This window comes from Acanthopagrus latus, unplaced genomic scaffold (assembly GCF_904848185.1).
Source record: "Acanthopagrus latus isolate v.2019 unplaced genomic scaffold, fAcaLat1.1, whole genome shotgun sequence".
Lineage (NCBI taxonomy): Eukaryota > Metazoa > Chordata > Actinopteri > Spariformes > Sparidae > Acanthopagrus > Acanthopagrus latus.
In genome coordinates, this window is record NW_023504054.1 from 3,790 (window position 1) to 75,648 (window position 71,859).

At 42.2% G+C, this 71,859-nt stretch overlaps 1 protein-coding gene, 3 long non-coding RNA genes and 1 pseudogene across 6 annotated transcripts; 4 read left to right on the forward strand and 1 right to left on the reverse strand.

The window, feature by feature from the left end:
- Positions 1-760: 760 nt before the first annotated feature.
- On the forward strand, positions 761-24,800 carry LOC119015881 (transient receptor potential cation channel subfamily M member 7-like). Its single transcript, XM_037091934.1, has 31 exons — positions 761-785; positions 1,595-1,770; positions 2,772-2,844; positions 5,258-5,358; positions 5,600-5,734; positions 5,821-5,874; positions 5,970-6,110; positions 6,306-6,583; positions 6,667-6,895; positions 8,176-8,331; positions 9,637-9,780; positions 11,967-12,095; positions 12,225-12,476; positions 13,528-13,702; positions 14,802-14,934; positions 15,060-15,238; positions 15,371-15,503; positions 15,720-16,219; positions 18,091-18,179; positions 18,771-18,867; positions 18,964-19,040; positions 19,138-19,175; positions 19,259-19,287; positions 20,169-20,213; positions 20,339-20,404; positions 21,784-22,067; positions 22,964-23,046; positions 23,563-23,768; positions 23,955-24,006; positions 24,273-24,379; positions 24,483-24,800. Exons 1-31 carry the CDS (start codon positions 761-763, stop codon positions 24,506-24,508), a joined length of 4,212 nt encoding a protein of 1,403 aa, XP_036947829.1. The 3' UTR covers positions 24,509-24,800.
- A 26,278-nt stretch (positions 24,801-51,078) lies between these two features.
- On the reverse strand, positions 51,079-62,606 carry LOC119015877 (annotated as a pseudogene).
- Positions 62,607-64,107: 1,501 nt separating this feature from the next.
- Positions 64,108-66,073, forward strand: LOC119015879. Of its 2 annotated transcripts, XR_005073591.1 has the most exons (6): positions 64,111-64,244; positions 64,424-64,706; positions 64,843-64,951; positions 65,237-65,317; positions 65,684-65,781; positions 65,863-66,073. It is a non-coding gene; the product is annotated as an uncharacterized LOC119015879 (long non-coding RNA). The 2 variants fall into 2 exon arrangements; XR_005073590.1 differs by having other exon boundaries at positions 64,108-64,706.
- A 4-nt stretch (positions 66,074-66,077) lies between these two features.
- On the forward strand, positions 66,078-67,511 carry LOC119015880. 2 transcript variants are annotated; one of them, XR_005073593.1, is made up of 5 exons: positions 66,078-66,099; positions 66,191-66,434; positions 66,521-66,614; positions 66,823-66,912; positions 67,450-67,511. It is a non-coding gene; the product is annotated as an uncharacterized LOC119015880 (long non-coding RNA). The 2 variants fall into 2 exon arrangements; XR_005073592.1 differs by having other exon boundaries at positions 66,191-66,368.
- Positions 67,512-67,608: 97 nt separating this feature from the next.
- LOC119015878 lies at positions 67,609-70,846 on the forward strand. Its single transcript, XR_005073588.1, has 7 exons — positions 67,609-67,810; positions 67,955-68,035; positions 68,201-68,292; positions 68,390-68,507; positions 69,002-69,160; positions 69,433-69,668; positions 69,789-70,846. It is a non-coding gene; the product is annotated as an uncharacterized LOC119015878 (long non-coding RNA).
- Positions 70,847-71,859: the final 1,013 nt, after the last annotated feature.

The following is a 71,859-nucleotide window of genomic DNA, read 5'->3' on the forward strand; positions in this document are numbered from 1 at the left end:
CCATTATTCATTGTATTATTACATTTGTGGGAAGTTATTACAAAAAAGATTTTCACGTCCCCGCAAACGAAATAGTTATTACATTTGTGGGAAATGGAGTATAAAGTTTGTTAGTAGGCAGCGGCTATTACGTTTGTGGAAAATGTATTACATGTGTAGGTTTATTACATTAAATGCTGCAGATTTTATTACGTTTGTGGTTTTATTACGTTTGCGGGCATTATTACATTGGCGGGCGTTACAGGGCAAAGGCAAAACCAGTGTCTGTGATGTACTATAAAACCACCAATACTGCAAGGACGTCCCAGACCAGATGGCGAGGGCGTACTCCGTCAAAGGCAGTACGGAAGATGTCAGTGGCGTCTTCTATGCGCCTCAACCTGGCTGGGATCAATGTCCGCATCTTATTCAAGGAGCAGCAGCAGCAGGAGAGCCTGGAGGAAAGTCCTGCAGCAGCTGGCAGAGCTGAGGGCAGAAAACGTGGAGGGGAAAGGAGCCGCAGCAGGCGGCATGATTATTATTATTATTATTATTATTATTATTATTATTATTTTAAGTGTTAAAATGTTTTATAATCAAATTAGTTATTTTTAATTGTTACATTTCTTGCTCTGAGTTTTCTCTATTAAAATCGTGTGTAAATATATGCAATAATTACGGTTTACTATTTGCATGATATGAATATTGATAAATGTATAATTAAGCGTGTTAAAATACACACATTGGTGTTATTTTGTTTTTTAAAAATGTTCATGACACAATGAATGCATTCGTCACTCAGCTGGGTATTTACATGAGATTATAGAGTTGAATATCCAGCGGTCACAATGATCGCGTTGGAGTTCAGGCCCTTCTAGTGTTAAAAAGAAGCATTTTGCCCATTAAAAAAAAAAAAAAATCTGTTTAAACTAGATACATATCGGGGTGTGTGTCGTTTTGTTTCTGCATCGTTTCTTTGTTTGCAGCATTTTGTTGTTGCATGTGTTTTGCGTGTCGTTGGCTCTGCATCGTTTATGTATGTAGGCCTATTTGCAACGTTTGGCCGTTGCTGCACGTTTGCCCTTACCGGCCACCGTACTACACGACCTCTGTATGAAACTGATTTTCCCGATACTGTTCAGTGTGACGACTTTTGTACTGATACCGTTCAGTCTGACAATTTATTCCTGATGTTGTTCAGTGTAACAACTTAGTTACTGATGTGTTCAGTGTGACAGTTTTTATCCTGAGGCAGTTCAGTGTGACAAGTTTTTTTTCTCAGGCCTTTTGGTCCGATGACTATTTTCCATGTGGCTGTTTGGTGCGAGTGTGACAGAACTTTTCCTGAGACCTTATACCTTTTCATCTGAGGTCTGACGCTGAAGCCAGATCCTGAGGATGTCCTAAAATGTACACCGTACAGGAGTAGACTGTAAGGTACAATCACTGTGAAGTCATTGTGTCTTTGCTTGGTAGAAACTAGGTGATAACAGTAGACTGGCAGTTATCATCAACTGTCATTTGTGTGGAGCTGTTTTATATGATTGTTAGAGCTGAAGTGAATGATGGAACCATGACATGACACACGCTCTTTTTGTTCTTTTGTTACTCGTAGGAATCGGTCAGGGTGTTCCCGTCGTGGCCGTCATCTTTGAGGGGGGTCCCAGTGTGATCCTGACCGTGCTGGAGTACCTTCAGGAGAGCCCTCCCGTCCCAGTGGTGGTGTGTGAGGGGACCGGCCTCGCTGCTGATATACTAGCTCTACGTCCCAAGCAGACAGAGGAGGGAGTGGTACAACACGCACATGTGCACGGTGCACTTGCACGTGCACACACAAACACACACAACACACACACACACACACACATCACACACACACACACACACACACACACACACCAATGTAGAGGAAAAGTAGGTGGGGGAAAGAAAATGAGCAAACAAAAAAGAATTTGACACTACTGAAGTATTTATTCGTTTAAGGTATAATGAAGGAACAGTAATATTAATATTAATCATGACACACCTGACATTGAATTGAATAACATGTGAAATTAAGATTTCAGTCGCATGTTCTCTTCAAGAACATTCATAGAAGATTCATAAACAAAATGGCAGTACAATGCTGTTTGTAATGACTTATTACTGTGTTTTCAGACAGAGATGTTACTTGTTTTTCCCCATTGCCTTTAACGTCAGTGTCGTTGGTGGTGCTCATCTATTTTTATCCTAGAAGGATTTCTAACAGCCTAACCACAGCCCAGTGTGTTACAAAACAGCCTAAAATAGCCGTGTGGGTTTTGAGAAGCGTGACTGTAATCATGTTATACTGTAATTCTTCTGCAGAAGACTTCCTGACGGAGTGGAGACCGACATATATCGCAACCATTAAGAAAACCTTCAACTTTAGTCAGCGCGATGGCCAACGACCTCTTTCAGACTTTGATGGAGTGCATGAAGAGCAAAGAACTGGTACATTCATGCACATTCATCACATGTGTCAACCTCTTATCATTCAGGGTTCCCTTTTTATATCTCCATTTCAATGAACAGTGGAATAAATCCTGGTCAGAGTTGCTTAATAAACTTCCTGAAACACAAAAGCTTCAGAAGTAAAAGGAAATGAAGCTGCTGTTAACTCAATGAAGCAGTCCTTGGCATTGCCACAGAGACGACTGTGAATTACTCCGGTTTTGTGTTTGTAAATTAATGTATCACATATCACAAACCCGTGAAACATCTGGAGTACGTCTTGTGGAAAACTAAGTGCTATCTTGTTTCCTGGAAAACAGTTAACTGTGTTCCGCGTCAGATCCGAGGAACACCAGGACCTCGACCGTAGCAATTCTGAGGCTTCACTCCAAGGTTAGTGCCTGACTTCTCTCTAAAAACTTCTTTGAGAGAGTAAAAGTCACAAAGTTGATTTTGATCTATTCATATGCTGGGGTCTGCTGGCATTGGGAGATTGAGATTTCAAGACTCTGTAATGTTTTTGTTCTGGTATAGCTATGCTTTGAGAACAGCTTTCCCCCCTGTGTGCCCTTCTCTTTGTGTCCTCAAGAGATCATATTGCTTGCATTCACAGGGCCTCCGTATTCCAGCACAGTCAGTCGCTGAGCTGCATATTTCAGTCTGTTGAAGAAAGAGAATAACTGGACATTCACCTGTGCTCTTCCTTTTTTCTGTATGCTTTAGAAGAGGAGGAAAAATACACACCAGCCTGTACTTTATTTCAACTACAAAGCAAATGTTTCAAAAGAGGGCAGGGGTTGTCGTGCTGAATGTGGCAGGGTGTGGCAAATTGGTGCCAGCTTCAGACAAAAGCCAGTAATTTGTGATTGACTGCAGCTGATCGATAGTCTGGAGAAACAGGCTCAGACGCTCAAAAGACAAACCGCCCTGTGACTGAAAAAGCCCACCCAGGCAAATATTTGTTGGCCTGAGGCGCAGTCATCTTGGTGAAACAGTAACTCATCCTCTCGAAGACCATTGAGTGCTGCCATTTCTCTCGTCCAGTCTGATTGAATTCAATTAACAGGGCAGGATATTAAATGGGAAGTTAAGAGGAAAAGCTGTTGCTGAATATACTGTAGAATACTTGCTGTGAAAGCTGAGGTTATGAAGAAGTCAGGTTTTACAGATTTTCAGTCCAAACTCCTTTTGAGTTTCTTATTTGACCTACATAGTGATTATGATTGTTTGATACACTCCTTGATAATAAAGGGTAATTAATCAAGGGCGATTAATAACACACTCATAAATGGGGCACCACCTCCAGTCTTTATCTATGTGACTAATCCGGAGGTAATTAATCAAGATCCAACTGTACAAGTTTGACTCAAACAGTTAAGATTAATCTCAAATCAGTTTCTTAGATCTCAAAATCTATATTTAATCTCCTATCCTGAAGCCGTGAATACATGATTTACATGATCCCATCGATTTCCCACATCAATTAAACTTGCACAGACAACGACATGTGTTATGTTTATTAACTAGATGCAGAGTAAATGATGTGAGGTAATAATTCAAACGGGTGACAACAAGTAACAGAAAATGTGAAGATTGTGGGAGTAAGTTATTGATCAGATGAATTATAAACGATGGTGGATTTTAGTGTAATGAGCCGTTAACCATGAAACTATGGGAGTAATTTCTATGGGACGATGTGTGAAATTTATTTGAATTTATGATCTATATACTCGAAGCTTCACAAACACCAACTCTGATTTCATTCTCTTGTGACTCCTGTTGTGTATGGAAAGTCAGCCTACTTTGTTGAAGATGGAGAGTTCCAAGGATCCAGATTTTCTGGATCAGGTCTCAGTTTGGCTGCGGATCTGCAGCGGCAGCTTAGCAGCTGGAAGGTGACGTCGTCCCGGTTCAGACGAGGAGACCAGATGACACTCTCCCAATCGTCTTCTGGATCATCCAAATGCTCTCTAGCGAACTTCAGACAGGCCTGCACATACTGGCTTCAGCAGGGGGACACGTTTGGCACTGCAGGATTTGAGTCCCTGGCGACGTAGTGTGTTACTGATGGTAGCCTTTGTTACTTTGGTCCCAGCTCTCTGCAGGTCATTCATTAGGTCCCCCCGTGTGGTTCTGGAATTTTTGCTCACCGTTCTTGTGATCATTTTGACCCCACGGGGTGAGATTTTGCGTGGAGCCCCAGATCGAATGAGGTTATCAGTGGTCTTGTATGTCTTCCATTCTCTAATAACTGCTCCCACAGTTGATTTCTTCCCACCAAGCTGCTTACCTATTGCAGATTCAGTCTTCCCAGCCTGGTCTACAATTTGGTTTCTGGTGTCCTTTGACAGCTCTTTGGTCTTGGCCATAGTGGAGTTTGGAGTGTGACTGTTTGAGGTTGTGGACAGGTGTCTTTTATACTGATAACAAATTCAAACAGGTGCCATTACTACAGGTAACGAGTGGAGGACAGAGAAGCCTCTGAAAGAAGAAGTTACAGGTCTGTGAGAGCCAGAAATCTTGCTTGTTTGTAGGCAACCAAATACTTATTTTACCAAGGAATTTACCAATTAATTCATTAAAATGAAAGATTCTTTCCCCCCATTCTGTCTCTCATAGTTGAAGTGTACCTATGATGAAAATTACAGGCCTCTCTCACCTTTTTAAGTGGGAGAACTTGCACAATTGGTGGCTGACTAAATACTTTTTTGCTCCACTGTACACAGTTAATGAGGCTTTACTTGCCTGGGAATTCATAAGTGTTTATGTGTGCATGTTTACTCACGGCTGTACCTGTGTATTTCAGGCACAAATGCGACTGCCTTCGGTCAGCTGGTCCTGACTCTGGCCTGGGATCGGGTAGACATTGCCAAGAATCATGTGTTTGTGTACAGACAGCAGCTCCTGGTACGTGTTTTGTGTGTGTGTGTGTGTGTGTGTGTGTGTGTGTGTGTGTGTGTGTGTGTGTGTGTGTGTGTGTGTGTCATTGCTAATGAGAGGATGGATCATATTTATTTGTTTTTCTTGCATGGTTTGTTATTTTTGTCATTCGGCTGTATTCTCCCTCATCGTGTTTGTTTTATAAATAATAATTTGCTATAAAAGTATGCTTCAAAACAGCATGTTTATCTTTTGTTTGAGTGTTTAGGTGAGCTCTTTGGAGCAAGCAATGCTGGAAGCGCTCGTGATGGACAGGGTGGATTTTGTCAAGCTGCTCATGGAAAACGGTGTGAGCATGCACAGCTTCTTGACAATCAGTCGGCTGGAGGAGCTCTACAACACGGTAACGTGATGACACATGCGCCAGAATAAAAGAGATCGACTATCTGTCAAGAAGGGTTGTTAATGTTTTTGTATCTTCTGTTCTAGAAACAACCAAGCAGCAACCCAACTCTCCTGCAACTGGTTAGAGACATCAAACAGGTACAATTTGTCTCCTTCATATCATTTTTATAGGTTAACTTTTATCCGTCTCTTCAGTCTCATGCATCATTTTGTTTCTGTGTCTTTCCCTGTAGAGTCATCTGCCTCCAAACTATAATATCACTTTGATTGATGTGGGTTTGGTTATTGAGTACCTGATGGGCGGGACTTACAGGTGCAACTACACCAGGAAACACTTCAGAATTATTTACAACAATCTCCACGGCAGCAACAGGGTGCGTTTGAACTTCTGCATTTCCTGCAAATTCTTTGTAGAAATGTCAAAAAAATATTTTATGTTAAACCCAATATAATCCCCTCCCATACAATTAAAGGAATGAGGCTGATGAAAACCTGTCTCATCTAAGGAGGCACTGTAAAGTGGGGAAAAAATAAAAGTTTGCTTCTTCTGTTCTTCCACCTCCTCCTAGCTTGAGTCTACTGTCGAGCAGAACAGAAAGAGAAGCAAAGAAGTGATTGTGGACATAGACGACCCAGAAGCGCAGCGGTTTCCCTACCCTTTCAATGAGCTGCTGGTGTGGGCTGTGCTGATGAAGAGGCAGAAAATGTCGCTCTTCTTCTGGCAGCACGGCGAGGAGAACATGGCGAAGGCACTGGTGGCCCGTAAGCTCTGCCGGTCTCTGGGCTACGAGGCCAAGAAGAGTGACATGGTGGACGACACCTCGGAGGAGCTCAAGAAGTACTCGAAGTATGTCTGTGTGGCTTTGATTACATGTTCTCCCATCAGTGAGTAAAGGTATGAACTGAATCCTCTGTCCTGATGTATTTCAGTGATTTTGGCACATTGGCGGTGGACCTGCTGGAGCAGTCGTTCAGGCAGGATGAGGCCATGGCTATGAAGCTGCTCACCTATGAGCTGAAGAACTGGAGCAACTCCACCTGCTTGAAGCTGGCCGTCTCCTCCCACCTGCGGCCATTTGTGGCTCACACCTGCACCCAGATGCTGCTGTCAGATATGTGGATGGGAAGGCTGAACATGCGCAAGAACTCCTGGTACAAGGTTCATGTTTCATTTAGATTTTATTTTTGGTAACAAACAAGAATCTCGGGGAGTGTGTGTGTGTGCATGAATCAGTGTGTTGTCTGTGGGCAGCCTAATACAAATATTAAGCCATTCTGTCTTGGTTTAAAATGAAACTCTCACCAAAAAGCAACCAAGGCTTTATTTGTGATTGAAAATGAGTCAAACCTTTGTGTAAACGCATAATTACGACGAAAGAGGCACTTTTAAGATTTACTGTAGTTTAGTTTTTGGGCAAGCTAATTTTCAATGGGATGCACTCATCAAAATCGCTATTTTTTAAACAGTAAGAAGGCTCGACACAACCTGAAACTTTGCTCGTAGTATCACCAGGGTCTCTACACATGAACACCAGCATTGCAAACACTGTTTGCGTGCACAGAGTTTACTAAAAAGAAGGTTTTTGCTAACTCCCGTCAGCAGTAGCAACTCTGGTGTGGCTCCGTCATAGCAGACAAAGTGTCGATGCCCAAGCGTGACCTAACAGGCAGGCTTGAGGAGTGGTCCACCGTCACTCTCTTGCCTGTTAGGTTGCACTCGGGGGTCGACACTTTTTGTCTGCTATGACGGAGACCCTGGTGATACTACGAGCAAAGCAGTTGTGTCCAGCCTTCTTAGTGTTTTTGATGAATGCCCCTGCACCCCATTGAAAATTACCTTGCCCAAAAATGAAACAACGGTAAATCTTAAAAGTACCTCTTTCATCGTAATTATGTGTTTACACGAAGGTTTGACTCGTGTTCAATCACAAATAAAGCCTTGGTTGCTTTTTGGTGAGAGTTTCACTTAAAGACAGGGGACCCAAAGCAAACACTTGTATGGAAGCCGCTTGTATTGGTTAGATGTCAAATGGTACCGGATCCAAAGTCCCCTTAATTGACTGCCCATCGTGCTCAGAATATTAGATTGGTCTCTCTCAGACCTCTCGTCCAATCTTCTCCCAGCTGTTCTGTTGTAGCTGTCGTCTCTGTAGCGGGACAAAACAACATTGTAAAGATGTTTTTAAACTTCTAACCAGCTGTCATGTCCTCTCCTCAAAAAGTTCTACAATTTTTTTAACTTTTTCCTCCTTCACTGCAGCTGTGCCTTAACTAGGAAAAAAATGAATGGATAAAAACAAAATATTTAAATTATCGAGAAGCCACAAAACATGGACAATGAAGCACTTGGACTGTATTAGTGTGTGTGTTTATAATTCAAAGGACTTTGTAAACATAAACAGCAGCATCCACCCGCATGCATGCGTTTTTTGTCTCTAGGTGATTCTGAGTGTGTTGGTGCCTCCTGCCATCCTACTGTTGGAGTACAAGTCCAAGGCTGAGATGGCTCACATCCCTCAGAGCCAGGACGACCACCAGATGACCATGGAGGACAGCAAACACAACTTCCAGAACATAGCTGAAGTCATCCAAATGGTTAGGTTTACTAAGATGTTCTGGTTTGGTGTTTTTATCCAGTTGCTTTGTTTCCGTTTTCCTTTTTTATTTTGAAAATATGATAAAATATGATCTCTCCTTTACTTTGAAGTCATCTGAACAGCCTGCATTAAAATAAATCATTTTAGAAACAACTGGTTCAGGAGCCACTGGATTTCATCTCTGCTTTTTGCGGACAGTGCTGTCTTGTTGACTCTGTCGAGCCGGGACCTCCAGCATGTTCTGGGGCGGTTTGCAGCCGAGTGTAAAGCAGCTGGGATGAGAATCAGCACCTCCAAGTCTGAGGCCATGGTTCTCGACCAGAAAAAGGTGGCTTGCTCCCTCCGGGTTGGGGGAGAGTTCTTGCCTCAAGTGGGGGAGTTCAAGTATCTTGGGGTCTTGTTCACGAGTGAGGGAAGGATGGAGCGTGAGATTGACAGGTGAATCGGTGCAGCGGCCACAGTAATGCGGTCGTTGTATCAGTCTGTCGTGGTGAAGAGAGAGCTGAGCCGGTCAATCTACGTTCCTACCCTCACCTATGGTCATGAACTTTGGGTCATGACTGAAAGAATAAGATCCCAGACGTCTGGTTTCCTCCGCAGGGTGGCGGGGCGCTCCCTTAGAGATAGGGTGAGGAGCTCTGTCACCCGGGAGGAGCTCGGAGTAGAGCCGCTGCTCCTCCACATCGAGAGGAACCAGCTGAGGTGGCTCGGGCATCTGTATCGGATACCCCCGGGACGCCTCCCTCAGGAGGTGTTCCTGGCATGCCCCACTGGGAGGAGACCCCGAGGAAGACCCAGGACACGCTGGAGTGACTATGTCACTCGGCTGGCCTGGGAACGCCTTGGGATCCTCCCGGAGGAGCTGGAGGAAGTGTCCCGGGAGAGGGAAGTCTGGGTGTCCCTGCTCAGCCAGCTGCCCCCGCTACCCGGCCCCGGATAAGCAGAAAAGAAAATGGATGGACGGATGGCATTCTAAAAACCATATCCAAATTCACCACAACGTTTAAAAAAACAATTCTCCATTGTTGAAGTGATGTTAATTAATGACCTGTAAATATATACCTCTTGTATAAGAAGAATAGCCTCATACATATTCATAGAAAAAATGTTTTAAGACTTTCTTTGCATTTTTGGCCTGAAATTCCTCTTTTGTTTGTTTTGTTTTGATTCAGTCATTTATTTGCTTACTTTCTGTCGCTCACATTCTGTTTTTTGAATTTGTGCTCTCTCTCTGTCCGTTTCTATTTTCTCTCCTCACTGTGGCTTGCTGCTGTTTAATTTGGGCCTTTGAACCTCTCTGCAGGATGTATTCAAAGAGGCCAGATCCCACGACCACGTAGAAGCAAAGAGCGAAACAGAGACACACATTCACTCCAGGAACCTGCCCTTAACCAGGAAAATTTATGCCTTCTACCACGCTCCCATTGTCAAGTTCTGTTCCAACACGGTAGGTAGATTACAGAAGAGAACATACACACTCATACAGTCATCTGCTCACCTGCTCATCCATCCGACCATCTATTCTATGGTGGTTTATCTGGGTAGGATTCTGGGTAACAGCATCTACAAGGAAGAGGGTGTTGCTAGCCAGGAGCAGTCGCCGAACACGCATTGTTTGTGTTTTTGCACTGAAAATAATCGGGGTGGAATGGTTCACAAAATCCACGCTTTGGTTCCAATCACGGTTTTGTGGTCATGGTTTTCGGTTCGGTTCAGTATACGCTGATCGTTAGGAAAATCACTTAAGTCTTGTATTGTCAGGTTAAAACTTGAAGAATGAGGCAGTCTGACATTTGATACATCATTGTGACAGTCGGGTTAAAAAGTAGGTAGATTCTGGCACTGCAAGACAGGTGATATTGCTAGTTCCAACAAGAAAGTTATCTTTAACAAATGCTAAGAACAAATAGTTATTCACTGTCACTAATGTAATGTAATGGGCAGTCACAGTCAGGAAACTTTCAGTAGCCCTGGAGGTCCATCTGTCACTAGTAAGCACTACATGCTATGTCAGACAGCTCTTTAACAACTCCTCGTCGGGTCTCTTCATAAATTGTGGAAATTACCGTGTTGCTGAGGTGTTTGCGGGAGGGCGTTTTATTTTATATCGTGGCTCGAGTGTTTTAATCACACAAACAAATCCCGCACCCTCCACCACAGCCAAAGGCTGCATATCTTACCCCACTCACCCCATTCCTTTGGTTATACATGTTGGCCCGTCTGACTCGTCACTGTAAGGCAGTTTAAAAGCTGCGGGGAGCAGAAGTTGTCCTGTCTACTCTCTCTCTTTCCTCCCTGCGCTGCCAGTTGTCTCACCGGGATGATTCTCCACAGATGAGCTGACATGTTAGTCGTGTTACTGTCGGCATAAACAACATGTGTGGCACAATGCTTGCACACTGTCACACTGTTGTCAACAACTTTCATACCACCATCATCGTAGGTCACTCTAAATGCAAAGTGGTCCCATACAGCAGACCTATACAGTGCTGCTGGTGCATCTTCTATCTCCGACTCCTTTCCACTCGCATCGCCCACAAACGTCTCCACAGCTGACCCAAAGATACTCTATTACTTTCTGCTACACCGCTCCGCGTCTTCTTCTTGTTTACTGGCGGTTGGCATCCAGCTCAGTACCGCCACCTGCTGCTCTGGAGTGTACACACTCCGCCTCGTTAGTAAATGAGAAAAAGAAGTTGAGCGTGCCTATGAACTGAACGGTACACACACGCCCTGAACCGTGACAAGCGTACTGGATGGGACAGATTTTTTTGATGAACCGTTCCACCCCTAGAAAATAAGATTTACACCAACCACCCTGCAGAGATACAGATAATGCTACTGTTTACAGGGCATTCCCACCACAGGAACTTTCCCAGAGGACCAAGAACCTTTTTTGTGGGAATACATTTATTTACTGTAGGATCATCCCTGGTGTCAATGTTCCTGTTCAGGATGTATTTCTTAAAGTATTAGCAGAGCTTGTAGTGCTGAAAGTCACTTGAATTTAAAACCCAAGTGCTGCAACAACTCATATATAAATTGCCTGTCTCGATGGACATTTACAAAGTTTCCCACAGTCTGCGGGATGGTTGACCTATGCTTCACACACACAGGGGGCTGTGTTAATTCACATTTAGAAGTGTTATTCTGTGTTACTATAAGGTAACTGATTATTGCAGCTTTAAATGAGGGCTGTGTTTTAAAATTCCCATGTCTATTTCTTACGTAATTCCCTCATCCCTCCCCTGTGAAAGCAGGCTTTGTCAGGAACTGTGATTTCACTTGAGACCTCGAAGCTGAAGTTTGTCTTCTCTCACACGGGCCCTATCCACACAGCTAACCACCAGCTGAGCTCTGAGACCTCAGGGGCCTTCGTCAAGACTATTTGCTTCTGACTTTAAGTGCCACGATGTGATTCAGCCCCTCCAGAGGGCCTCAACTGACCTTGTCTCAAAATATTTCAGAGAGAGGAACACATGACAGTTAACATCTATGTCCAACTTATCTTACGTACTGTCTATCTAAATTGCTCACATTTGTAAGGTTTAAGAAATGTATACGTAGAATAAGCATTTCCTATGATATTTCAGGGTTGTTAAAGAGTGTTATTGTTGTGTCTGCGATTGTCAGCTCTTCTACCTGGGCTTCTTGATGTTCTACTCGTATGTGGTCCTGGTGAAAATGCCTGAATGGCCTTCTCCTCAAGAGTGGGTGGTCATCCTCTACATATTCACCTCTGCCATTGAGAAAATTCAAGAGGTATGTGGAACTGAAATATTTAAGACATTTAAAAATTATGACAAAGACTAACTTTGGTTAGTCCTAGTCCTTAGTTCATCTCCTGATTATTATTTCATGTTGTGCCTCTTCATCCTTACTTTTTTGTAGATGTTTATGTCTGAAGCAGGCAAAATAAGCCAGAAGATAAAGGTGTGGTTCAGTGACTATTTCAATTTGTCTGACTTTCTGGCCATCGTGACCTTCTTTATTGGCTTCGGCCTGAGAATGACTGGAGGAGAAGCCTTTGTCCCCGGGAGGACGGTGTATTGTCTCAATATCATCTTCTGGTACGTGCGACTCATGGATATCCTGGCTGTGAACCATCAAGCTGGACCGTACGTCATGATGATCGCTAAAATGGTGAGTTCTGTGAGAGAGAGGGGCACCGCTGGATGATGTAAGCAAGCAGATATCAGTGTTTTTATATGCCGTTGAAAGACTGTCATTACTTTTTCTTCCACATTTGTTTCTGAAGGTGCTCTTATATTTACACAATGCAGAAAAAAATATGTCTACCAGTGATTATTGATACATAAAGCCATGACAGTATGCAGCTTTTTAGCAATTGGTTTCAGTGTTAGAGCAGCTCCACGTTGTAGTTTAAACATAGTATTTTTATCATTTTTTAGAGGTGGATTACCTCCAAAAGCATATTGAGCGAAATGATCTGACAGTCATGACAAAACCTTGTTGATTATACTTTTTTAAAGCAGTTGTTTGTTCATTTTTGAAATGTACTTTCTTGCCCTGAAGTAATAAGCAGTAGTAAGTAGAGGCTTGTATGGTGGCCCTAAAGTTCAAATCACAACGGCAAATCAGAAAACACAACAACAAAACAGAAAACAGGAGACGCAACAACAAAACAAAAAACAGAAAACACAACAAAACAGAAAACAGGAAACACAACAACAAAACAGAAAGCAGGAAACACAACAACAAAACAGAAAACACAACAACAAAACAAACAACAGAAAACACAATTACATTAACCAAATCGGAAAAGATGGGTACCCTCAGTTCCCTTTGAACTGGAGGGACGTGGTTTACATGTTTTCAAAACATGAGCGCTGCCGGTTCGAAGGACGGAGCAGTAGAATCAGCAATGATTCAAGCAATGCTGACTCGTTTTTACCTGAAGATACACTGCTTTGTTATAATGTTCCAGGTTAACCATTTCCCCTGTTTTCAGACTTCATCCTGACTGGCTGCTATCGTTAGCTTTTCATTTAGTCTGCAGATATATAAGTTGCATCAGTCTTGTCCTCTCAAGCTAAATTAATGATGTAGTGCTGATGTTTGATCCCCAGAGTAGACGTGTGTGCAAAATTGAGACTTTCTAATTCAAAGATTGTTTCAAGTAGTGACAATGCCATCAGTTACATGTTTCTCATTTGGTGTGTCCCTCTTTCAGGTGGCCAACATGTTTTATGTTGTAGTAATAATGGCCATAGTCCTGCTGAGCTATGGCATACCCAGGAAAGCCATTCTGTACCCACATGAGGAGCCCAGCTGGACGCTGGTCAGAGATGTGGTCTTCCAGCCGTACTGGATGATGTACGGGGAAGTATATGCTTATGAAATCGATGGTAAGGACTATGAGGATGGTAGGGGAGATTACGAGGGTAGCCAACACTGGTCTCTTTGGGCAGTGCGGTGCCTTTTGCTTCACCATATCGTCGACTGCCTCAACTCAGTGACAAGCGGTCTGGATGAAATGGAGCATTGAGTGTTGATCACATGAGTCTGGCGCATTTGAAGCTTTGGTGGAACAAACAGCTGGCTGTGCCACTTAACCCGAGTAGGCTGTACCAACCTCTCACCCACAGTTGGAAATGATCACATAATTTATGACAGCTAACGTGACCTTCATAAAAACTGAGGAGGTGATAGATAGTCATTTGTCAATTAAGCAGTGTAGGTTTGTAGAAAAGGTTAAAAAAAAAACAAAAAAAAAAAACGAGGAGGAAAAAAAATTATTAAACGCTAAAGGTTCAATTTTGAATAATCATTAAAAATATTCCCCTGAATAAATTCTAGTAATATAAGTTCATGTTTTTACCATATAACAGGCTACTATCATTGTAATTCCTTCCAAATCACATGAACACTCTTGGTAGAAAATACGCATTAGCGCAGCTGCGTAGGGATACAGAGGTTCTACCGTTGAGAAAATGTAGTGCCAAAAGAAAGGGAGGTCTGATGGCAACGTAAAGCGGCATGAATTTTCCCTTTACAACGTACACTTGAACTTTTAGAGATGTTTTAAGGTGAGTGGAGCGGCTCTCTACTTCTCCAAACTGAGGCTGTGCTGATCGGTGGGAACAGATCGACTATAGATATGTACTTTATATGATCCCACTTCAAAAAACCCAAACTATCCCTTCAAATTCTGTCACTTGTTATCTGGAAACAGTTCCCGAATCAAGCCTGCAAAATGCTAAAATACCTGATTCTATTTAATTTCATGGTAATATTAGTTGAAACCATATAATGAAAAACCCAGAACACATCTAATTACATGGCATTACCTATTACCTCTTCATCATTAAACTGTTACTCCAATTACCTTGTTATTTTCAAGCTGGACTAGGTAAAGATCAAGACTAAGATGTTTTGAGACCATGTAGCTTTATATTTTCGGAGGTTGCATGTGTGTGTATCCTAAAAAGCTCCTCCTCCTCGCAGTGTGTGCCAATAACAGTGAGAGCTCAGTAAAGACCCTGTGTGCGGCAGGAGTGTGGCTGACTCCTCTGCTGCAAGCAGTCTACCTCTTTGTACAGTATATCCTAATGGTCAACCTCCTCATCGCCCTCTTCAAGTAAGTGCCCTACATGTCACTGCTTTATCCAGCTGTGTTACCAGAATAATGTGTGCGTGCTCATTAGCCGCGTTCTCCACATCATCATCATCATCAGTGTAATTTCTATACTCTTTGTTTTCCAGCAATGTGTATTTGCAAGTGAAGTCCATTTCTAATCTGGTTTGGAAGTACCAGCGTTACCACTTCATTATGGCCTACCATGAGAAGCCTGTCCTCCCGCCGCCCTTCAACCTGCTCTGCCATATCTACTCCCTCTTCTCTATGTGTAGGAAGAGGAAGAAGGAGAATACCTACGGAGCAAGTACGAGCACATAGTTGGAGGCATTTCGCCACTGATTGATGCCTGATGCCATTTTTCAAAAGAACACTTTGTGTTCAAAACAAAGAACATTTGGTAGGTTAAAGAAGTTAACAGTTCTTTCTTTAATTCCAGAGCTGTTACTCACAGTGGAGGACCAAAAGAAGCTTCACGATTTTGAGGAGCAGTGTGTAGAGACTTACTTTGGTGAAAAGGATGATCAGTTTCATTCGGGGAGTGAAGAGTGCATACGTCTGACCTCAGAAAGGTGGGACTGATATTGGCCTTCTGTGGAGCCTCCTTGTAAAGGAACTAAAGTTATGTTTACTGTCACTGACATCGAGACATATTGTGCGTAAGGTGTAGCAGTTGTGCTGAACGCATTTGTTCCTCCATAAAATGGGTTTTCAAATTTCCTTTTTAAGAATTTTAAATGCTAGTTTGTTTACATGAGCTAACTGAAGTTACTCTTTGTCCTTTGCAGGGTTGAGACAATGTGTATGCAGCTAAGAGACGTAGGGAACAAGTTCAACTTTATAACACGCTCTTTGCACACTCTGGACTCTCAGATCGGTCACCTGCAGGACCTATTTGCTCCAACCGTGGACAATCTAAAGACCCTCACTGCTCAGAGGGCTTCAGAGGCCAGCAAGGTCCACAATCAGTTCACCAGGGAGCTCAGCCTGTCAAAAAACGTGGTCCTCAGCACCAGCCCCAGCGCCTTTGTCCAAACTGCTGTGGCCATTTCCCCTCCGGAGCTGCGTCTCCGAGGCCACTCACTCACCCAGATTAAGCTGACCCGTCGGGGCCTTTCCAACTCCCCATCCAGCCTGCCCAATGTGCCCTCCCCCAGGGCTCAGGTCCACATCAGCAGCACCCCTTCCCAGCCCAGTGGCTCCAGCCACCCAGAACTCGCCCTCACTGGGCTTTACCAGCAGCCCCTCAAGCCAGACAGTACCACTGTCGAATGTGGGGCGTTTGTGGGTAAGTATGAGACTGAGAGTGAGTCTGTTGTTGATGAGGAGGTGAGAAAGGATGGTGAAAACTGTAGCCCTTTTTACACAGCATCTCTGCATTTTCTCTGGAGCGGTAGTTCGCCTATTCTCTGCTGATGGTGATTCACACAGAGTGAAGCATCTCCGCCTTACCGCCTGTAATTCACACAGAAAACTGGCGCTGCGGCTCCTAGAGAGGTGTGACGGTGCACGTCATGTTGATGATGTCTGTGTTTCCCCAGGTGTTTCCCCTCTTAATCTAAACCCGCTGACAGTTTATAAACATATGGATGCTGTTATAATATGTAGCGATTGAGATACTGACCCATCAAACGTCCTGGAAAGTGACAAAGTTACATTTTTTGTGCAAATTACATACATAATCACCATCAGTAGACGGGACGCTGTCTGACTCCCTCACTCGCGGGGAGGGAGGCTGTTGTCTGGAGGGCAGTGCCCTGAGGTCTCGGTCTGGAGGGCTGATGGTTGCAGTGATTTATGTTCATCACAAATACTTGGTGAGTTAATGTTTTTGCTGGTGACAAACACTTTTTTTCGGTGGAAATGTGAGGAAGAGTCAGTAGGACAGGCGGGAGGAAGACGCTTCTCCATGTATAGCTGTGGTATTTTTTCCTCATATCAGTTGCCGAAGACAGTTACAGTTACTACATTGCTGTTGTTCGGTCCTGTAATGTTGCTTTGCGGTACATTTCTCTGTATTTCGTTGAGTGAAGGACCTGTGCAGTTATCAGACTAGTCAGACTGACAGGCCCTCGCTCCGTGCCTCCAGATTATCCATTCACACTGGGACGGCTCACCAATAATGCGGCCCTGATACTACCTCCGGAGGCGGATCAGTGCCGGAGCGAAATTTCCCCCCTCTCCACGTCCGAAACTTTCACACAGAGGAGGGTGCGGAGAATTGGCGCAGGATCCCCGCATGCAAATGGCAGTGTGACTGGGGCGAGAGTGAGTATGTATCCTACAGTTGTTTTCATCCTTAAGACTTCGGGCTCTCCTCGGCCTGTCTGCTTGCCTGCTTATGCTGCAAAGCCTGAGAATGCAAAGGGGTTAGGAAGGGGAGGCATTCTGCGATGACGAGGGCGGATCAGGCTCTCTAAGTAGACAGAGCCCAGACACTGAAGTCCCACTGACTCCTGAAGCTGAGTCATCATTGGGTGACACCCATGGAGACAGCGACCTGCTAGGTGGCACCCAGAGGACCCCACAGACGAAGGAGCAGTGAACAAAATGCATTGGGACGATCTGCCCCTCTAGCGTGGTAAGAGAGGTTTGAGTTCAAGTCTGAGCTAATGTCTACTGGGTTCTGGGGCCTGTCCATCTTCAGATCAGGGTTCCAGTGGACCTTTGACTGGTGCTTTTTACTTTTCTTTCTGTGCTTTGTCTGGATCTCTAGTCTGACCGGTTTACTCTTTGTTCCTGGGTGGTTCTGAGGTTTACACAGTTAATGTGACTGGAGCATGAATGATTGTTAGACTGGTTGAAGATTTTAGTTTTAACCATGACTGATAGAAGAATTATTTGGCAGGTGATGGTGAATCAGATGTTTGAACTTTGATTATTATACAATTGGGATGATCTGGTTGTCTTGTCACCAGGCATTCTTGATATGAATGCAACACAGTGATCACCTTAGATTTCACAGTGGGAGTAGAAAACAAATCCTAAATGCTAGAAAAACAATCATTTGTGATTGTTTTGGTGGGAAATTGTTACAGGATGCAGAAATCGAAAAAATACGTTGTTTTTTTTTTGTTTGTTTTTTTGATAATGCACCAACAACAAGGGAAGTTTTTTGAATTAGGCCAATATGGACTGACAGCATTTTCTTTGTTTTAGGACATAAAGACAGTTTGGACCTCCAGCACTCCACACCCAAAAAAGCCCCCAGCAGACAGCAAAGCCTGACTGCAGAGGCCAGATCGCAGGTGTGTGTGTGTGTGTGTGTGTGTGTGTGTGTGTGTGTGTGTGTGTGTGTGTGTGTGTGTGTGTGTGTGTGTGTGTGTGTGTGTGTGTGTGTGTGTGTGTGTGTGTGTGTGTGTGTGTGTGTGTGTGTGTGTGTGTGTGTGCTTGTCTCCAGGCCAATTATGCTGGCATCCCAAATGTTTGTTTTTGTTTTGTTTACTTGGTGTGTTGGTTCAGTGTGTGTTTCTGTCATATTTTTCTCCCATCTTGTAAATACTCAGAAGGATGTTGTCTGTCCATTGCGACACAATGCAATTGATCAATCTGTCACCTGTCAAGCTGCTGCTCGTTTTATCTACAGTATCAATACTGATTATGATATTTCATGAAAATGTTATAATTTCATATGATCTTGGTTGAGGCACTCTTTATAACTCAAGAGGTGAAGTCCCTCCAAACCATTTAACACTGTGTGTTGGTAGCTTGCTGCCTTTACAATCTTGTCACTTTCGGCCATGTTTTAGCATTCAGCCTATTAAAATTAAACATATAAACCAGCTGAAAGTTTACCTTTGTTCTCCTTCTTTTGTCTTTGTCTGTAATTCTGGCTACAGGTTCAGGCTGAAAGTCACCGTCACATCAGAGCAGTCAACTCCTATGCTGGTTTTACAGAGTTTGACAGAAAACCAGCTTTTCTCCACCCTGACTCCAGTAAGCCTACAAAAAAAAGCCCAGAAATCAACAGCGGCAGTGACATTCTCACACTTTCACTGTTACAGCTGGTAATTGTTTGCTGTGTTTCTGCAGCTCTGACAAAGGAGGACAGGAGCAGAGTGTCAGCTGAAGACACCCCCATCCACGAGGGTCCCGGGACAGCAGTACTGGTAAGAAGTGTGTCTAAAGCAAAAACCAAACAAAACAACACACGTCTGTAGCTCGATTCTGTCATTGTTTAACCACGTCTTCTTGTTTCCTCAACAGGAAAGAGTTCAGGTCAATTCAGCCCAAGGGAGCAGCCTGTAAGTGTCCCGCTGGCTAACATGATGTACACACACACATATGCATGTAAAACTGATGTGTCTCTGTTGTCTCTTTGCTGCAGACGAGCCCCTGGAGAAGATGCACTAAGCGGTAAGCTGTGTGGTTTCACCGTAGTGCTTTAGTCTGTTCACACTCGTTCTGTCCTGATCTGCAAGTCCAGCTGCATTTACACAGATGCTGTTATCAGAGTGACTTTCACTCTTTTACACGTTTGTGTTTGATAAAATCAAACAGGGATCTCCCATGAAAACCCTTTTCCAGTGTTTTTTTTTAACCAGAGAGTGACCTTTGCTGTACGTAGACTCGAAGTGTGATGGACAGTTGTTTTTTTTTACTGTGTTGACTTTTTCCAAACCAGGCGACTAATTATGTAATTAAGAAAACAGTCAGTTATTATTATTATTATTATTATTATTATTATTATTATTATTGTTATTATTATTATTATTATTATTATTATTATTATTATTATTATTATTATTATTATTATTATTCACTAATAATTAATAACTAATTGCAGCCCCACTCCTGCATTCTGTTTGACATAAATAAATGAATGGATCATAATAAGTGATGTGCCTAGATAAAATTATCTTTGTTGTTGTTATTGATGAGAAAAAAGGAGATAAAAAAACATAAAATGCATGTAAAACATTATACATCTGTTTTCTATTAGTCCTTCTGACTTTGAGTTAAAGAGTGAGTAACAAATCATTTATGTAGCCTCCAAATACAAATCCAAGAGGATAATTACAAATACAGATACTTTTTTTTTTTTTTGCTTAGTAATTATTTCCAGGAAATAAAAGAGTTGCATTGAGCTTCAGCTGTTTTGTGCTGTTGTTGTGAAGCAGATCAGAGACCTCTGCTGGTGGATGCTGGAACAACTCAGATTATGTCTGTTCAGTTAACACATTCAGATGATTTATTACCACTGTCATGTTTAACAACAACATACCCGCCCCCCCCAGCTATTGGCTCACCTGTCAAACCCATGGAAAACTACCAGTACTCAGGTGAGACATGGAGAATATATATCATGTTTTCATGGATTTCCAAAATCAATGCAGACTGTATTCTGTTCACTCTTCTTCTGCACTTGTCTTAAACTGTTTATATGTGTTTGTGTTACTTCTTGTAGCTGTGGAGCGCAACAATTTGATGAGGCTGTCCCAGAGTATACCCTTCACCCCCGTGACCCTGAGAGGTAAGTCTGGGTCACAGCATAGCGTCAGACATGTCTGGTCAGGTGAAAATCCTGCTGACACTTCTGAGAAACAAGAGTTGGATAACAGTTGGAAAATGAGGACGTTTTGTGGCAGATAAGAGATGTGGTTCGTGCATTGTTTTCATTGCACCAAGCAAGTGCATCATACAGAAACCAGTTATTAGTCTGATTATGATTTTAAAATGCCATGAAGCAAAATTTTAACTATCATCGTGTGATGCTTTGACAGACATAATACAGTTATCAGTACTGCAACAAACTATAATCTTGGGTCTTGGACAAAATTAGAGACAATATGTAAAAAAAGACAAGCGAGTCTTGTTGAGAGTAAAGGGGTTTGAAGTTTAAACACATAAATCCATTGTTTGTTAATTGTGTGTGCCAATTTGGACTGAATCTCTTATTACCTCTTATTCAATTAAATATGTTATATAACTGAGGCTAATTTAGCTTTTACACATCACCATAATTTTACCAGAGTCCAACACTACTGAGACGACGGCTACAGCTCCTCTGCTAAGCTAGGCTAGTTACCTACTAGCAGCGCTTCTTGAACTGGGGTTAGCCTTCTTTTTAACTTCATTACGATTTAACGACTGTCTTATTTTAGTGATATACTAAACTTCTCCTTAAAATGTTGGAACGTCGAAATAGATGAATTTTTCAATAACAGGAAACCGGGAAAAGGGTGTAAATGAACTTGGCTAAGGGTCTTGCACGCTAGCCTTAACTGGCCAGATTGCAATCACAGTAGTTTGGTGATTTCCTATCAGTTTTTCGGTTCTTGAACATTTTCTATGCCATTTTTTAAGCACATTTTTAGACCCTGAAAGCAAAACAGGTAAACAGATACAAACGTATTAGACTCTGGTCTTTACTCAGTTCTGGAGATGTAGTTATTACCTCTTGGCTTTGTAGGACTGTACAGCAAAACACAAAACCGTGGAAATAACTGACTAAATTAAATGTTAGAGCAGCATCCTTCCTTCCACGGTGCACACCGTTGCCGCGGTTAGCTACTTGGTGTTTATTAGTCATTTCTAGATGGTAACTCACGAAAAGATCGGGACAGATTGATCGCTAACTCAAGCTACGATCTTTCCGACAACCCTAAGCGTGTCTACTCCTAACCTGATGTTAACCGCAGTGTCGTCACATTATCTAACATAATTAGTTTGTGCGCGCACAAGAACTGAGTTGGATGGCCCTGGCTGACAAACCTAGAAAAAGAACCGTCTCTGTGTTACACTGAACAGGTAATATCACCATCACCTTGTAATGCAATGTTCTTGGTTCAGATCCACACCTGAGACACTTTTGTACTTCACATCATCACATGCTGCTCTGTGCTTCTGCAGGTGAGCCGGTGACTGTGTACCGTCTAGAGGAGAGTTCCCCCAACACCATCAACAACAGTATGTCTTCCTGGGCCCAGTGGGGCCTCTGTGCCAAAGTAGAGTTTCTCAGCCAGGAGGAGATGGGTGGAGGACTCAGACGGGCCCTCAAGGTGCTCTGCACGTGGTCAGAGTACGACATCCTGAAGCCAGGACATCTGTATATAGTCAAATCCTTCCCTCCCGAGGTGGTCCAAACCTGGTGGAGCATCTACAAGGAGGACACGGTGCTGAACCTTTGTCTCAGGGTAGGAGGACAGACAGAGACCGATACAGACACACTCACACTTAATCTTACATTTTACTCATTTACACTGATGAGCTTCACAGAATCTGTTTGCTGTGCTCAGCAGGTTAGGTTAGATACAGTTTGCAGGATGGAATTGGTCTGTGGAAAATTGCATCCACTAAATATGTCTGACTTTGCCACTGACAGGCTGAGGTGTTTATTTTGTAAGTGTCTGACAACTTTACAGAAATGATTCTTTACAGTGAGACCTTTTGTCAAATAATAAGCTTCTTTTTGTAACCAGAAGCCAGAAGTCTCGTTCAAGGAGAAGTCTGGCTCTGAAATCTCCAGAGAGGCTGTTTCAAGAAGACAGCGGTGGAGAGAGTTGGAAAGAGGGAAAGAGCTGCCAGCAGGAGTTTATCTTCCAGGTCATTGCTGAGCAGTAACTTGGGACTTCCCCTTGAACGAGACTTGAGACTCTGGTCTAACCACAGATCTTAATATTTATTAACGTTTTCTCGCTCTCAACTTTGACTGTCATTGCTGCCTCAGAGGATTACATTATAGCCATGTCTTGGCTGCCAGCATGAGTCGATCTGCTGGAATGACTCCAAAACCTTTGGTTACATGTAAATGTAAAGCCTGTGTTTAAATGTACTGGAATTCCCCTTTTAATGATCAAATAATCAGCTGTCACTCATAGATTGTTGCTATTAAGACATTAGATGGAGCAGAATTTACTGTAATACATAACCCTAGAAACCCCCCCACTAAATTGCTTTACTGTTTGTTCTTGTGACCTTTATTCTTGTTGTTATATCTTCAGCGTCTATATTGGGAACAGCTCTCACACCTACGCTAACGTAGGACATTAATATTAGACCTGTTATGATATGTTGTCCTGCGTCATTACAGGAAATTCAGCAACAACGAGCTGCTCAGAAACTGACATTTGCTTTCAACCAAATAAGTCCGAAGACTATTCCTTACTCACCGAGGTAAGCGCGTTCATTTTTTTATTTGTTTCCCTGTTGGACTGTTTTGCTCAGCTCATGGTGGTTTGGCAGAACATCAGTGTCAATATGAAGCCGTCCTTCACCTGATCTAATGAACACTGCTTTGACTGTGTTGCCATTGTTCCTTGTGCTGAGCTAACTGTCAGCTGGACAGACAGACAGACAGACAGACAGACAGGAGAGTGATATCAATCTTGTTGTCTAACTCAGTGTTCCCAAAGTGTTGAATCATTCAAGCATCAAGACCTTTGTAAACTGATGACATTATTCAGTCAAGGAGTTGTTTACCTTTGTTTACCTTTTGTAACATTCTAATTTCATGAAAGCTGAAATCACTTAGCATGCAGCTTGTTAGGACGCAATTCTTTCTTTATCTTTAACGCCTCATGACTAAAGGAAATTCTGAAACTGTCCAGGAGAATTTTTGGGGACGTTATGTGTTCAAGTCTCTGCTCTTGTGAACCATTACCCTGAACCCAGAGTGCTCTGTGTGTTCAGGTTTCTGGAAGTGTTTCTGCTCTACTGTCACTCTGCTGGACAGTGGTTTGCTATAGAGGAGTTCATTACCGGAGAGTTCAGGAAGTTCAACAACAACAATGGAGAGGAGATCAACCCCACTAACCTGCTGGAGGAAACCATGCTGGCCTTCAGCCACTGGACCTACGAGTACACCTGTGGAGAGCTGCTGGTACTCGACCTGCAGGGTAAAAGACTGTCAGCATGCTGACATGTCACCACACTCAGTCATTTATAAGAGAAGTTTCCTGTTTCTAGTTTTAAATGGCACTTACTCACGTAGATTGGCCTTTATCTCCAGTGACTTCCTGTTGAGGGTTATATTGATGTCATGATATTAAAGCTTGTGAGTTGGTGTTGGTGATTCTCTGAAGGTGTTGGGGAGATTCTGACGGATCCATCCGTCATGAAGAGCGGTGAGAAGGGGTAAGTGCCCTTTTTAAATGTGTTCTGTCAGCTTCTTCTGGCTGAATTATTTTAACATGAAACAAGGAAGGATTAGTTGATCGATCAGCATCTATTTTGGCAATCGATTAATTAAGTAAGTCTTTTTTTTTTTTTTTATGAAAACATAACTTAGTTTCAGCTTCTCACCTGCGATTTGCTGGTTTTTGGTCTTAAATTGACTGTTGCTCAGATTTTTTGTCCAGTAATATTTATATTTATATAGGACTGCTGTGTGACTCTTGCAGATCATACAATATGATATTTGGACCTGCCAACCTGGGGGATGATGCCATTAGGAACTTTTGCTCAAAGCACCGCTGCAACTCCTGCTGTTGGAAACTCAGACTTCCTGGTGAGGAATAGTACACCACAGAGTTTGCATCACAAATATTCGCACCGTCTTCATATTACAACCTACAGACGCACTCTGATAAGGTGTTATTTCTTCTTAAAAGCTCCTCAGGTCCATCTCCCACTGTGAAGGCAGTCCTTCACAAAAGAGCACAGGAGGTTCAAGTTTCCCCATCACACTGGTTATTTGCATCCTGTATCTATATGGAGTTTAACACAGAGACAGTTTCCCTCGTCTCTTCAGCAGATAAAAGTGAAAATAACCTCACACTTGCACTGTCACTCTGATGTATGAGGAAACATTCAAGTGAAGAACTAGAAGCAGGACACATTTCTGACTGGTGTTCATTTATTTCAGTGTGTTTGTGATTAAAAAAAGAAAAAGAAAAAAGTTAGAATAAAGATTCTGATCTGTTAAATAATGTGGACTTTTCCCCTTGTTTCCAACTCATCAGATCTAAAGCAAAATGACTACACACCAGATAAAGTGACGTTCTGACCCTAACAACACAAATACATACTCAAGAGCCATATAACAACCACATCATCATCATGAGATGCATTCTCTGGTTCCCTGCTACCCCCTTTCCTCCTCAGTTGGCAGTCTCCTCCTTTTTCAGTGATTCAAAGACTCAGTTTCTAAACTTGGTGAAATTATTTCAGATGTTTAGGATCGGTAGGTATTGAAATATGTATATTTTCAACAGTAGTCTATAACTTGAATAAAAAAATTAAGCTCTAGTGTAATTAATGAATTAACTTAACTCCAGGATTCACTGGCCCAACCAAGAGACCCATCATCAACAGTCTTAAGTGCTAGTTACTGAAATACATCACAATTCACTCTTTTTGCGAATGTAAGCACAACATCCAGCTCAAATGTGTGTCTGAACTCTGTTACTTTTAGAGCAGTGACAAAATACAAATTACTCATGCCTTTAGTAAGTTTCCCTGGGCAGGGACACTTAAATGTATAATGACTCAAAAGCCAATGCAAGACTGAGGAATTAGCTGAAGAAGTCTGTCCAAAGGAGAAAAAATACATTTTACCATGGCTAATTCAAATTGCAACATGTCTCTCCAGTGAGACAACATGTGTTCTGCCGCTCGTGGAGACCAGTGTACTCGGTCATGTACGGTTTGAAACATTGCTTTTGGTAATTTTGGAAGGTGTGGCAAGCTTTCAATCAGTGTGTTAATATGAGAGAGCACCTGTTGGTATTTGTTTGGAAAATGTTTTGAGAAGGAGATCAGAGGCATGACTACCTCGGCTTTTGGAAATCTTTCTTTGGCCACTGCCTCCAGTTCCCGTTTTACCTGCTCTCCATCCCTGGCATTTTTGTCATTGATTCCAAATGAAAGAGTGACTTTGAGGACATGATCCGTTTGCTTTGTGTTCTCCAAAATGTGCAGGGCATGGCACAATCGTGCTCCCGGGTAAGAGTCGACCTGTACTCTGCTGTCATTGCACTTTGGTAGCCGTGAAGTATTTGAGTCACCAAGTATCAGGATTGGCCTCTGGATGCTTAGCTTTTAAATGTGTCATTGTAATGCTGGTGCCTTGTAAACAGGGCTTTGTCCTCTGCCACTTGATCCAGTTTTTCCTTCAGCTTTACTTCAGCTCTCATCGCAGCATCCATATTAAAATCAACCAGTTCTTTCTTGACCCAGTTTACTGCCATGGTCCATGGCTCCTGCCAGTTTGTGCTGTCAGTAGTGAAGTGGAAATCTAGTGGAAATCTTCCTCTCCATTCTGGAGACTCCACTGAGAGAGCATGGTTTCACTTTCATGCATTTGGATGGCACCATGAGTCAAAACAAGAGGACTCGTGTCATCCAGGAGTTTCAGAGCACTGCAGCAGACAGTCCTGCTATCATGCTTCTGTCACTCAAAGCAGGAGGGTGGGGCTTAACTTGACAGCCACCTCACATGTTTTCCTCATGGACCTGCATGGAATCCTGCTACTGAGGAGCAGTTTATTAACCGCTGCCGGCTTTTGGGACAGACGTGGAAAGCCGTCGTGACCAAGTTCATTGTGAAAGACTCAGTAGAGAAAAAGATGGTGGAGATCCATTGCCATGCAATTCCAAACGAGTGCTTTGGCAGTATGTACAGTGTTACCTCATGCCAATAAAGCCAGTTGAATTGAGAGAGAGACTGAGAGACTGGCTGACTCTGTTTCCAGCACTAAGACTGTATCTGACTGTCCATCCACACTTGACACCCAGCAGAGGCTGGATAGTACAAACACTCCCACTGGCACAGTTGAGTTTTTGATTTTGTTTACATTTTTTTTTTTTGTTTTTTACAATGTCACTTTTCAAGTTGTCTATTTTCCTTTGTACTAATTAAAAGTTAAGTTACATGCTATGAGGAAGTGTATGCCATATGATTGATCTTAATCTGTGAGAAGTTGAGATAATGGCAAACATGGTGTTTTACAGGAGGGCTAATGTTACGTTAGCTCTGTAAGGGAGCGGATGCTCTGTAACTTTGCAAGGGTACATCGCAGAGGGTTACGGCCTTTGACATGATTCTGCAAGTGTCAGAGCCAAAAGTTGTTATGCCAGAAAGTGTTCAGGAGCATTTTTCTTGCCATTTGGAGTCGATTTGGGTTAATCTTTTAAATTTATATCTGTTGAAAGTGAAATTGTTGGGTCCGAAATCACATAGTGGAGGATGGACCTTACGTAACCTTATGTAACCTTACATAACCTCCGTATGGTGTGCCTTTTTCCTGCGAGGTCAGGGAGCAGAATTACAGCCAATCAAATTTGTGCAAAATGTGTGCATTTCTCTCGCCCCCTTTTAAAGTGTCAATAATGAGCTTCATCTAAATTACAGACAAATCTTTCCAATTTCTTCACACTGGTATTTATTTTATCTTATCAGTATTTATATGCCACATATGCGTCTCTATATCAGTACACAGTGTACCAGAGCATGTGAGCGCAGCTGAGCGGCGAGAATTTCTGCTCCCTGCTTTCGTGGGTGTTCGCTGCTTCGCTCCATCGCTCAAAGTTATACCAGACAGCTCCGCTCAAAGAGTGCTCTCCGCTCACCTAAAATGTCATTCAGCTCCGGTGAAATCGCTCCACGCTCACTCAAATTTAAAAGAGGGAGCAATTCCTGACGTTTTTCACTGAATTACGGCTGGGACACACTGCCCGATGTGGCCTAAACTGACATGCAGCGGCTCTGTTGCTGGAGAGAGCCTGTCGATTGAAACCCTTTTCAGTTTGTAAAGAACAGTAGATTGTTTTGGGCTGTCACCTCGTCCTCTTGCTGTGTTCTGTCTGTTTGAGCCAGTGGATGGCCTTGTACTGCCATCTAGTGGCCAGTCTTGGAACTGGAGCGAAAAGGAACCATCGCTCTGGCCTTTGGATTAAAACCCGCTCTGCGCTCCGACTATATTTCACACGCTCCGCTCACATGCCCTGCAGTGTACAGTCACAAACTTTTACATCAGTCTGCATTGTTTTGTGGTGAAGTGTCTGCTTCAGATGCTTAAAAACGTGCATGGTTTGAAATAAAACAAATCTACCTACATTTTTTAAATTTGATTGTTTGCAAAAGTTAAAATGGTAAGACGGTAAGACATGTTTTTGTTATGGAGAGGCTGGCTCTGATGATTTATTCATTTTTTTATGCGTTGGGGTTGTGCATTGATATGTCAAAAGTGCATGTTCTTTCTGTGCGTCAAAAGTTCCATCTGCGAGTTGCCCCCGATAAATAAAATACCTGATCAGTACATGCTGCCCCGAAACACATTGTACTTATCAAGTAAGGAGCTTGTTGTATATAAAATGGTTCTAACTGGAACCACAAACCACCAGGAAACACAGGTTGCAGTCAGTTCGTCTTGTTTATTTCCCAGAATTATGTGAATGTTGGCATTATAGTTCTTCCTGGTCGATTGCCATGGTTCTCAACAAAAGAGAACAAATTACAGTATTTGCCCAAACAAATTAGACATCCAGCTCCAAATAATGTTAAATACTTGTAAATTAGGATATAATTTATATTTCAAATAAAGAACTTCATAATCCAAATGAAGCAGATAATGTGCTACTTACAGTGAGGGATTTCAAATACACATGGTAAACTCAGGTGAGCACCAGCACACACTCAGCCTGGTAAAAGTTTGGAGACAAAGAGGAGGGAGGCCTCATCCAGCCCTCTATTTATAAAGTGGGAGGAACAGTGGGAGGTGCTTGAACCACTATTGCTGGTCTCCTTGTCACGGACAACTAATATGAAGGGGGAGCAAATCTACAGTTTCTAACAGAGCTGTTCATACCTTTGGTGGTGACGTACATCAAGGACTTCTGTGAGAAGCTGTTGTTTACTGCACATGATCAGGGTGGCAACATATATGTATATCATTTTGATGACTTTGTTTATGATTTCAGTGCAGTGTTTGGTTTTGAGCACAGGTAAATTTGTTTTGAGGCGAAAGTTTCATTATGTACGAGGAGTCAGAGGTTTTCTAAATAGTGCTTGAAGCTGAGGTTTTGTGTTGAATGTTTTCAGAAGATGGAGCACAGTTTCAGAAATTGTGTTTTAGAGTTTGAGAAAAACTGTAATAGCCGTCACTGGCAGTGCTCTTATTTTGAAAAGATGTAAACCGTGTCCTTCCAGTTCAAAGGACGGACCAGTCCAATCAGCGACGATTCCTGTCACCCAAGGGTACCTACCTCTTCCTGTTTGGTTAATGTCGTTGTGGGTCCGGGTATCTTTTGGTCTTTCAAATTTCCTTTCAGAAACGGGTGTTTAAAAACAAAAAACTAGTGGTTATTTGATTTTCGTTTTAAAATGCAAAAAGTAAAATTGAAATACACATACAACAAGGTTTTTCTTTTTCATGGTCAAAAGGGGATGAGTGAAAATTGGAAAATGATTCGATTTTCATTTTCTATTTCATATAACAAAAAATAAAATCACTAGAAAACAGAACGGGAAAAGGCCTGTTTTTTTTCATATTCTGAGACCGGATGTTGTCATTTACAGGACGGTGCTGTGTAGAACAAACAGGCTATGGCGGGGTAATCTACCGTGACACATGGACATGGAACTGCGGTCAAGCCTGCCATCAGGCTCCGTGGTCAAATCAGCCGCACTTAAATTTCGACCAAAAGATACATTGACCGCTGTGTTTTCTGATTTGCATGTGTGTGTTTTTGATTTGCACTTGTGTTCTGATTTGTGTTTTCTGATTTGTGTTTGTGTTTTCTAATTTGCACTTATGTTTTCTCATTTGTGTTTTCTGATTCGCGTTTTCTGATTTGCATGTGTTTTTTTGGATTTGCGTTTTCTGATTTGTGTTTTTTGATTTGTGTTTTCTGATTTGCGTTTTCTGATTTGTGTTTTTTGATTTGTGTTTTCTGATTTGTGTTTTCTGATTTGTGTTTTCTGATTAGTGTTTTCTGATTTGTGTTTTCTGATTTGTGTTTTCTGATTAGTGTTTTCTGATTTGCGTTTGTGTTTTCTGATTTGCCGCTGTGTTTTGCACTTCAGGTCCACCGTACAAACCAGTTACAGAACAACACTGAGGATGGTTCTATAGTTTGGTCCATTAGCTGCTTTGACACAGATTTTTGTCCTCGTGGCTGCATAAGCTTTTGTCCTGATTTCCTTTCAGGGGACGCTGACCTGACCCCTCCAGATTCCACCTCCCTAATAGACCCTCCACAGCCATCACAGACAGAAGCCATTCAACCATCACCTGTGAGCTCATAGTTCATAGATTACACTGATCACGTCAACATTTAGGTTTTATACTAATACACTGATCTCTTCCAAGGGTCATTTGTCAGCTCCCGCTGGGAAAAAAGTCCAGTGTGACGGAGGCAGCAGTGGCTGCCACCCCAAGTGAGGTAATACATGCAGCGTAATGGAGAAACAGCCTTACAGTCAGAGCACTTGCCGGTCACTAAATGAAGCTCTTGTCTTTGTTATTCAACCAGGTAGGCAGACATCAGGTGGCTGAAAGAGGATGCTGAAAGAGGGCAGTACAAGTACAGGAAAAGGAAAGTCCTCAAAAGTTACCCAATGTGGTTTCACCCACCTGAATTTCCTGGAGTGGTGGTGGGAGGAGGAGTGCCCTCAGCAGACTCTTTTTTTTAACAGCCGCATGTTTTTTGGAGACCAGTTGGTGTGTGGGGTTACAGCCTTCGCTGTCCCAGGTCTGAGTGCCCAGCGCGAGCCAAGAAGGACACTTTTCTGTACCGCTGTGGCTCCTCAGAAACTGTCAGGCAGATTTGCCACATGTCCAGCTGGTACTCAATGCTGACTGAGGTCCTGGCCTGTAATGCTTGCAGGAAAGCTGTACAGGAGTCAAAAGAACATGCCACTGGCCGCTTCCTGGCGTAGGATGCAGGCATTTTAAACCAGCTCAGTCCAGCTCACAGAGCCGCGTTCCCTGCTGTTTTAACGCCGTGGTGAGTCTCTCAGTTATTTACTGTAAATTGGATTCTACAAGATTGTATTAGAACGTGTCATTCTTAATGATTGTGCTGTAATTTCAGACATGGCGTGGACAAGCAAGTGGTCCCCCTGATGAGGGATCGAGTACCTGCACAGGAAAGACCTCAAGACAGAGCCTCGGCACATTGGTCACGCGCTACCAACCGAGCTAAGCGGCGCCCCAAGAAGGTAATTTTGATGCAGTCTTATGAACAGGAACATCTTTAATTAAAAATATAGTCATTGAGTCAATTTAAATTAAGTATCGATTATGTTTTAGTGATCATGTAGTTTGAATGCGGAGCAGAAAGAAAATCCTATGAAATTATGGCCAAGCATAACGCTGAGGTGAGATGTCTTTTAGCTCTCTTCTTCAGCTGACACCTTGAAAAGTGTAAGAAAATGAAGCCATAGATCTCCCGTCACTCTTCATGTCTCAAAAGATAAACAGTCCCGGAATAACACAGAAGATATGTGCTAAGATTACTGAGAATTTATCACTATCGTCCATGTTAAGGCACACGTACAAACATCAGACATGAATTCAAAACAAATGAAAGACAATTACAGCGTGCACCTCTTTGATCACATGTAGAATAACCTCATTCTGGAGCAGTAAGTTTTTCCTCTGCAGCAGTGTTGGTCTGACTCATACTGCTACTGTCCCATGACATCACTGCATGGCATCATAACACGTCCCTTTATGCCCTTAACTAAACTCTGGTCCTGTGAGCACTAAATTGCTTAGTCCAAAATGATATTCAGGTGGACGTGTTTCTATACATGTCACCCTGTTAACCCTTTTTTATTACATTTGTAATCAGGTTTTATCGGCTCGATGAACACAAATAATTATCACTTTATGACAAGAGCATACACAATAAACATCTCAGTGAAGTTACTTACAGTTTTTACACGTACACATGCGTTATACTGCTGTTAATGTAAGAGTCTCTCTGTTTTCTGTTCATCATCAGATTTGCAAGAAACTTTCTGGAGATGGAAAAGGCACTGCAGAATGGTGCACCAACGTGGCCAATCAACTTGGTCAGATCCTCGTGGCTGTAATCAAAAGTGAGGAGTCTCTGGACAAAATGCGGCCAATGGCTGAAGGCCTCATGGAGGTACAGAAGAGCTGGTGAGGCACCTCCTGAACTGATGTACGTGGACCGCGGCTGCTGTCGCGTTCATGGTGTGTCACACCTGGAGCAGCTGTTCAGTGAGTGGGCCGACAGTGACATGATGGTGCGGAACTAACTAACTGAACTAACTATATACAACTGAACTATTTACAAATATACAACACATGATGACATATGTCACCTCAAAGGAGAACGTCGGCTGTGTTTAACTCATATCCCTGTTGATTGAGGTGAGAGAGTGCTGTCAGTCGGAAAAAATAGCGGTAATTCTTAGCACAATATTCACCAGATATCAGGACGGCAGCTAAAGCTAACCTATCGGGGCAGACATAACCAAAAGTGAAACTTGAGGATGTCTGTCCCCATAGGTTGACTCTAGCTGCCTTTGTGACATCTGGTAAATATTATGACATCTGGTAAGGATTATTTTTCTTAGGGAAGGGGATGTTTAAAGCCAGCGGGCCCACCTGGTGCCCGCGGCATGTGGCACACTAAGTTTGGACAGGTGACGAAGCTGTAGACAGTGTTCTTGTTCCGTCATCATTTCCTAGACGAGAAAAGTGAGAAAGGAAAGGAAAGGAAAGGAAAAGGGGGGTATAGGGGTAAGGGCCAGTTTTCAAGTGATGTATCGTCACCTTTCCCCATATTTTTTTGAGCTGAAACTTGGTCTACCCCCACATTTCCAGGTCCCCTGAGTCCACTGGTAGCAATGGATCATGAATCCGAGCAAGTAAAAGTTTCATGAAATTTGGTGAAAGTGTTAGAGTGAAAATTCACCTTGCAGAAAGTGTTTTGGAGCACATTTCAGGTCATTTAGGTCTATAGATACCTATAAAAAGTTGAAAAGTTTCCAACTTTTTGCTGAAATTTCACCAAGTGTCAGAGTGAAATTCCTGCTTCCAGAAAGTGTTTAGGAGCACATTTCAGGGTTTCACTGTAGATCAGATCTCACTGTAATTGTATATTTTTTTTCATGAAATTACTGTTTTGCTTAACTGTATTCATAATCTATGTGTGACTGTTTCAACTGGTTTTAGGGATCAGGTTAGATTTTTCTTAAAAATTGGTGAATGTTTTATATCTGAGGATCCTCACAACTTTCACGACAATATTAGATTTGTGTTGTCCTTACTCTGATGATAATCTCATCTGTACTAACATGATCTTAACTATCTAAATATACTGAATATCACGTGATAATTATATATCTAAAGTCAAGTTGGATGGAGATAAAACTGTAGTAATCAGCTATTACATCATGTTATTGAAGCAATGTAATACAATAATTAGCTTTTTGTTTACTTAAACTTTTCCACTCTGTTCATTTTAAACATTATTGCTACATAAATAGCACAGCATATATACACATCTTCATTCTGAAAGTTCTAAAATATTTTAGCTACTAAAACATTTTGTGTTTCAGGTAAAGATGGAGAAGTTTTAGTGGTATAATGTCATCACATTGGAGTGAAGATGATTTTACATAATGATGGTGATGATGGTTTATTTTTCAGATGAGTATGGAGATCTGGTGGCATTTTCCTCTGATGATGAACTGATGATGGGTCTGGCCTGTATGAAGAGCGACACCTTCCACCTCTTCATCAAAGGTACTAACATGTTATCCACTCACCTGAAACTCACTCTCGTGTTCATGGCTGTTTGAGTTAAACATGTCCAACATGTTCAGGGTCATTAGACACAATTTTTGACTGAAAATACAGATTCATAATTATAGCTGCTGTGCAGCGATGGGTCGGGTCCGGGCTATTTTTGGCAAATGTAGGCAATTCTGAGCAACAAACAGGAGAATAGGAAGACAAGACAGTTGACAACAACGTTCATTTGTGATCACTTGAGGCTTGAACTCACAACTTCTGGAACCAAAGCCTGTCATCTATCACTCTGAGCTAATTGGCAAGTGGCAACACAACAGTGGCTTCACAAATTGAGTAAGCAATTCACTGTTGTGCAGGCAGATTTGAATCCACTGTAAAAAAATCAGTTACCAAGACAAAAATCTGAAAATACACAATTGCAGCATGGAGATGTTGGTAATTTGTTTTTAAAAATGACTGATTTGCTCCATAAGTGAATAACTGATGTTTAGCTATGTCATTATTGCATTGACTCCAGTTGTTCACATGAAATTTTAAATGCTGTGAAAAATTCAGTTTTTGAGGCTCAATTTTTGATAAATCACAGGAGGAGAGAGGAAACAGGTTTAACAAGTTTTAGTTTTGAAAAAGAAAACTGAGTGATGTACTTCATAATATTAATAGCTTTGAATGTACAAAAGTTTCTTCAATATTGAGGCTACAGTTTGATCAAAGTTCTGAAGCTGTGGTTGATTTGTTATGAATTTTCAATGTTTTGAACTTTAGACGCTTGCTGTAGCGCCACCATCAGGACTATTGTCTTGGGTTTACAGCTGAGGTAATCTGGCATGAGACTGAACCTTTATGCAAAATTTAGTTAGCTTTCACCCACGGTCCGGTCCAAGATATTTGTTTTTATTGAGCGTAGAGGCTTGCTGTGATGCCACCATCAGGACAACAGTCTTGTGTTTCATGTTGAGGACATCTGACATTTTGATCTGTCATCATCATCATCATCCTAGCTGGGTCTCGAACCCACAACCCCTGACACCAAGAACCAGCTCCTAACTCACTGAGCTAATGTCAAGCTGTCAAGGCAGATTTCCAAAATGGTCAAAATGTCAGAAATTCTGTTACCTGAACACAAATCATAACCTGCATCTTGACAGCATGTGTTTTGCTTCATAAGAGAAAATCTGATGTTTAAAAATGTCACTCTTACATAGACTCCAGTTCTTCCCATGAGAACAGAATCAAAATGTTCTCAAAAAGTCAGTTTTTGAGATAAAATTCTGATATTTGCCAAACTTCATCAACCAGGACTCCAAAATATTCTCAATATTTTTCAAGAAGATCGAAAATGCATTTAGCAAGAATTTGATAGTATTATGTTTAATTTGAGTATATGTTCGCAGTGCTGTTTACAGTCAAACGTTTTGATGCACTGTAGGCTTAATTTTTGATAAATAAAAAATCTGAGAAACAAGTTTTGTGGAGGACGGTCTGAAGATGCTCTCTAGCAAGTTTAGTGACAATTGAGCAAAAATTGTAGGAGGAGAGGTTTTATAAGTTTTACAGGTTTCGAAAAAAACTGAGTGATGGACTTCATAATTTGTAATGAGTTTAAGTGGACTAAAGTTTCAGCAGTATTGGGGCTATAGTTTGGTGAACGTTTCAAAACTGTAGCATGTACTGTTGATTTTGTAGGTATTTTTAAATCTTTTAAATTTTAAATGCTTATATGCTAAATTGCTTATTTGTCCTTATGTGGGACTGTTTCTGGGCTTTTATCGAGATATAAATTAATAAAGGAGAAACCTAAATCCACCCCCAATATTTTATTTATCTCAGTTGACACCCCCCTCCAGAATGATTGGATTTTTGGACAGGCCCAAAAAACATGAAAGTGGTTAGGCATAGAGGTTCCACATTGTCTCCAACAGAGGCCTCGGCTCTGTGAGCCTGTTTGTAGTGCTATTATCTTAGGAGTTATGAAAAATCTCACTATATTCTTCCAGCCAAATTCTCTTAACGATCTTGAGTTTGCAGTTGTTGCTTGTGTCTCACATATTTCCAACCAGGCCTCCTCTGATATTTGTGTTTCTGACTCCATCTCCCATTTTTGCTTTATGGATGTTGTAGAATGCTTTTTAGAAGTTTGTATACTTCGTATATTCTCGAGATAAACTTTTGGTCATCTTTTTTGCATTCCTTCTCCTCCCTGATTTTTAATTCTTTATTGTAATAATCTCTGACTTGCAGGTATCTATGAAAGTCCTGCTTACCCAGTCCAAATGTGACTGAAATCAACTCATAGCTCTGAAATTTACTATTTGAAATGAGAGAGCAAAAGGATGTGATACCTCTCCCAACCACTGCTTAAAGCCCTCATCCAAATTAGCAGGATCAAACTGCGGGTCATATGCCACCCAATTCAAGACTCTAGCCTGTTTCTCTATTTGTAATTTCCTCAGTACTTTAAACCATAGTTTGAGAGTAAATAGTAAATTCAAGCTGTCATAATATTTTTCAGCTTGGTTTTTACTTCCTATTAAAGATTGTATTGGAATTTTTATCTGTGTGATTTCCAAACATTTCTATTTAGATTCATAATTTGGGGAACACCAGTATACTAAGGGTTTCAGTTGAGCAGCGTAGTAGTAATCCTGTAAGCATGGTAAAGCTCTTCCTCCCTTCTCTTTTTTTCAGCTGAAGAGTCTTAAATTGAACCCTAGGTATTCTACTGTTCCAAATGAACCCTGAGATCCAGGCATTCCATACCAAATTGTTTTTGGGGTACCTCTAGAGGCAACGATTGGAAGAGATAAAGAAGCCGTGGCAACACATGCATTTTAATTATTTCTATTATATTACTCATATCAAGTAGGAGAAGGGACCATCTCGAAATGTCAGATTTGATCTCTCTATTGATGAGGCTGTAGTTGTTTTCAAAAAGTTTTGACATATCTTTAGCGAGAAATATTTTATTTGGGGCGAGTCCCATTTAAAATTATATTTTCCTTCAATATCTGGGTTGGGAGTATAGTTAAATGTAAGGGTTTGGGTTTTTTGAATATTTAACTTCCTATCCTGAATATGAATTATATTTTTTTAGCAGGGACATCAATTCAGGGATGCTTGAGTCAGGGCTTGTAATGAAGAGCAGGACATCATCTGCAAACATACAGGTCTTGTGTTCTTCTCCTCTAATATTAATTCCCTTTATCTCAGAGTCCTCTCTAATCGCTCCAAGTTAATAGTTTGCGACAAGTGACCATTCATCCTGATCCTGCCTGTTGGAGAGGAGTATAATGTTCTAATACATGTAATAAAACCATCTCTGAAGCCAAGTCTTGCAAGCACACTATATAGATATTTCCAACCTACCGAGTCCGCGTCTAGGCTGATCAACATTGCACTGATGTTTTCTGATGTAATGTGACTCATCACCTGTAGTAGATATTGGTCTGTATGAGCTGCATTCATTTTTATCTTTTCCTTCTTTCGCGATAAAAGAGATAACTGCTTCCTTCCATGATTGGGGGGCTTCCCCTGTTCTCAATGTATGATTGAAACAATTAAGCAGGACCGGTGTCATCTGTAATTTAAATGTTTTGTACCACTCAGATGGGTATCCATCCGAACCAGGAGCTTTATTAGCTTTCAATCTTGAAATGGCTCTATACAGTTCTTCCACTGTTATCTCAGCCATAATTTCTTTATGTTGTTGTTCTCCTATAGATGGTAGGTCTAGAGAACTTAGAAAAGTCACTATGATGGTAGTTTCTGCCATGGCTGGTTGGGTATACATTTCTTTATAGTATTGTTCAAAAGAATGTTGGATATCCTCTGAATCGCTGCAGATCTTTTGCGTCTTTGGATTTCTAATCTTATAAATGGTGTTCTTTACACGTTGTTTTCGTATCCTCCAGGAAAGTAATTTCATCGCCCTATGCCCCGTCTCATAATACCTTTGTCTGGTGAATTTAAGTTGTTTTTCAATTTCCTCATCATATATACCATTTATATCTTGTTTAATTTTGTTTATTCTAGTTAATATCTGAAGGTCTCTTTGTTCCATGTGTCTAATTTCTAATAGCTTCATTTCCTCTTGTAGTCCAACAAGTCTTTGTTTTTCCTTTTTCCAAAAAGCTGTGAGGGTATTAATTTTGCCTTGAATAACTGCCTTTGCTGCATCCCATAAAGTGAGTGGAGAAACCTCTCCATTATCATTATCCTGTAAATACGTATCCTGTAAATACGTATTGAATCTGTTTCTGTACTGTTTGTCATTTAGGATACTCGTATTAAGTCTCCAAAGTGTATTTTTCCGTTGATTAGTCAGGTGCAGGGTGAGGTAGACCCCTGAGTGATCAGATACGTCCCTAATCCCTATCTTACACTCCCTCACCCTGTGCCAATTTGTTTTTTACATAAATAAATAATCAATTCGTGACTATACAGAGTGGCATGAGGAATAGTAGGTGAACTGTTTTTTCCCGGGATGAGACTCTCTCCACACATCAATCAGGCCCAGCTCTGCAAGCATCCGCTGGACTAACATGGCATTTGGACTTTTCTTTTGGCGCTGGTTAGATGTACCTAACTTGGGTTGAAGTTGAATATTAAAATCGCCACCACAAATTAGAGTTCCCTGTGTTTCTAGGACTATCAAGTCAAATAGTTTCTTAAAGAACATTTTGCTCCCGGGGGGGCATATACATTAAGTAAAGTTACTTCTTGATTGTCTAATTTACCCTTTATTAAAACAAATCTCCCTTCCTTGTCTTTCACTTCTGAGATAAATTCAAAATTTACTGCATTAGGGATCAGTATAGCCACTCCCCTCCTACGGGTTTATGATTTATGAGATGAGTAGTGAGTATTGTGAAATCCAAGTTTTTTCAACGTAGCATAACTATCTTATATTCCTGATGATGCATATATTCTTTTCAACCTGTGTGCAGTTTTGTAGCATTACTCGGGATGTCTCAAACAAGAACAGTGAACAAAGAAGCAAAAAACAAAAGACAAAGACTTCCAAGTCTGAAGTTCAAATAAAACCTCAAGTTGAGAGGAGATCCTCACGTCCGTCGAGGGCCTCTCATCAGTTTCAGACAGAATACTCTGAGTCGGTAGCATACTTTTCAAGTCAGCTGTTCCTTGACCGGTATAAAGTACCATCTTGTCAAGCTCGATATAATAACATTTAGTCTCTTTGTACATTGACAGAGAGTTGAGAGACAAAGGTATTATCCCCTCAGAAGAAAATCAAATTCCTTAGTTATATTGTGCTGAAAATTAAGTAGTGAAGGCTTTTTCTTTTTAGGTATAAAAATTTAACATAGGTAAATTTTGGGAATTTCTTAAACTCCCATGGTAAGTAGACCAAAGATCCAAACTCAAAAGTCTAAGCATTATCTTCTTATGTAGGCATATAATTTCATTTTAAGTAGGTTTATGTAGAAACAGGAAAACTATAGCATTTAACTCCTTAAGGTAGGATTCAACTTATAAATCTGGATAATTTTAGTATTAACTCTCCTTGTAGACTGATTAAAGTACATGCAGTCATTCACTTTAAATAGGGGCTGATAACACTTTTCTTTCAAAGCCCAGTGTTAAGAATGGGGGGCCATACTGGGGGGATTAGACCCCGATCACATGATGATATTTCAGTTAACAGTCACTGAGTTTGTCTTCTCCGGTCACTCACCTCATCATATGTGGTGATATTTACCCTGAAGCGTTTCATTCGCCACTAACAGATGCTCCCTGTGGAGCATGCTGAAAGCTCCACAGTCTGTCTCTTATCTGCCCCTGGTCCACCATCTGTCTGCGACGATCTGCACCCACCTTCTCCCACATTGCAGTTTTCCGCAGCTTCGGCGCTGCGGAGTCTAGCTCTTTAGGTTTTTTCAAAGGAAATACTCTCTTCTTCAGATCTTTTGCAGCCTCTGCTGCGCTCTCGTAGACCTGGGTGCCGCTGTCAAAAAAAACTCTCAGCTTAGCTGGATGTGGCGTTCGGAAACGGATGCCTTTGGCTTTGAGCTCTCTCAGTATCCCCACATATGCCTTTCTTTTCTTTAGTATCTCGGGAGGATAGTCTTGGTCGAAATATATCCTTTTCCCCTCATAGCAAACATCTTTCTTTCTCCACGCAGTACGCAGTACCTGTTCTTTCACTCTGAACTCAAGGAAGCAAATCACCAGTGATCTAGGCGGTGCATCTTGTGGAGGCTTTGGGGCGAGAGCCCGGTGGCAGTGCTGTATTCCGAGGTTCATGTCCACGACCGGGAAGCCGACTTCTGATTTTATTAACTTTGTTACAAACTCCGATAGGTTGGACCCCTCTGATTCCTCTGGCACTCCGTATAATGCGGAGATTGTTCTGGCGTGAGCGCGCTTCTAGCTCGGTTAGCTTAGCCTGTAGTGCCTCTTGGTTCTCTAGCACCTGGGTGAGAGCCTCCTTCGCTGCTCCTTTGAGCCTCCCTTGCTGCCGTGTCCCATTCTTCGATGTCGGATATGCGCTGTTCGGCCTCCGCCACTCTCGCTGTCGTAGCCTGTAGCTCACCTGTAGCTTTCTGGAGTTTCCTGTTGATTTCTCCTCTGAACTCGTTCAATTCTTTCCTCATGTCGTCACAAAGGAAAGTCGAAATTCACTCATTTCACTTTTAAGATCCGACCTAAGTGCACCAATCTCGTTGAAAATGGACTGCATGAAGGGGCTAATGTTAGCTTCTTCCTCGTCTGCGTCGCCATTGTCCTCATAGTTTTCCTCCTTGCCGTGTGTTTCTTCGACAGTCTCTCCTCTATCATGGCTTGAGCCTTGTTTATCTTTATTCTTTTTTTGTCCACCCCTTCCATGTTAAGTTTCAGTGCAGTTTTTTCCCTTTAATGTTCTTCAAAGAGGATAGAAATCCAACCGGTTGGGAGCGGAGTTTTCAGGCTGCCATTTGCTTCAGCGCCACCGGAAGTCCCCCCCTCATGCACAATCTTGATGTCAAGTTTGTCCTATGGAAATGACAGAGAGAGAAAAGGTTGTCTTCATATAGCAAACAGCATCATCACCTCAATGATTCACATAAAGATAACATATTGCATTCCTTAATTTCAGATCTGCATATACCATATATAGTATTCTTAAGCACAGAGCATAGAATGTAGCAAAATGACACTTCACAAGTAGCTTGTCATCATATTAATCCCTGTATAGAGCAGGAAAATGCACCTAATGCTTCCACTGTTGTCTCGGCCTCTTTTGCAATGGAGACATTGGTTTGCTGAGGCTGTGCAACAGGCCATCATTGTTCCTCTTCCTAAAAAGACAGAAAAAGAAAAAAAATGTAACATCCATTTTTAATATTCACATACAAGCAATGATGCCACCAAGGAACTAATCCACCATGATAGATGTAGATACTGAATGTGTTCAGTTGCCAAAGTAAACCATAATAATACTACTACTACTACTACTACTACTACTACTACTACTACTAATAATAATGATAATAATGATAATAATGATAATAATGATAATAATGATAATAATAATGATAATAATAATAATAATTGTTATTGTTATTGTTATTAAGGGATTTTGATTTGAGTGAGCAGGTCAATTTACAACAGTGAAATCATAAAGGGCACCCAGTATGGTGTAAAGGGCATACTATGAATAAAACTTGAATCATTTTATGTTAATATCTTGTAAGCACACAAACTCAAATAAGACCAACAATGTCTCCTACCATCAACATGAAGATGCCATAGTCATTCCCGTACAGCTGTCTTGGAAACCCCTAGGATGTAAGAAAAAGGACTTCTTTAAATCCACTGGAAACTGAAGCATCCATGGGCAACATCAGGGAGCAGGATGTCTGGAGTCTTCTGTTCATTAGACCATCCTCTTTCACTTGTAGTTTGCACCGCTTTAGATGTCTCCAGAGGTCTGTTCTGATGTATGACTACTGCTACTTTAAATCCTTAACCAGGAAACACTGTTTAAAAAAAGTAATTCTTTGCCATTGGAAAATGTGAAAGCTCTTGATTTGGCAAGCCATTTTACTTCAGGTGGATAATATTCTCAAAAAGCAAAAAAGTCCACATGGAATATAGAAATGCTTAAAAATGATTTCTTCCCAAGGCACACTGACTGCTTTCAAAACTTGCAAGGCAGGTAGTCTGTTGCTGTTGACTGATAGGTTGCTCGCCTTTTAGGTACAATTTGTGTGTCATGTCCTAAAATAAAGAAACATGAGTTACTTTTTAATTTGCATATAATAAAAGAACAAATTCATGACAGCACTTTCTTTCTGCATACAGTTATCTTATACATTTGACCCATCCATGTTTATGTAATTATGTTTTTTGGATCCGCAGCGCTGGCTTTCTGTGTGAATTACACATTGGTTGGTCTTTATGCCAGAGCTGCTTGGTTCTGGGTGAACAAACAATGGCAGAGAATTGGTGAACCGCCACTGCCACAATATTGAGGTCACTCTGTGTGAAAAAGTCTAGTGCTTAAACATGAAAACAACAATCTCTGATCTACTGATCATCTTTATTTTAACTTTATCCAGGTTGTTCCTTCTTAAATTTTTTAAATTAACAGGTTTTTTTGACGCCTTCCCTCCTTCACTTTCAGAAAGACTGAAGCTTTAATCTGGGAAATCAACTAAAGTTGAACTTAATGTATTGTTACAAAAGAAGACAACATTTGAAGTGACAATTCAGTTGATTAATTCACCTGTTTTCTTATATATAAAATACTAGTTAACAGGGGACACCTGGGGATGCAGAATCACGTCAAAGCCCATAACTCTCTGTGATGTACCCCTGCAAATTTACAGAGAATCCGCTCCCTTATGGAGGATACATAACGTTAGCCGTCATATAAAATACCATTTTTGGTTCACTCAGCTCCTGAAGTCCCATAGTGATGAACCACATATCAGCAGATAGCCCAGGACAAGCCCGTTATTTTGGCACAGAAAGTAGATTAATAGGCCACGTCCATCAGAAATTATTACATTTTCGGTCCCCACTAGGTGGTTGCGTGCCATAATTTGTGCGAAGGAAAAAAAACGACCACTTAAAATTGCCATTTTTAAAAAAGCAAAACACAACAAAAAACATGTAAACAACAAAAATACTAATCATAATCATAATAACACTACAAAGCTTTACAACACTAAAACAACCTCAACAATCAAACTTTTTTGGAGAGGAATCAGAATAGAGACTACACAGCCTTTGAGAACTGCAGTTGCCTTGCTATATGGAATACATGTCTGGATAGCAAGATAAAGACAGGAATTTTCTTAGTGAATGGGGGTTAGGATGTAGAATTAGGATTAGGGTTAAGTGAGCAGTTAGGGTTTTGGCATTCAAAGTGTATTAGCATATTTAGCTCCCAGATTTCCATCTACAACAGTAGTATTTCATAGATGGAAATCTGGAAGCTTAATATGCTAATCTGGAAGCTAACTAGCTTTAGCTTCCAAATTTCCATCTACAACATGTAGATGAAATTCTGGAAGCTAATTAGCTTTAGCTTCGAGATTTCCATCTACAACAATAGTATTTCATAGATGGAAATCTGGAAGCTTAATATGCTAATCTGGAAGCTAACTAGCTTTAGCTTCCAAATTTCCATCTGCAACACGTAGATGAAATTCTGGAAGCTAATTAGCTTTAGCTTCCAAATTTCCATCTATGAAATAACCATAACTCTAACTCCAACTGAAATATGGAAGCCATTCATAAATTATATGAATGGCTTCCATATTTCAATCTATGACACGTTAGGGTTAGTAATAGATTGAAATATGGAAGCCATAGATTATAATTTGGAATGACTCCATATTTCCATCTACATAGATTAGATTCTCAAAGGGTACACCTTAAGAGCAAGCTTGAATTTCCATAAACGTGGTATAGGGGGGCTTTGTACTACTTAAGGTCCTGTCTTATTTGAGTGTTTGTTTTTTTACTTTATCCCCAGTAGGGAGCGCTTTGGAGATCAACTACTCCAAAGGAGAACGTCGGCCGTGTTTAACTCATGTGCTGTCAGTAGGAAAACTAACAGGAATTTTCAGCACAATGTTCACCAGATATCAGGACGGCAGCTAAAGTGAACCTATGGGGGCAGACATCCTTTAAGTTTAACTTTCGGTTAGGTCTGCCACCATTGGTTGACTCGCGGTGCCTGTCTGATACCTGCTGAACATTGTGCAAATTTGTTTTGTTAGTTTTCCTACTGACAGCACTCTGTAACCTTGATCAACAGGGATAAGGAGTAAAAACGGCCAACATTCTCCTTCAAACAAGCATTCATTAAGTGGAAGGTTTTGCCTGATTGGCCGTCACTGGGGAGGGAGGGGAAGGGAAAGGGAAGGGTTGGGGAATGGGGAGGGGTGGGGGAGAGGGCTCATGAATACCTCACCCCCAGAAGAGAGACAATTCACCTTGTGAAGACTCTTCTTGCAAGGAGGTGTGCAGCGGGCTGGGGTGGGGGAGAGGACGGGGACGTCAGTTCGGGGGATGGGGACGGGTAGGGGGTGGGGGTGAGGGCTCGTGAGTCCCTCACCCCCAAAAGAAACCCGAAGTCTTCGTTGCTGCCGGATGCCTGTGGTTTGCGGAAACAACTTGTCCAGACACTTTGAAGTGTTTTTTGGAAAAAAAAACAAACAAACAAACAAAAACTTCCCCCAGAAGGAGCACGTTTCCATCCACTCCATTTGTCTATTCGTCTATAGGCACTCATTTGAAGAGAGTATTTTTTGGTCCCATACATACAACCTGAGGTGGGACTTTGACATTTTTTGGCCAAGCCCCATAAGGATGAATGGGAGGTGGAATCTGGAATCAAACTGGAAGGGGCATTTGTGAGCTTGGGGATTCTGCTAGAATCCCCAAACTTTGTTTGTGTGGTCCTTAGGGGCTGCTGATGGGTCTCCAAGTGTTCCCACACCTCTATGAGCAACTTCCATATTTTTCCCCATTAGGATGAATGGCAGGTGGAATCCGGAATCAAAATGGAAGGGGCATTTGTGAGCGTTTGAAAACAGCTAGAATCCCCAAACTTTGTGTGTGTGTTTGGTCCTTAGAGGCTGCTGATGGGACTCCAAGTGGTCCCACACCTCTATGAGCAACTTTTTTTTTTGGGTCCAATACATCTAAGTTGAGGTGGGACTTTGACATTTTTCAGCCATGCCCCATAAGGGTGAATGGGGGTGGCCAAAGTCTCAGCTCTAATAAACCTTGGGAAAGGCAATGAGTCAGTACTTGAGAAATGGCATTTACCCCCTTATTCCCCCTCTATTAGCCAGGACCAGTACCATTAACTAGACTTTACTTTAACCCTTTTTGTCAACCAAACACAGACCCAACTTAACATTGTGCTGAGAGAGAGAGAGAGAGAGGAGAGAGAGAGAGAGAGAGAGAGAGCTCCTGAATATTATCTGTTTTTTTGGTTTTAGAAGGAGATAAACTTTCAATTTTCAAGTTCGAATGACTTTGACTTTAAAACAACCTTTATTTACATAATATTATAAGTACAAAATCTATTTCTTTCTCATCTATTTCAAATGGCACACTGAAAACAAAAAAATACTACAATTCCATCACTACACACACAATATAATAGGTTAAAATTTAAGGACCAGTGAGACATCTTCCGTCAGTGAACTAAAGCCTGTCTGATCCCCCACAGAGCCTTGAATGAGTCCAGATTACTGGTCAGGGTATATAAATTGTGCTCTATTTTTAGACGAGCTGCCACCATACCCTTCAGACTCTCTGCACTACATCAGTCCAGCCCTGACCTAACATGTGGTTCTTCCTGGTCTTCCAGATAGCAAACTTTGCAGTTCCAAACGAGAAAATTGATTAGAACCAAAGTTGGTCTCTTACTTGATACATATTTTAGGCCCAAATACATAACAGGGGACAGAGAAAGTCTCTCTCAAAAGCTTCCACCCATTTCCCGCAGTACCCTAAATAAGCCCGCTAACCAAGGATAAGATGCCTCTAAATGCCTCTACTAAGTGTCTCACTTTGTGCACAGAACGGACATCCGTCCCCAGTGCTTGGATCCTGGAGAGCTCTGTGTCTGTTTGTGGCTATTGCTCCATGTATAATTCTCCATTGGAGATCAGCCACCCATTTCTCAACAGAAGGCTTATTCAGGACCCTCCACCTATCTTTCAGGTTAGAGTCTGAAGTAAAAAACTCATTCCACCTCGACACTTTTACCTCAGCCAGAGAGCGAAGGTTCAACACCTTCACACAACTTTGATATAGCAGCTTCTTCCCACAAGAACTGAAATTACCCAGCACTGGTGTTTTCTTCCACTCTTCTCTTCCACTCTCCAACAGCAGGCTGTCCCAGTTTAATAATGCCAGCCTCAACAAACTTGGTCCTAAATGTACTTGAGGAAAACATGGTGTTTACAAGGAAGTCATTATAAAACAGTGGCTCCTCAAAAGCCCTATTCCTGGTCTGGGGTCAAGAGTCCCTGTGATTTTCAGTGTCTTCCAGGCATCAGGCACTGAGGTGTAGAAGGGTGTCAGCCCAGTCAGGTCAGCTTCAGGTCTCAACAGAAACAGCTTGTTTATTGAGCCCAAGTCGCCCAGCTTTCCTGAGAAGCAGCCAAGTTGGAGCCAACAAGCCATGATTGCAGCCATACAGCAGCTTCTGTGCTGTCTGCAGTCTGAAGGCTGCAGTTCTGGACAGAATGTCTATGAGTCCCCGTCCTCCCTCTGCCACAGGGAGATACACTATATTACCAAAAGTATTCGCTCACCCATTCAAATGATCAGAATCAGGTGTTCTAATCACTTGGCCTGGCCCCAGGTGTATAAATTCAAGCACTCAGGCATGCAGACTGTGAAACAAGACATTTGTGAAAGAATGGGCCGCTCTCAGGAGCTCAGTGAATTCCAGCGTGGAACTGTCATAGGATGCCACTTGTGCAACAAATCCAGTCGTGAAATTTCCTCTGCTCCTAAATATTCCACAGTCAACTGTCAGCTCTATTATAACAAAATGGAAGCGTTTGGGAACAACAGCAACTCAGCCACGAAGTTGTAGGCCACGTAAAGTGACGAGAGGGGTCAGCGGATGCTGAAGCGCATAGTGCAAAGAGGTCGCCGACTTTCTGCACAGTCAATTGCTAGAGAGCTACAAACTTCATGTGACCTTCAGATTAGCCCAAGTACAGTACGCAGAGAGCTTCATGGAATGGGTTTCCATGGCCGAGCAGCTGCAGCCAAGCCACACATCACCAGAGTGCAATGCAAGGCGTCGGATGCAATGGTGTAAAGCACGCCGTCACTGGCCTCTAGAGCAGTGGAGACCGCGTTCTCTGGATGTGATGAATCTACGCTTTTTCCATCTGGCAATCTGATGGACGAGTCTGGGTTTGGAGGTTGCCAGGAGAACGGTAACATTTCAGATTGCATTGTGCCAACTGTGAAATTTGGTGGAGGAGGAATTATGGTATGGGGTTGTTTTTCAGGAGCTGGGCTTGGCCCCTTAGTTCCAGTGAAAGGAACATTGAATGCTTCAGGATACCAAAACATTTTGGACAATTCCATGCTCCCAACCTTGTGGGAACAGTTTGGAGCGGGCCCCTTCCTCTTCCAACATGACTGTGCACCAGTGCACAAAGCAAGGTCCATAAAGACGTGGATGACAGAGTCTGGTGTGGATGAACTTGACTTGGCCTGCACAGAGTCCTGACCTGAACCCGATAGAACACCTTTGGGATGAATTAGAGCGGAGACTGAGAGCCAGGCCTTCTCGACCAACATCAGTGTGTGGACCTCACCAATGCGCTTTGGAAGAATGGTCAAAAATTCCTATAAACACTCTCCTCAACCTTGTGGACAGTCTTCCCAGAAGAGTTGAAGCTGTAATAGCTGCAAAAGGATGGACCGACATCATATTGAATTCTATGAGTTAGGAATGGGATGGCACTTCAGTTCATAGAATGATGTAAGGCAGGTGAGCGAATACTTTTGGTAATATAGTGTATTAAGGCCAGTGCCCTCAACCAGTGCTGACCAGACCAGAAGTCGCTGCACCTCCTTCACATGTCCTGGCAGTGGCACTAAAACAATGAGTCTGTGCCACAGAGATGAGGCAACAAGGTTATTAATTATCAGAGTTCTCCCCTGTAGGACAGGTGAGGTAGCAACCATTTCCACCTTGTCCAGCACTCCCTCCCAGTTCTGCCTCTGAAAAATCCTCAGTTCCTAAATATACTCCTAAAATTTTCTGCTCCCCCCCCTTTCCCCACTTCAGATTCCCTGGAAGACCGGAATGCTCTCCAAGCTCCACTACCCACCAAACAAGCTCCACTTTTCCCCAGTTAACCCTGGCTGAAGAAGCTTTTGCATACAAAGCCAGGCTTTCGTTCAATTGCTTGGACATCTCCCTGGTCCTTGACAAACACATTTATATCATCTGCATATGTGATACAACAACAGGAGGGCTTTGAACCAGCTCTGACAGAGAGAGACCCCCTCAGCTTGCTCCTCAATCTGCAGAGAATAGGTTTCAAATAGCAAACTATAAAGCTTGCCCTGAGATGGGGCATCCTTGCCTGATCCCTCTCCTCACTGGCACAGGCAGCTCAGCCATCCTCCCACCTTTAGCACACAACAAGCACCACTATACAGAAAGCTTAACCAGGACATGAAGCCCTCCCAACACCAAAAGCCTGCAATGTAGAAAAAAGAAAAGCATGATCAACATGGTCATAGGATATGATACCAACATTGATGTCGTATAACTAACAAATATCATAATACATCTCTCATCAGGAATAAATTATCCAGCATAAGACCTATCTGGAAGACAGTATGATTGATCAGCGCCAATCAACATTTCAGTTTCAGTCTATTTGATAAAACTTTATAGAATTTTATAGTCTGTGCATAAAAGAGCCACTGGTCTCCAGTTTTTTTAGAAGGGCAAAGTCTCCCTTCTTAGGCAGCAGAGAGAAAACTGCTAGCCTACAGGAAGCTGGAAGTGTCGCTTTTTTAAAACTCTCTTTAAAAATGTCCAAATAGGTCATGTCCAAAAACTCTCCAGAAATGTTTTAAAAAAAAATTCCAGGAGCCTTGCCTGATGCCATCTGAGGTCACAGGCAGCATTCAGTTTCATCCAGTGTTAGGGTCCAAACTTAAAGCATCCTGATTCCTCTGGACTCAGCTTAGGAAGCCCCTGTAGAAGCTCCCCAGCAGCATCCACATCACAGCTCTCCGCCCTGAACAAGTCCGTATAAAAATCCACTGCATGTTTCCTCATCTCTGCTGACTCTGTGGTCACCTTTCCGTCAGGGAGACAAAGACACACCATTTGTTTCCTTGCACCAAGGAGACGGTGGTTGATGCATCCATGTCATGGAGTTTAGTAAAACGGGCTCAAACTAGAGCTCCTTTAGCTCTCTCTTGCATGAAATAATTTAGTTCTTGTCGTTGTTGAGAGTAAGACATTGTTATTGTGCTGATCAGTTTGTGAGACGGCAAGATTTTCCAGATCACTTATTTCTTCTTCTAGCCTTTGCACAGCTCTCTGTGTTAGCTGTTGAATAAGATGTATATTCCATAACAAAATAGTAACTCCTGCACTAACACTTGTCCCATGGCTAAGGACTTGTTGCTCTCCCCACCATAAGCCCCAATCAATTTCATTCATTACATCACTGTGTGTTTCTTGTAGAAACCCCAAGTTCACAGAGCAGCCACTAGCATGGCACTCTGCTATAAGGACCCACTACCCCTAGCAAATCTGGGTGGCACAACAAGTCGCTGCCAACCCCCTCCCTACAAACTGAGCCCCTCCCCCATCAACACAATGTAAGCATGGCGAAGCGGCTGCCCACAGCTCCGGCTTCATCGGCGAAAAAACTGAGAAACTTGACATTTACCCCTCAGTACAGAGCCGAGCAGTTCCCGAACGACTTTTACATGTCAGGTGAACTGTTGTTTTGCAAAGAAGCAGACCTGAGAAATCATAATTAAAGGTGTAATGCGTCAGAGTTAGCCACCTGTCCGTTTCATATTATCGGCATATGATACTGTGGGACTGTTAACTGCTGCTAACAGTAGCTGTTAGCTAGCTAGCCCCGTTAGCCACAGCCCTCTTAGCTGACTCTGCCTGGACTGGGAGCTCAGAGGACAGGGGGAGGGTTGGTGTTTTCACTACTACCTGGTTAGTATGTTATTGACGTAACGGTCACAAGTATAATTTCTCATTTTGTTCGTCATCTTTGCTATTATTTTTTAAATACTTACAACTTAAATTTTCAGGAACAATTTTGGTTTGGCAAACATTTTCTGGATCTGCCAGAGAGCTGACCATGTTTTCATTTCGATGAAACCCATAAAAACACAAAATATACTACTGTATGAAGACTTAATGAAGGTCAAAATGTTTTTGATGCAGCTTTACTATGACTATACGGTGACAGTGTTGTAGGGAAATATGTTTGCCACCTCAATTAATTGTAAGGTAATTTCTATTGAATTTTTGTGGCATTTTAGTCATTTACATTAAAAACACACTGTTTTTGGTAGTATAAGTAATGATGTAAAAGGTAAAAAAAAAAATAAAATGTGATTCCCAAAAATTGAAATGGAAAAAATCGGAATTTGGGAAAAAATAAAATGGAATTTAGGAAAAAATAAAACAGATTTTATAGGGCCCTACTTCTCCCTTATAAAGGGACAGAACTCAGCGGGAGAAGAGCCCCCCCGAAGACAACCATACCCCACCAGACACAGACACCACCTGCACCCCCACCTGCCATCCTGCTGACCAAAGAGTGAGTCCCCAGCTCTGAACAGGCCCAGCACCCCCAGCTGACCTCCATCATCACCGACATGCAGGTGAAGTTCAGTGAGCTAGAGAGAGGTGGCCTGCAACCTCAGCACAGAACTGAGAAGACTGAGGCAGGACAGAGACCAGGACCAGACCGAGCTGAGCACCCTGAGGACTGAGATCAGAGAGCTGCAGCAGCACCAGGAGAACCACGTAGCAGTGCTGTGCGCCCTGACAGAGGAGGTGAAGGAGCTGAGAGAGGAGAGAGAGAGCCACAAGAGAGAGCTGGCCTCTCTGTCACAGAAGCTCCATGAGACAGACAGAGTCACCCCGGACCTGACAGGACAACAGGTCTCACACCAAGACCACAATCAGGACCCTGGGAGCCCCACTCAAAGACACCAGGACAGAGAGGCTCCATCCACCCAGAGACACCTGGACAGAGAGGCTCCATCCACCAGAGACACCTGGACAGAGAGGCTCCATCCACCCAGAGACACCCGGACAGAGAGGCTCCATCCACCCAGAGACACCTGGACAGAGAGGCTCCATCCACCCAGAGACACCCGGCAGAGAGGCTCCATCCACCCAGAGACACCTGGACAGAGAGGCTCCATCCACCAGACAGAAGAAGAGCACAGAGATCCATCCACCCAGAGACACCTGGACAGAGAGGCTCCATCCACTCAGAGACACCTGGACAGAGAGGCTCCATCCATCCACCACAGAGAGAGCTCCCCATCCAGAGACACCTGGACAGAGAGGCTCCATCCACCCAGAGACACCAGGACAGAGAGGCTCCATCCACCCAGAGACACCTAGACAGAGAGACTCCACTCAGCAGCTCCCCTCCAATCCACAGACCAACACCACACCAGACACCTCCCAGCCCACTGGTCAACTCCACCTGTCAATCCAGACTGGCACAGCGGCCAGACATTGTCATCCTCATCGACTCTCCAATGGAAAGTTCTTAACTGAAAAGAAACTTTTCCCCAACCAAGTGGCCAAACTCTGGTGCCCAACCAGCCAACATGCCATGGAGCTGCTGTCAGAGGACACCTGGAGCCAAGGGCTTATCACTCCAATCTTTAAAAATGTGGGAACAAATATGATCCAAACAGTTATAGAGGCATATGTGTCGGCAGCAACCTGGGGAAACAGCCGACTGCAAAACTTCAGAGAAGAACATCTGTGTAACCTGGAGGAAGTGTTAAGTCGTCTGGAAAAGTACAATGTGAGGGTCAAGCGATCAAAATGTAAGTTCATGACAGACAATGTAGAATATTTGGGACATACTGTGGATAGTGAAGGGCTCCATCCCACAGAAGAGAAAATTAAATTGATTGTAAACACAACGAGTCCCACCAATTTCACAGAGTTACATTCCCTCCTGGGACTACTAAACTATTATGGCAGGTTTATGAAAAATCTGTCCATGCAGCTTCAAGCTTTGCATGAGCTACTGAAACAAGAAAGTGTTTGGAAGTGGACAACAGATTGTGAGGCTGCGTTCATAAGTGCAAAAGATCAACTACTACAGAGCACCCTAGTGGTTCATTATGACACTAAAAAACCTTTGAAAATAGCCTGTGATGCTCTGCCTTATGGTGTTGGTGCTGTCATCTCCCATGTGATGGAGAATGGAGAAGAAAAGCCAATAGCATTTGCATCCTGTACATTAACCGAGGCAGAAAGCAAATACGCTCAAATAGAGAAGGAAGCCCTGTCTATTATTATTGGATTTTTGAAGTTTCACAAATATCTCTATGGGAGAAAGTTTACTCTCATTACTGACCACAAACCCCTGTTGGCTTTCCTTGGGCTAAAGTCAGCTTCCCAAACTAGCTGGTGCTCATATTGATGGCCTATAACTATGAAATAGAGTATCGCCAGTCTGCAGTGAGGATTACTAAAAGAAAGTCTCAGATGATGTGGTTATAGCAAGAAAAATATCATCCTCCTGCTCAGTGGAGAGGGAAAGGGTCTGCGAGGCGCCTTTCTGGAAACATTCAGCTTAGAGATGGTGAAAGGCTAATTAATGACAGACACCAGCCTCCGTTAGATGCAGAGACGAAAGGGCTTGTGTTCCTACATGGCTCCAGAATTTAATAGACATTTTTTAAATATTTAGAAGTAAAGGATATTGGCCTGCTTCAGCCCTGCAGAGTTTGGGGTTTTTCTTTGTACCCGAGGATACTTTGTAGAACTCTGCATGCAGGGTTTCAATTGGATTTGTGTCCCATTTTGCCCGATCATGTTGTTCTAAGGAGCCCCATACCTCACTGCCATATGACACAATCAGTTCTATAGCTGATTTAAATATTTTGAGCCATGTCCTAATTGGAATATGGATTTGAACTGAATGCTTGATGTCATAGAAAGCCCTTTTTTTAAATTTTGGTCTTCTTCATGTTAACCGTCAGGGGCCAGTTCTGACAGTACTGATGGAGAAGGTCCAGGTTCTGCTGAAGATCTTCCTTAGTAGGAGACAGTATGACCAGGTCATCTGCATAAAACAGACACTGGATTTCTGTGTCTTGCAGAGTGAGACCGTGTGCTGGTGATTGTTCTAATAACAGTGCCAGTTCATTAATATAAATGTCGAAGAGGGTGGGGCTGAGGTTGCAGCCTTGCTTCACCCCTCTACCCTGTAGGAAGAAGTCTGTGTGTTTATTTCTAATTTTGACAGCCTTTTTGTTTTTTTCATATATTCATTTAATTGCATCAAAAGTCTTCCCCCCATACCACTTTCTATTAGTTTAAAATGTAATTTCTATTTGCCAGACTGAATCAAAAGCTTTATGGAAATCAACAAAGCATGCATGAATTGTCTCTTTATTTTTAATTACACATTTATCAATTAGTGTCTGTAGGGTGAAAATGTGGTCAGCTGTTCTACAGTTTGGAAGAAATCCAATCTGACTTTTGCTTAAGACAATGTGCTCGGTGAGGAAGTCTAAAATTCTTGAATTTAGAATACTGCCAAATAACTTCCCCAGGTTACTACTTACACAGATGCCTCTGTAGTTGTTGGGATCGAATTTGTCTCCATTCTTAAAGATGGGTGTGATCAGCTCTCCACTCCAGCTTTCAGGGAAATGACCGCATGCTTTTTTGGGCTGCAGAATCTTGAATTTGTCCTTCAGTTCTAATTCTGTGATCCGGTAATCCAGTGGGGTTTAATAATTTTTAATGACTCTTTCAGGATCATTCAGTTTTTCTGAATTCTGCTCTTGAGCTTGATTCCTTGGTTGTTTTCTATAGAGATCTTCAAAATGATTTTTCCATGTATCTCCATTTTGAATGGGCTGTTTGATGAACTGTTTCTTGGTAAAGAAGTTCCAATTTTCCCAGAATTGATTTGACCCTAGAGACGCTTCAGTTAGTTGTAATTGGTTTTGTAGATATTGTTCTTTTTTTGTTCTCAGTGTGTTTTTATACTGTTTTAGAGTCTCACAGTAACTACAGCGGAGCTCCTGGCTGTCTGGATTCCTGCGTTTTAGATTTGAGACTTTTCTTAATGTCTTCTTAATGTTTTTGCAGTCTGAATCAAACCCCCTCTCCCTGTTCATTGTCTTTTGTTGTTTTGTTTTGCATTTTAAGTTTGATAATGAGGCCAAATGATCAAATATGTGGTTAATGTTTACCAGACACAGCTCTATGCCTTCTGCATTCTGAGGGTAGCTCTGGACCAAGAAGGAGTCTAGAAGAGACTGGATTTCTTCACTGACCATTGCGTCCTGGTACCATCTGTATCGCTTCTTTATTTTGTACAGTTTACATGGCTGAGAACATGTGTTACCTGTGTCTGGTCTTTTCAGACACAAAGTGATCTGAGAGTGATCTGATAGAGGTGTTTGTTCTTTCACTGTGAAGGCTCTCAAAGAGGTTTGGTCTAAATCTGTTACAGCATAATCAACAGTGCTGCTGCCGAGGTTTGAACAATACGTATACCGTCTAAAGGAGTCCCCTCGCAGCCTTCCATTGACAATGTACAGACCCAGCTCTCTGCAAACCTGTAAGACTTGTTTTCCACTCCTGCTTGTGTTTTGTCATAATTATTCCTGTTGGGAAGGATAGGGAAGTCAAGGTTAGTTCCAGTGATGTAACTGTCACCCTCAGTACTAGTAAAGTCTAGCTCCTTGCCATTTCTGGCGTTTAAATCTCCAGTGATCAGCACAGATGCCTGGGCCTGGAAATGACTGATCGCTTCTTCTATGGTGGAGAAAATCTCCTCCTTGAAATATGGAGATTCTACTGGGGGAATATAAATTGCACATAAAGAAACGTTTTCTCAGTGGATTATATTGTTTTTAATTTTTAACCAAATGTGATATTTCTCTCTCACACACATACACACACACACGCACAATCCATGTATCCATTTCTCTCAAACCATATGGGGCAAGGTTGAGTCCCCTCCCCCTCACCCTACCACACTGTAGAGGGCAAATCAGATTCACACAAGCTCACTACTGAAAAACTGTAAATAACTTTGTTTTCCAATTAAGGTTTTTATTTTGAAATAAATAGAAATGTTGAGGGTTTTTTAAAGTGGCTACACCATGAATACGAAAAAAAACGGCCCTATGTCGGTCATTTTCCTGTTGTCACAGTCAATGGTGCCCCAGTTACCTTGAAAAAGTAATCTGATTACTGAGTACTCTTTTAAAAGTAACTCAGTTACTTGTTTTTAAAAGTAACGAAAGTTAGATAACAAGTTACTTAATTAGTTACATTCCGTCATGTTGCAACTTCAGATTTGTTTTTGAAGCTTGATAGTACTTTGTCGCCAGCACAGAGTGTACAATGACCCTTAATATTCTCATCTTCAGCTGACACAAACTCAAAATAATGACCATATTTCCAGCTAGAAAACATGCATATCTCTCCTCCGTCCATTGTTGTTTGTGTTTGTGTTGCTGCATGGTGTTACACCTGAGCTGTCCTCATGATGAAAATGTGACTTGTTGCGTTTGCTGGCATTTTATTTTTGCGCACTTGATGAATTTCCCCCCCTAAATAATATATAAATTTCTTCCCCAAATCCACTCCAAATGACTAGAAACACTTTCTGGATAAAGAATTTGGCTTCTGACACTTGGTCAAATTTACCAATGCACAAATTTTGCACTCATTCGATTGGCTGTAACTCTGCTCCCTTACGTCGCAGGAAAAAGGCACACCATACGGAGGTTACGTAAGGTTCGTAAGGTTCATCCTCTACTACGTGATTTTGGACCTGACAGTTTCACTTTCAACAAAAATAGATTAAAAAAATGAACCCCAATCAACTCCAAATGGCAAGAAAAATGCTCCTGAACACTTTCTGGCATAACAACTTTTGGCTCTGACACTCTGACACCAGAATCATGTCAAAGGCCGTAACCCTCTGTGATGTACCCTTGCAAAGTTACAGAGCATCCGCTCCCTTACAGAGCTAACGTAACATTAGCCCTCCTGTAAAACACCATGTTTGCCATTATCTCAACTTCTCACAGATTAAGATCAATCATATGGCATACACTTCCTCATAGCATGTAACTCAATCACTTTTAATTTGTCCAAAGGAAATTATGACATTTCCAAAAAAGCAAAACACAACAACAAAAAAATGTAAAGAACAAAATTAAAAACTCAACTGGGCCAGTGGGAGTGTTTGTACTATCCAGCCTCTGCTGGGTGTCAAGTGTGGATGGACAGTCAGATACAGTCTTAGTGCTGGAAACAGATGTGCTGCTAGCAGATGTGTTGGCAGCCGATGTGCTCTCTCTCTCTCAACAAAGGTCTCGTCATTTTCCGACATCGTTATACAGAATTTGACATACATAAATCAAGACAAACAGGCCCATCACAAATGATTAAAATCAAAAGGCTGCCTAGAGGTGCATCCTGCGAATGAGTTTATGATGATATGATGATGATATGTTAATAAAACAGGTAGAATTAACATAGAACGATAATTATAAACTATAATTATAAACCTAACTTCTCTCTCTCTCTCTCTCTTTGTCACACACACTTTTTAAGCATTCACTTGCCATGATTAAGAGTTTCAACATCATTTGCCATTCACGTTGGGAAAAGTTGACAAAAAGCAAGACTACAGGTTACTGTCTAGATAACAAAAAATAGTTAAACAAGCTACTTTGTCCTGACTTCTGCATCCTTTTGTAATGTTTTTCTGCACTAAATCCTTCCTTTTAACCTCCGATCAAAAAAACAATAAGGGGGTTTGCAAGCCACTGCCTATGGACGTTCCAGCATTTCCTTACTTGACGTCCTCGTCAGCAACATGCTGAATGGAGGCTATATAAGAGGCCTGCAAATGATTCACTTGTAGGTGTAAGGTGCTACCTATTTACAGCTTCATTTCAACATACAGTATTGGTAAATAATGCCTTCTTCAAAACCTACTGTTGAACCATCACGGAATGTTTTTAACATACTTCACAATTAAGAACTAAATAGTCACAAGTGAACACAGGTCCACCAAGTAAAGTAAATCACCACAAGGATATTTACAGTACAAATTAAGAGATAGTATTAACATGTGAAGCTCATCAGTGATTTTTCATGATGATTCAGGGGGGAATGTTATCAGAGGGGCCTCAGTAGAAACTGTATCTCTAAGGAGTGCAGGCTGGAATGGCTCTAGACATTGTTTGTGTATGTGTCTGTTTGTCTATGAGTGTTTGTGTGAGTAAGGGGGGAGCTGGAGAGAAAGATAAGAGCTGTTCACATTTGTGTGCATGCTTTTTGTTAGAATTTCAGATGCACTTTGTTCTCCAAACCGTGCAGGGTTCCACACACTGACCAGAGCAGCTGTTGCTTCACTAGTTCATGAAGGTCATGAAGTACACCTGGCTGCTGCCTCCGGACTGAACTGAGGCAAAGAACACCTTGTCATTTCTCTCACAAAGGAACTTCAGCCTCTGAGCTCTTTTGTGCATGAAGACACCATCCAGGTGGTCGGTCTCTACAGAACGGATCTCAATGGCCTTTTCGCCCCATCCCATGATCTAATTTGAGCAGACATGAGCGACAGATGTGGGCATCTCACCCCACTGTAGGACCACATCCTTGATGATAAGTCCGTAGGTATTGACATAGACGCCCTCGTCCTTGTAGCACAGCAGCATCTCCATGCCATCTGAGCTGTGCAGGAACACAATTGTGTGCGGTGTCACATGGCTCTGGATATGAACGGTGATATAAATGTCATAGTTGTTTCCAGAGTCCACATCGATGGCATGGAAGCCAGCACAAGAGCCGTAGATGACCTTTAACCTCGGACCCTCCTCCACTGCCAGGTCACAAGCACAGACCTGTGTGGCAGTTCTGCAAAAACTTGAAGGTCATGAATTTGTGATAAGGCTTAGGCGCCCAAGCGCACACCTCCACTGCATTCTTCAAAGCAATCACTAGGAACGTTATCCTCTCATATTTCACAACTTTGTAGTACACACAGCCTCCATCTCCCCAACAGTGGTCCAGCCTTGCCTTTTCTCCACCTTGGGGACATTGTGGAGGATCTTACTCCTCAGCCAGGCCAGGTAGTAGACATGCACTTTGTTTTTCTTGCCTGATATGGTGATGAGCAGGTTGAGGGCCTCTAGGACGTCCATCTGTTGGAACCATAGAGAGTCAATGAGGGGGTAAACCTTGCCCTGACCACTGCGGTCCAGCAGCTTCAAACTGTTCTCTGTGCCCACCAACAGGTTCACACCCCAGAGCGTAGCACACAGGATCTCAGAGTTGAACCTCTTCTTGTACTTACAGATCTCAGGTCTATCATTGGGAGGGCGTGTGTTGGTGGGATTGATATTCACCATGGATCTTTTTCTCACCTCCATCTTCAGCTGTTCAAACTTGGAGCCAGTGATGGACATGTTATCCCCTGTGCTTCCTGGTGACTGGTACATGCCCAGATCCACAAAGATGGTGAAGGAAGACTTTCCAGATGCTTTAACGAAACCTCTGGACTGATTATCATAGACAGAGTCCTTTCAGGGGAGGACTGAGTGGCTGAATCAGTGGGGGAGTGGGAGGGCTGAACCACATCTGGCAAATTAGTGTACCCATTATGGCTCCTCTTCTCTGGGGTCCTCTGCACCAGCATGGTCTGATCCCCATAGCCTCCACCTTGTTCTGCCTCTCCCCCTTCGAATTCATCTTCATGAACCACCATGGTGTGTCCGAGTCAGTGTCTGCATCCTTGTGGCCATCTGTGGGGCTTTCTTCTTCCTCTGCTCCCTCGCCACTCTTGCTCTCCTCACTGCTCTCGCTGCTCTCTGAAGAGGAGGAGTAATCATTTGCCTTGACTGGGGGCCTTGGCTGCTCCTCAGCACGCTCTTTGGCAAATAGGCCATGGTCAGCAGGGTGTGAAGATGTGCGAGACTGCCCTGGCTTATGACAGCTATCATGGGATAGAATAGATGAATCCATTTTGGAGGAACTGATGATGCGATGCCTCTCTAGAGAGCCAGTCTGGGTGATGCTCATACTGTCTCCTCTCTCCCAGCGATCATTGCGGCTGAGACTTGGATTGCTGGCTCTTACTGGATGCCTTATGCCTGAGGACAGGTTGGTGCTGAGAGCTGTGGCAATTGACACTGTCTTCTGAGGAATCTTGCCTTGGGGTTCAACAGGCCTCTGTGAGCTTCCGAGCACTCTTTGTTCTCCTGCTGTAGACGCTGGAAGTCCCGCCTCAAGGTGGACTCACCAGGTTAATTAAGGATTGAACTTGACTCTGTCATCTCCTGTACCAACATCACAGTGGCAACAGTGATATGATACATACAACGGATGCTAATTGCTAACATTACTGAAATGGTGAGAGATGTTTACATTTATCCAGATGGAGAGCTAACTAAAGTGAAACACACAAGAACAGTTTCCCATGCAAATTGAACCAAATTAGACCCAAATGGAACAGAAGTTGGCAAAACATAAAGAACCTATAGAGTTCTGTTCTTACCTTCCCTCTGTGCACCTAGGAGCATCACGTTGCAAAAAAGCCTGTGACTGGTGAAGTTACACAAGTTCATTAGTGCAGCCAAGGAGCCACCTCCTTGGTCTTTTTTCCAAAATAAACACATTCATGAGTTCTTAACACAGTCTAGTCACACAAGGTTTCGGCTTTGCTTCCGTTTTAGCATGCAGCGTCGGTAAATAGCTTTAGTGCAATGATTGACAATACCCTGAGTCAGTGACCACTGGGGGGCACACGGGGTGGACAACTAGATTACAGGTGCCACAATGGAAGCCCCGCCTCAGTTTTCACCCCACACTCTGCGTCCTGCTGATAGAAGAGAAAAGTATAAGGAAATCAGATATTGCTCATTTTTTGATTTGTTCTCTATTGCTCCTCCTCTCTTAACATGACCATCTGTTAATAAGATCATTTGTCAGTCCCATCTCTTATTCCTTCAAAGCCCAGGTTCATTAAACTTCATTACACTGCCTTATACTGGATAGTTAATTGCAGCATTTAATGTTTTCAGATTAACACAGTTACAATTTGTTAGCCCATCCAGTGTTTGGCAGAGTTTCACTGTGAATGGTCTATCGTTGGCAAAACACCCTGTTAAAATAATTCTGCAATAATATAGAACTGGAGGAAGGAGATCGAGAACAGCTCAAGGGTTCAAACAAGGTTTAGATCTTGTACAAGAAGGAGCATTCACAGAGCAACACGCAGGTCTGATTACAAAGTGAAGACTCCATATGTGAAGAGAAAAGCATGGTATTTATCCCTCTCTAGTGGGTGTGTTTTTCACTACAATAGTTCCTAATTTATGACCTGCACTTAAAGGAATACTTCACAGAGAAGGTAAGTGATAAGATCCAGTGGGTCACTCAATACCAGACACAGGTAATAAAACAGCCTAAAACGAGGTCACAGATTTATAGGTCATGGTTAAACAGCTACATTGAACATTCCTGTGTAAGACTTCAGTTCACATCTCTGTTTAAAGTACAACATTTCCATCACACACTCAGTTTCAGCAGGGCTTTAGCTACAGAATGACAGCACAGTTTGTGAAGTTATATGTCTTAACTCACATTTAGATACCATGTGTACTTGAAGAGAACATGTCCATTATGATATGTTATTATATCCATTATTTGTTCACTTGCATTACTTACTCAAGGAATTAGGACAATCAAAAACGTCTGCCTTTTACAGTTATGGTGCAAAAAGAAGCTTGTACATTGCTGTAGGCAGTGAAAACATTTACATTTCTTCTCTCAGTATGTGTATCAGGGATGGAAGTTAGCACCCGCCACCCGCCAAATGCGGATGAATTTGCATGCTGGCGGGTGAATTCACCGCTTAAAACAGTACCTCCCAAAGGGTGTGATGAAGGTAGTTAGTGTGCTGCTGTCCTCATGCAGCAGGATCTGCCAAAAGCCTGAGGCTGCATCTAAAGATGTGAAAACTGTAGAGCCTGACAGCTTAGCCAGAGTCTCTTCTGTTGTGGGCAGCTGATATCGCTCTCTTTTGATGTTCTCATTTAGCTTTTCGAGCCCTACACAGATTCTCACTGCACCTGTTGGTTTCATTACCGGCACCACTAGAACGTGATCAAGTGGATCTTAACTGGTTCTGTTTTAAGAATCCCCAGGTGCTCTGTTTGTTTAACCCGCTGTACTCTTTTCACTAACCCCATCTCTACAGCCGTCTCTCTACCTAGTAGGTTGCTAACTGTATGCCCTTGTGCTACATATATGCTGATATACCTTTTCTGTTTATGCAGGGTACTTGCTGTGAACTATCCCACAATGTTTAATGTGCTTCCGGGGCTGTCTAAGGGTCCACTACTACGGACTAGTTTTTGTTTTGGCTTGAGCATCCTGAATGTATTTAGGTTCATTCCAGTAACATCTGCTGCTGTATCAATTCTGAACTCAGCACTGCCCTGATTTACTTTACTCACTGCCCCACGATAAAAACTTTCCTCCCCATCTTCACAGTAACTAACTGTTGGAATCACTGTATATATTATCACTCGCTTATCGAATGTTTTGCAAAGAGTAACTGTTGCTGAGTCAGCTTCTTGTCTGCATAGAGAAATCACACACTTGCTACTATAGCGAGGCCACGAACCCCCTGTGCAGCTGCTTCATAACCAGATAAGAGAAACCTTGACTATGTCTTACTTTGAAAGAGGAAGACAATATTAGCAGATGCATGTGCTGAGAAAAATAAAGTTGTGCAAGAGTTAACCACCATGACCTTTCTGTAACCACCCTAAGGAAATAAAAGATAGGAGAACAGGGAGTGCAGCAGAGCAGTTTGGAGCGTGAAGCAGTGCGCACACTCTGTTCTCCTTGCAAGTAAAGTCTGATTGTCGTTCTTTCTCTGTCTAGTCTTTGTTTTTACGAATGTTTTAGGTGTTTCAACCTGACACTAACCTCTCTTACTGACTTGGAGAAGCATTTCCTCTCCCAGTGGCCCTTTTTCCCGCACTTTCTACACTCCACTACTGGGCACTTTGCTGGGATTTTGTGTCTCTCTTTTCCACACCTGCGGCACCTCGAGTTCTCTGAGCGGGCTTGTTCTGGTCCGCCCTTTCTTTTCCTCGCGTGCTGTCGCCCACCTCTCCTCGCTGGACGCCGGTGTGACACCTCCTGCACGTTGAGAGTAGTCTGTTGCTCCTGCTGACTTATCTGCTGCGCGACGTCCTCCGTTTGGCGAACCATCTGTACCGCAGTCTCCAAGGTGAGGTCTGACGTGAGCTGCAGTTTCCTCGACAGCTCTTTGTTGCGGATGCCGAGGACCAGTCTGTCTCTTATGTGCTTGCTCTTTGTCTCTCCAAAGTCACAGTTCTCCTTCAGTTCATAGAGAGTTCTGATGAATGACTCAGCCATCTCGCCCGGCTTCTGTACTCTCTGAAACACGCTCTCTCGTGGATAGTGTTCTTCTTCGGTACAAAATATGCATCGAATTTAGCGAGAACTGTGTCGTAGTCATCGTCCCTCTCATCGTTGACAAAGGTGAAAGATTTGAAAATATTCTCAGCTTCGTAGCCCATGGCGTATATTATTGTGCTAACCTGGACTTCGCCGTCTTCATTACTTAGCTTAGCTGCGAGCCTGGTCCGAGAGAATCTGTCTCCACACGGGCAGTCGTCAGGCCGCTCGCAGTTGAAGTTTTCCAGCGGGTTAAACTTCGCCATAGTGTGAGGTGCACATGCACATGCAGCCACCTATGTCCTCCCTGCCCTTCTGTCTGGAGATGATGAGGATAAATCCCCTCCTACGATCTCATCTCATCCAGACTTTATGGCCTTTAGTGATGAGCGAATGTATGACATACATTTGGGGGCGGCTGTAGAAAAGGCCCCAAAGTTGGGACATATTACGTCCATGGTGTGATGTTTCATAGACGTATGTCTCTGGAGACATCTAAAGCTGTGCAAACTACAAGTGAAAGAGGATGGTCTAATGAACAGAAGACTCCAGACATCCTGCTCCCTGATGTTGCCCATGGATGCTTCAGTTTCCAGTGGATTTAAAGAAGTCCTTGAACAGATGACATACGACACAATAACCCAAGTAGTGAAATCTGGCACCCTGATTCTTTCACTGGGAGGCAGAATGTTTGCCAAAAATGGTGAAAATGTGAGACAGTGGTCAGACATCAGAAACAAGATGAGAGAACTTGCAAGACTTCTTGTGGCAGCAAGAGAGATTGACAGAGACATTGTCTTTTTGAAGGACTTGATCAGCCCATCAAAGTTTAACACAGTAGTTGAGTCTGTCAAGAAGCTGACTGAGTTTGATGACTCAAGATGCCGGTTTTCAGTTCCTTCAACTTTGCTTAAATTGCGCTGTTCCCTTGTGACTGTGACATCGATTTTACAAGGACAGGCTCTGCATCGACAGGATAATGACTTAAAGACAAAAGCAGAGCAATTCCAAAATCTGATAAAGCTGGACTGATCAACAAGTGTGTCATCCAATGCAATGAAAACCCTGGAGCAGAAAAAATGGAACAAACCCTAACAAGCTCAACTGAACAAGCAAGAAGAGCTCCACAAAAATGATCTGATTCACCATCCAACAAAAACTGCATGGCGTGAGCCAGCCTCCTCGAAACTTCTTCTTGCATGACAACGATTAAATAAAATCAACTGCAGGATTCACCTGCAACATGCAGGAGAAGTTTTGAGGATGGAGGTCAAAACATACCTGCAGCAAAACAAAGGGAGTGTGTAAGATGAAATTCTGGCCAGCCTGTCAAAGGTAGAAAGAGAATTATACAAGATACTCACCAGGGAAGAAATGCAAGGGAAGAGGGGCCGCAGGGTACCCGTGCTCTTCCCAAACATTATTAAAAAGTCAGCTGACCTCCTGATAAAAATTAGGGAAGCAGTTGGGATTTCCCCAAGCAATCCCTACATTTTTGCCCACCCAAGCAACATATTCTCATGAAGGGGTTCTATGGAAATGTTCGAAAAGTTATGTACAAATGTTTCGTGCCTCCCACGAATAGCAAAAGACACTAGTGCGCAGTTCCCGCAGTGAAAAATGGCTTCCATTCCTTTCATTCATAGTGGAAAATGCAGCATAATGCAGCATTTTAAGGCCATTTCGCCATTAAAGTGCGTTTTGATGACATTCCTATTGAAAAATCTGCATTTTGTTCTCATATTACTCCTTCAGTGAATGATATGATCTTTCGTTTGTTAGTTATTACGATCTTTCAGGTTTCCATCATTGCTATGGTGGTTACTATGGACTCTGCTGTCGCTGATGTACTTCCACCAGTTTTTTCTTCTTCTTTTTTTATTGCCAACCTTCTCCTGCTTCAGGTAAGAACGCAACTGTGTTAGTAAATCAGAAATGCAATGAGCTATATTGCCTTGACACCAATCAGTTTTGTCAATAACAAAGTTTGACAAATTTAGATAGATAGATGTACTTTATTGATTGTGACTAGACTAGGCTTTCTTGATTGTGCTCTCACTCTACTTTTATTACTGTTTTACAGATGACCAGTTTCTCTCATCTCTCAGTCCCTCTACCTTCCTTTACACAACCAACGGCTCTTTTAAGAGCCAACCATTTGTCAACAACAATATCAGAGGCAAGCTGGGACAGAAGTCTATACCATATAGGGTGCACTTTCCCCACAGATCAGAGATGGAGGATTGAGCATCTTTTAGTTTTGCTGTTTCGGCACTATGGCAGCAGATGAGGCTACCCTTAAGGAGCTGATCAGAAAGGCACAGAGCCTGGCAGAGCATCTCAACTCACTAGTCGAGCCTGCACAGGTAATGTAACAGCTTCAGTATCCTGTTCCATGCATGGGGATCAGATATTATAATGCATAGCAACATTCAAGAAGTTACTTGTGCAGGAAGTCTTTATGGTTTACCTGCGTTACTTTAATTATATTATGCTTTTTAGGTGAACAAAAGAAGATCAAAACCACCAGTCCAGATCTGATGGAGAAAGCGGGATAAAGATGGCAGCATTATTGCCCAGACCATCAAGTCCTCTTCATCCAAATCCCGTGGTTAGTTTATTATATCCAACTCTGCATAGCGTACTAAGCATTTTGTTGTAATAAGGTCAATGAATACTACCACAGAAGAAGATTGTGATTATACTGGGTAGCTCTCAGTTGTGGATGTATTTAACTTTCTGAATGCTCAGCAAGGTTTTGCTGAAAAAGAGCAGACATGTTTGGCAAATCTTTCCTCTGTAAATTGTTCATTTCCTGAGCTGCTGGAACCAGTAGCAAACTGGCATTATGAATAAACATTGTTGGCACCCTTCACATTTAACTTTATCTTTTCAGGTGGAAGGCCCAGATGACTTTACCTCAGTGTTCCTGAGGGGACATCAGTGGAGATGCCTGATGAGGAAGAGGCAGGACTCAGTAAGAAATCATAATCTTTTTGTCTTATAGATTCCCATGAGTTTTGGCATGACTGGTCAAACAATCAAGCATTGTGGTGTGATTTCTGTGGGGATCCACCAATCCAAGTCTGTAGAATACGATTTATAGGCCTGCACATCTCAGCATTGCCATAATGCTTAATGTGGAATGGCATTTTGATGGCTTCCACATGCCTCTGCCACCAACAGAAGCTGCAGAAGGGGGCTATTCCCACCACACATGCGGTACTATATACATATAATCTTTTTATTTTCTTTACAAAACTCTATTTATTTTTGGCATCTTGAAAAAAGACCCCTATCTAATTTTGGAATTTTTAAACCTCTCTTTTCCTTTTGTTGCTAGAATATTGCCAATGGAAATGCCACACCAGATTTGTGACTCCCCCCCAGAGAATGTGTCTGTCATTGCTGGGAGGCCTGTGGTGTTCATCAACATGAAAGGTAACTCCATACCATTACCTCTACTTCCCTATGGTTTTACCCCCCTCCAATATAACATGAATGGATGCTTTTTTCCCCCAGGACGAGATGATCTGACCCTCCCAGAGCTGTGATGTGGTGGCTGCTGTGCCAGCTGGACCCCAGGGCTGTACCATGTCCAAGTCAGTGGCTACTGGCCTGCCACCATCCATTTCCATACCATCTATGATGTAGCTATGATTCAAGCTTTACGGGAGATGAAGTTGGCTGCTCCAGGGATTTCCCACCTGACCTTTATGAGAATGCTGGAAGCACAAACAAACAACAGTGTATGGCAGGGTGGGCTGGCCTACAGTACACAACATTTACCATTCCCTCCTTTTAATTCTGCATGTTAGTGTAAATTTGTCTTTGATGATTCTTTCAACAGACTGGTAAAGTTTGCTCAGACACATTTTTCCAGAGCTTCATGGAGCGGGTCATCAGCTCCTACGAAGTGGACAAGTTGTGCTCAGAGCAACCATTCGCCTGCACAACCTGTCCCCTCAGATGTTGGCTGTGTCTGTGGATGGAAACAGGAAGCACTACTGCTTCAAAAAGGGTGGACAGTCAGTGTATATTTCATGTTTCATGGTCTAGGCATGTCCATGTCTCAGCTCTCATTTGTTACACCAGTGAGCACATGTTCATTCTTCAGCAATGCTAACATGAAATGATTGGCATCATCCTTGCAATTTATATTTCCATGTCTGATCTTTAGCTCTGAGGAAGGGGGTTATTTTGACGGTGTGCTCATCTGCAAGGATAACGAGGTTGCAGTATTTGCGGACGACCTCCAAAAGAGGGCCAAGCATGTAAGAGCACGTTTTATTTATTTTTAATGAAATATATTCTCATTACACTTTGTATACCTTAAGTCAAATTTTATTTTAGGTAAGAGCTACCATTGACTATTATTTACAATTACTTGCATTCTGCAGTTTGATGCTGCAGAATTACACCCAAAGCTGTTAAATAAATGAAACATTAATGTGACCATTCCTCACTTTGTCCTTTTTGTAGTTGCCAGGTAAAGGTGTTTGTGGCAGGTCTCAGCTGAACGCAGCAAAGGAGACAACAAGCAAGAGGGCTTGTTCCAGCCTTGATGAGCAAGTATGTTATCTAGAGCTTTCCCTTTTCACAGTCTTACATTTTGTGGTAGTGCGTTGTTTTCCACCCTTTGCTTACACTCTGGCCCCTGTGAATTTCCCCGTTGTTGGACTAATAAAGGAATATCTTATCTTATCTATAATGATAGGAAAATAGCTAATGGGAAACATTTTAAGATAAGACTTCCTTTATTGTCCCACAATGGGGGAAATTCACATTAACCCATCCTTCCTGTTTAGAAGCAGTGGGCAGCCATGGTCCAGGGACCAAATGCCTGTGTCCTCATCAAGGGAAATGGCAGTTGCAACAGTTAACCAGCATGCATAGTTGGACGAGCTGCTAGACTTGTGCAATTAAGACTTAATATGATGTTATTAACTGTTTTGGGCTGCGTCCACACTGGAGGTTTTCCAAACAAAATGATTTGCTTTTTCATAGGGAGAAAAGTAGCAGTAATAACATTTAATAACGCATACAGAATTGAAGAAAAGGCCGAATTATTGTTAAATTAAATTAATTTAATTTTTAATTCTTCCCCAGGGTCTAAAGTAGCAGTGTGCCGTCGTGGCATTATCCTTCGGGCCCTGAATATGTACAGGCAAGTATAAAAACACTTTGTATTTTCACTACAGTTCCATTTATTTCAAATGCTCATCAAGTGACGCTTAATTAATGCAATGCTGTTAAGCAATCCCACAGGGGTGAGATCGTTGTGTATGTGATGTTCCTGCAGAAGGCAATCACAGCCAGTCCACCAGCCTTCTTCTGCATGGACGTAATATGCAAGTACTGGCCTTACATCCAGAGAATTGCTGAAGCCTGCCCAGAGTACAGTCACCTCACCACCGTGAAGGCTCTGTTGTCTGTGCTCCATGCCAAAGCACATGGCATCGAGTGTGAGGTATTTTTTACTCATCCCTTGTGTTTCGATGCCAGTAATTTCTCCTTGTCAAATCCAATCTGCTTGATTACAGAGCCAAAACAACAATGCATGTTTCCCTGAACTCAGATTAATAGACTGCACTGTATATTCCTGAAATGTCAGATAACCTGGGAGAGGAGGTGGAAATGGTTCATTCCTCCCTGTCCAGGACCGCCATACTCACAAAGTTCATGGGCAAAGGAGGTTGGTTGTAGGCTTCGATATTTCATATTTGATATTTTATTTGCAGAATAATCATATAGATAGCATGACTTGACAGCAGTTACACTAGTGGAGCCTTTTAACGGCATTGTTGTTAAGTGGAGCTGCTAGGCATGCATCATTTTTGTCTTTTTTTGTCTGTAACAGCACGCACAGACATGCTAACTGTCCAGATTATGGACTGGAATAAGAGAAAGATGGAGAACATGTGGAAAACCTTGTGCACAAGATTTCGTAAGGTAACCATCTTCTTTCAGAAAAGCAGCCACATTGCTATATGAGTGACAAATGTCACTCTTTAAAGTTTAATTTCCCCCATCCCTCCTTTTCCTACAGACACAGCAGAATCCTGAGAGGGAGAGGCAGAGCCTAGAGACCCTCAAGGGAGAGATGTCTGCAAATGATGGGACTGTGGAACAGTGGGTCAGAGATGTCCGGGACTGGGCTGAACATGGTAGGTATCATTAATCAGACTCCGTACAATATGTAACATTTCCGCATTACAATTGAAACAAGCATTTTTGCTGTTTCTGCACAAAGCAACATGTTCGGTCAATGTTATGGACCATGGCAATGTCATTTATGAGCATGTTCTTTCTTTGAGTTGGTGTTGTCTGTTATGTTGATTTCCTTGTATAATCTGTTGATTTGCAGTACGCTGTAACTTCAGTGTTCTTCTGTGGTTTTTTTTTATATATACTTTAATCAGGGTGTCCGTGTAAAAGAGAGCAGTCTCTGAAGGGCCTTCTCTGATGACAGAAATCAATCAGTACAATGTTCTTGCATAACTCAACATTGCTCTGTGCTGTAAAGAACCCCCTGCAGCCAGTAATGATTCTCGGCTACAAGTGAGATCAAGAACTGAGGAGACTTCTCTGGGATTGAGGCAGCTTATTAGTCTTTTTGTTCTGGCCTCATTTTTCTTTTCTTCTTTTTTTACATTTCCAGATGGTGTGGAGTTCCTTGCCAAAAAAATATTTTTGATAAGGCAATGCACATAAGAAGACCTGAGGAGGAGGTGATGATCCTTGCTGCAGAAGTAACAACAGTGGGAGTTCCTCAAGAGAAGGGAGCAGACATTGAGAGGTCTATCCGTCAGCACTGAGGGTAAGCCATTACCCGTTACAATAAAAACATCAACAGAACACACTCATCTACCCAAAGCTGTTTTTTTCTTCCATAGAAAGATTTAAGTTGTCTGTTTTGCTGATTTTTTTAATGCCGTTTTCAGGACTCAAACAGATCTCACATGCATCTCACTGGAAGATATCATGTGATCTATGTATGTGTGTAACATACAGGAAACTTGCATGTATTTCAAAGAAGAAAAATATCAATGTAATTTAGACTTTTTGAATATTTTGTTAATTACTATGAAGGTAGCCACTGCAGCGTCTCTGAAGAAGGACTTCGAGGTCTTCAGGCAGAGTTCAACAGAAGAAGGTCTCAGCTGCAGTCTCACCTTTTCACTGTGAGAAATAAATACTTGCACGTGGTAAGAGCAGGACTTGATGGGTCTGCACTGGACCCTGAAGAGGGAGAAGAGCAGTTTGAGGAGCAAGATCTAGCAAATGATGTGGAGAGCTACTCAGATGAGGAGGACATGGACATGCAGGTAATTAAGGCCATGATATTGATATTGACATTGTTTGATTATTCTGTGACAAATGCAGTGCTCCAGGTTTGTGTTTAACTAATTCCTGTTTATCTTCTCTTTTTCTCCCAAATAAAAAAGGGACTGGACAGTGCTGTTGGGGAATAGAATCCAGAGGACAACACACTCCTAATGACATGCCCATTGAAACTGAGTCTGGCACTTATTATTACTATTATTATTACTATTATTGTTATTATTATTACTATTATTAGTGGGCAGGTCTAAGTACAGACAGCTGTGAATACACCTAATGTGTCTTTAATGCATCTTGAGATCAAATCACTCCAAAAAATCACATTCCAGTATTTACAGCAAATATTTGATATTCTGCGTAATGCTGTAGCGCCACTGCCTGTGATCTTGTCGAATGTTTATTGTTTATTTGTTTTGGTTTGCTGGTTCAATCCCAGCACCCTGTATATCCCAGTCAGGGATGGACCATAACTCTGTATATTCACTTGAATACTTACTGTAGACCCTGAGTGTACTTTTGACCCCATGACTTGTCTATGAAGGTTCATGGTACTTTGAGCCTGTTTTGAAATCAGTGGATGAATTTTCTTTTCTTTTCTAAGAATAGGCAATAAACTGTTTGTCACAAGAGAATTACCAATCATGTCAACTATGCCTACACTAGCAGTCAAGTTTAAAGTGCTTGCATTTATTTCTTTAGTTATTTATTTATTTGAAAAGTTTGATTCAAACTTGGATGAAGATTCCTCACCAAAGCATGTCTGTGTGGCTTTATCTCTTCACAGCTGAGGTTTCTGAAATGAAGAAAGATTCACATTGTTTGAAATGTTTGCTCTGTTTACAGCACACAAACTTTGTAGCATGTGCTACAAAGTCCTCAGTTTTATTCTATAGGTTCTACAGGGAAGTCAGTGCATTCACTGGATTGTCTGAGTCATTAGTTTGTGCAAATGCATTGTGGCAACAACACATTAAAGAATGCTTGAAGACTTAAAAACAAGCACTTGGAACACAAAGTTTGACCAGATGTACAGTATGTAGTATGTATCTATGCACTGACTCAATTAAATGGACTTGTCTACTTTGTCCACCTCTTTTTTCAATGTTTATTCATTGTCTCTTCATGGTTCACATAAAAAATAAATAACTAATATTAATAGCCATTCATGCCTCATCATTCCTGCACTGAGGACACTTAATTTAGAAAGATAGAAATATTGTTGTTTAATTTAAAAACATCTAAAGTTTGAGTTTATTTGCATGTTAAAAAGGAAAAAGAAGCTCACAGGCTACATGAAAAATGGGGACACAGGCTCTATTAATTTCTGTTGTGTCATTGCTGTGTACCGTCAGCGCCATATTCATACTATTCAATGCTGCTGTCCGCCGCTCTTGGGGTATGTTCACTAGCTGGAACGTTTAGCTAACACACGTTTGTTATTAATCGATCTGATAGATTGAGCTGTACGGTGCATCGTCTCGTTAGGAAGCCACATTATATTTAAACCAACTTTAAACCACATTATCACTCCACAGCAACAAAAATGGATCCAAGTCATGAGCCCCGAAAGTTCTGAATTCACACGTTGCCGAATCATTTTAAACCCATTTTTCCCCCATTAACAAACTCATTTTTTATATGAATGTTTTCCCATTAAGTCAGTATGGACGTTTAGAGCCACTGTATTCCCATCCCCCGACTGACAGGATGATCTGAGATGATCAAGATTATTCTAGATTGTGGTACCTATATCTCTCAGTACACACTTTTGTACACATATCTCCTAATTTGACCTTGTGCCCCAATAAAATATCATAACTTTGAAGTTATAAAAGCACATTGACTTGACATTGACTGCCGTTTTGAGTACATTTAGTCCATTTCCCAATCCTACTTAATGGTCCTCTATGGTCAGGATTGCGTTGGTATTATTGTACCTAGTATCCTGTGTGCACACTGTCAGCTTTAGACATCTCCTGTAGGTCTACAGATGAACTTGATATGAGAGTTGAAGCTTGTTCAAAAATGACTGAATCTTAACAGGACATAGCACAAATCAATGAAGGATGAGGGACTCCTTTCACTCTTAGAGAACTGAATTGCAGATAATCATCACGTCCACTAATACGAACCTTCTTTTTGTATTACGACTGGGTTTGACTTTCGTCTTGTCTG

Excerpts from the sequence above, each read along its gene's own strand:
- LOC119015881 (XM_037091934.1), top strand. The coding sequence starts at position 761 with ATGAATGCATTCGTCACTCAGCTGG. Across the intron at positions 5,735-5,820 it reads TGGAGGAGCTCTACAACACG|AAACAACCAAGCAGCAACCC; the intron begins GTAACGTGATGA and ends CTTCTGTTCTAG. Across the intron at positions 12,477-13,527 it reads TCATGATGATCGCTAAAATG|GTGGCCAACATGTTTTATGT; the intron begins GTGAGTTCTGTG and ends TCCCTCTTTCAG.